The sequence below is a fragment of the Megalobrama amblycephala genome, unplaced genomic scaffold (assembly GCF_018812025.1).
Source record: "Megalobrama amblycephala isolate DHTTF-2021 unplaced genomic scaffold, ASM1881202v1 scaffold466, whole genome shotgun sequence".
NCBI classification, from domain to species: domain Eukaryota; kingdom Metazoa; phylum Chordata; class Actinopteri; order Cypriniformes; family Xenocyprididae; genus Megalobrama; species Megalobrama amblycephala.
This window is the reverse complement of record NW_025953394.1, coordinates 1-63,950: the sequence shown is the minus strand read 5'-3', so window position 1 is coordinate 63,950 and position 63,950 is coordinate 1. Positions and strand designations below refer to the sequence as shown.

Sequence of the window (63,950 nt, the reverse complement as noted above, 5' to 3'; positions counted from 1 at the left end):
TGATGAATGATATGAAGAATGACACAGTCCTTTTGTGGTTGCAGAGTGACAATGGAGAATGATACTTGCTGAATGGAGTAGATGACTTCAAACAACACTTCACACCAGATAGAAGACGAGGAGAGGAGCTTGGGTACACGGAGTACAGGTAAGTAGCAAGAGGAGTCCTTGAGGTAAGCATACAGGTAAGTCCTTTGATGCAAACGAGACCGGACAATGTGACTGTGTTTGTAAGTGTCTTAAGTAGTGCTGGTGATGAGCGTGCTGATGAGGTGCAGGTGACAGTGATTAGTATTCAGGGGATGGTGTGCGCTGTGATTGGAGGGTGCTGGAGCCCGGCGTGTCTGTGACAGGGGTATTGGTAATTGAGGTTTTTTTTGTATTAGGTTTAGTTGATCGCTGTTCCTCCAGTGTTTTTGTTTTATTTCCTCAGCTAGTCAGTCCCTGCATGTGTGCGCCGTATGCTTTCAGAGCAGTTATGTTTATGATTGTTGTGAACTGGACTGGCTAGTGGGGTGTTTTGATTTTTTTCCTTTCTTTTTTCCATCTACTTTTTTTTTGTTTGTATATCACTTCCCAGTCTCATGTTGAATAGCCACACTGGTGCGGTGACTCACTGCCCACAATCTCCTCAAAACATTAGATTCATCCGCGCTGAGGAGCCGTGTCAATGCACAACCCACATAAAGATGACAATTCTGCAAATAACTGCAATTGCACGTTTCAGAGATGGCAACAAGGAGGCAAAACTTACGGACTGCAGCTTTAAGTATTATTGTGGGGTAGTTGTACTTTACTCAAGTACAATGTTATGTATCCTGATTGACTTTATGATTAGTTAACTCTCTGAGGTCTGAAAATGCACCGGCGCATTTTGCAGGTTTTTTTTCACATTGCAGCAAAACAGACTTAAAATACTCTGTCATTTTTTGTCATAGAGACATAAGTAATATATCAATTGAAACTATAGAATATCTTCTTTTATTTGTATACACTCAGAGTAAAAACACAATGTTGTGCTTTTTGTAAAATAAAGAAAACTAACATGATGCATGATTTCTCCTCTCCCTCTGAACGAAGTCCAATCTGATAGTTCTCAGAAAATGAACTGTAACTTAGTGAATACTAATCACAGAAAAATGACACTTATGTCTAAAAAAACGTTAAGATGTCAGGTTTTAAATCATGTAAGTCAAATCGAAAACAAACCTTCTGTGTTTATGTAATCTGTATGAAAAGTGAGCCATGTCAGAAGTCCGTGATTCAGCTCATTATCCGCTAATGCGGCCACGCCCACGGAGCCAGCGCTATTCAGAGGCAAATTCAGAGGCAATACATGCATTCATCGTCTCAATCGTGTATTTATTGTCTTGAAAAGTGTTTATCTGGATGTAAAAGTCATGGTTAGCGAGCTCTAGAAGATATGCAGTTAGTTCCTGTTTTCTTTTCTTCTATAGATGAATTTTAGATGAGTTTTTGTTTCTTTAGCGCCCTCCGGCTGCAGTATGAATTGGAAACTCCATTCATGGAATAGCCTCTTCTTCTTTTAGATGAATTTGTGGACTAAATATGCACAGAGAGTGCCCTCCGACTTCAAGTATGAATTGAAAACACCAGCGCTCATAGTAATGACAATGAATATTAAATAAATATAACTCCTCTGTATAGAAAATTGACATAAGCATATGAGAATCCAATATTTCTCCAAATGTGCATGCTTTTAAACTAAAACCCTATATTCAGACTCTTTGCATCACAGAAATACATTATATTTTAAAGTATAATATAAAACCATTACTTTATATTGTAATAATATTTTTCTGTATGTTTCATATATCATGATGAGCTTGAGACATCACAGAAGGTTTTTTTCACAGCCTACCTGACTGAAATGCCTCATTACTATGCAATTCTTTTGTCTTCTCAGGTGAGAATGGCCCATTATTCAGTGGTGATTCATGCCTCCACGCATACTGTGTTTCTTGGCAAAAAGTGTCTTACAAAAACTAAATCAATATATTGTTTTATATGAAGGAGTAGGCAGCATAATTTTTACATAATTTTGAAGCAAAAACTCTAGTCTACAACCTCAATACCCTAAAGTATTGTAAACACAGATTTACTATACTTTTTTGGGCCTTATTTCAGTGACTTAAGTTTTTTGTTTTTTCAATAACCATGCATAAATGTTATTCCTTCAAAAACACAAACATGTACATACATGTTCCTCACATATTATTGTAGCCTAGTTTGTGCTGAATACAGTGTAATGACACTTTTTCCATTAATATGTTTATGAACAACTGAAAAAAGCACAAATGTCAGGGCATGTCAAAACTTCTCCAGGCCCCAAATCAGCCTCAGACTCCAGAGGGTTAAATCTGTTTTGCACATGCATCGCCACAGAGTTGACCATTTCAGACAGTACAGGACAGCCTCTGTCTCATTCACTTCACATCTGTGGGCGTTACGCACAGCTCAGCCCAGGCACGGCACCAGGATTCCAGTTTTGGATGGGCCAGACCAATTGTGGGTGGGCCTTAAATTAAAAATGTTAAATAAAAAAAAACAAAAAAAAAACGTTATCCAATCACTGCTTAACCTAATAAAAAATATTGACTAATATAGCCTACTGTTATATTATCTGTGCGTATACATAATATAGATTTTAATAGCTTGATGCTCTTTAAATATTTTGTTGCATTTTTAAAAGTTTCGGTGCATAGGACAGACCTATCCGCGATCGCTCTCCATGGTTCTGACCAAAGAAGTGCGCTTTGGAATCTCCATTATGCATGAAACGCATCATACCTGAGCTGCGTTTCCCGATAACATTGTCTCTTAGCGCTACGAAGACTCTTGAGGTATAACTTAACTAAAGGTATACTACCACTAAAGGTATATCATTGCTAGGCGTCTTCAGGGCTATCATCCACTCACGAGGCATAGGCGCTGAAAGGCAGAGGCGCTGGCGTCCTCCAAGCAACGGCGCTGGCGCCCTCCAAGCAACGGCGCTGTTTTTGGTAAAACATGATTTTGACGACTTCATTAAGTTTTGTTTTATAGAAAACTCTTTTTAAAAGATATTCGTTTTGTATAAATTGTATCTTAATTTTGATCAATGTTTTATCAATCAATTGTCTGTATTTAATAAATAAGAAGCAAATATATAGCAGACATTGTAATAACCTTAGTGTAATTGACAGAATTACTAAAAAATATTTTGCTAGAAGGAAAGTGTATTGTTGTTCAAATACCTTTATAACGATCACGTTAGTTGAGCTGTATGCACGATATAATTTTATGACACAAAATTTTGAAATGTAGGCTTAAATCAAACACATTTTAATTCAGATTCTGTGTGTATATATATATATATATATATATATATATATATATATAAACGGAAAACAAAAACAATGAAAAAAACAGCTGCTGACCCCTAGAGGGGCCCCCCCGTTCCAACGTCTATGCTTAATAACATTTCTGAAGAAAAATCTCTACATTTACTCCTTACAATTTTATTTGTACTTGAAAAATACTCATTGCATTTTTGAAGATTTTTTCATCCATCTTGCGCACATGAAATATGATAAATGTGAGCTCAAAGTCGCATATTTGAAGGCAGTGCTGGAGTCAGAGGGGTGTCGGTGCTGTGAACCCCAACAGTGTTTCAGAACAGCAGCAGCAGAACTGAAGTGAGAGGTGAAGCTCATTCAGTCTTACATGTCATCCTCTTTTATAATATATGAGCTGTTTCACATTGATTTTGATTGGATCAGTATATTCAATATTTAATGACAATACTTTTAAATAAGGTCACTTTTTAATTCATACATGCACAAGATATCCCTGCTGGTGGAATGACCTGCCTAACTCTACCCGATCTGCTGAGTCTTTAGCCTTCTTCAAGAAATGGCTGAACATGTGTCGTTTTCATCAACACTTGACCCATTAATACCAACATTTACTATTCTATATGTCTATTAGGGATGTCAAGTGATTAAATTGTTTAATCTAATTAATTACTTGATGTGGCAATTAATTAATCTAATTAATTGCAAATAAAATTTAGCTGAGAAATTACCCCCAAAAGATCATTTAAAGTCATTATTGTGTAAAGCATCAAATAGACATTACAAAAAATATGTTATTTGGTTCAGCATAGAATGAAAAAAGTTTGTTCAGACAAAACTTCTGTTCAGGTTCTGTATGTAATCCTGGACCCATTCTTCTGTCGGAGAAGAGCAGATTGTGTTGTTCTCCACAGTTATGAATCTGTAAAGAATCAAAAGAGTATAAATTGTTTTATTGCAGTTTAAAACACACATTTATAATAAGAGTCCAAACAGAAAAATAGATAATGCTATCAGATAATGGTTGAAATATTATGGCCATGTAAATAGGAATTTTAGTCCTGAACTCACAGTACTGCTGCGACAGAGCAAAGCGTTTTTTCTTGAACTCTGTAGTCCACAATTTCATGAAACGCTGGTTTGTTTTTCATTACTGTTGAGCAGCAGTCTTTGGCTGTAGATGTTTTAAAGCGTAGATGTTGCTCTAAAGAGCTGAAAAGTAAACAGCATAGGAGAATGACACAAAAGAGAAGAGATAGTTGAATAAAGGCGCACAAAAAGTATTCTTGTCTCTTCATAAGGTTCATTAAGGTCGAACCACTGCAGTCACATGACAGTTTTAATGATGTCTTTAGTACCTTTCTGGACCTTGAAAGTGTTGATTATATTGCTGTCTATGGATGAATCATATTCCTGTCGGATTTCATAAAAAATATCTTAATTTGTGTTCTGAAGGTGAATGAAGGTCTTACAGGTGTGGACCGGCATGAGGGAGAGTCATTAATGAACTAACCATTTCAGTATCTTATTCAGTATTTAAAACTTCATATTGTGATACTGTGAATTTATACAGCTTTGATAGAACATCATTTGCCTGAAAATAATAATGCAATAATACATTAATTGGTATTCTGTTGTCTGTCCATGTTTACAGTGTGTAAATGGAGGTTCGTCCTCTATCGAAGCTCATCAGTAATCTTATTTTGTTGTCTGAAAACACATGTACACTCTTTCATAAAGCTATAATATCATCTCCACTGAAATGAAGGTTAAGTTACACCAAGCCAACAGTTTCAGTATATCTGAAGTGTTCAAATAAATAAAAGTTATATGATAAATTAAAAATGAACTCTTTCCATCCACATCACTTATTACTTTAGCTGTAGTTGAGATTGATTTGATTTGACTTGTGCTGGTCTCAGTCTCTGTCTCTGTTGTTGTGATAGTTGTAAGTATAGTTGAGATCATCTTTGCTGTTGTTGTAGGAAACACAAACCTTTCAGTGGAAGGACTGTTTGTCAGTGCCAACATCACAGGTTTTTGCCCAGCTGTCACTTGGTTCTGAACAAATAATTTCGTTTTTCATGGTGCGGAACCTGTATATGTAAAATAAATAAATAAATAACTCATTGTTTATTTATCCACCCATTTATAACAGAATAACACTTCATATTGATATTAACTCTGAACTTGCCTCACAGCTCTGATCGGACACAGAGATGAATCTTGTACGTGATAATCCACGATGTCTTCATCTGTTCTGGTGTTTGTCACAGTGAGACAGCAGTCTGGATGATCAGTGGTTGATTCGCTGATCTCAGTCTCTGGTCCAGTGTTTTGTGTGTTGTAGTTGTAGCTGTGATCAATTTCGTTGTACTTTTTTTTATAAGAGAGGTTTATAGTATATTTTTTGGAAGTTTTTTTTGTCATTCTCTTATTTAATATCGCCATTGCTTTCTTAACCATGAAGTTATCTGGATCTGAACAAATAAAATAGCCTGTCCTGGTGGAGAATCTGAATGTGGAACAAAATAATACTTGATGTTCATTTCATTATCCCAAAAAAATGTCACATTTATATAGATGATAGATTATTTTAATTTTGAACTTGCCTTCCCAGGTAAAAAAGTAGTATACTTTAGTGTATTTGAAATATGAATGAAGTACATGAATTATAAAACAAGTATACTTCTACTTGTTGTACTTTATTTAAAGAGTATTTGGTTTGTACTTTTTAAAAGTATACTTCGAAAAAGATGTAATTAAGTTCAACTTAATAGTCCAAACAGTAAGTATACTAATTTATCAGTAATCAAATTATTTTTTAAATGTACTTTTTGAAAGTGTACTTTGTTGTAAATGTATTTTAAATTGTATTGAAGTTTTAAGTGTATTAAATTTTGACATACTTAGAGTGGCAATTCAGTGTACTTATGGGAAGTATATTTTTTTGGAAATTAATTGTTAGTATACTTTTTTTTAAAGTGTACTATGTTCTCACTTCATTAGAAGTGTGACTTCTGTACACTTTATACAGTACACTCTAAAATAAGTGTATTTTTAGTGGCATATCAGAGTGCTCTCATAAAATATGTTAAAATACAAAAATGTATAGTGGTAATTTAGTGTACTTTTAGTAAGTACGCTTATTTTTAATACAAAGTATAATTTATTAAAGTGTACACTGATTTCACTTCATCTGTAGTGTAATCAGTCAGTCTGTTGTTCGTTATCTGGCTCGGCTCGGTGTTCATCTTCAGTTCTCTCTTCACAGCAGTTCAGTCAGTGTACTGTTTGAGTACATGAATTACTCGGGGATATTGGTTTGTTTGAACTCAGAGGGAGTGTCAGCCACATTAAAAAAGTTAACAGCTTAAGTCATTTGTGGATTAATGCGTATTGGAGACGCGAACCGTTTAAAACGATTCAGTTCGATTTGGTGAACTGGTTCAAAAAGATCCGGTTACATCGAATGATTCGTTCGCGAACCGGATATCACAAACTGCTTTGTTTTGAACTCTCTCTCACAACAGACACGGAAAAGAAGACAATGCTGAATAAAGTCGTAGTTTTTGCTATTTTTGGACCAAAATGTATTTTTGATGCTTCAAAAAATTCTAACTGACCCTCTGATGTCACATGGACTACTTTGATGATGTTTTTCTTACCTTTCTGGACACACAGAGAGCTCTCGGACTAAATCTAAAATAAACTTTGTTCCAAAGATAAACGGAGGTCTTACGGGTTTGGAACAACATGAGGGTAAGTTATTAATGACATCATTTTGCTATTTGGGTGAACTAACCCTTTAATTTGAAGAACATGCATGTTCACGTTATGTCTTGGAATACAGACCTGACTTCCCAGATTACAAATTTGAAAATCCACTTAACTCTGCCATTTTTGCCGTCATTGACTACTGTTAATACTTCTTGTTTGAATTTCACTGATTAAGCAATATGGTAAAAGTGACAGTGGGTTGGATTAGGGCTGGGATAAACGATAATTTTTTTACGATTAAGTTAGCGATTATTTTTTGGTGCATCGATTAATCTAACGACTCTTTTTTGTTTTTGTTTTTTTCAGTCCGATTCTATTTCGGTTTGATTCGATTATCGATAATGTCCCCATTAATTGACTATTACCAATTTGTAAAAAGTCCAAAATAAAAGACTATACAAGTGCAAAGTAATGCATTCTTAGTCAGAGGTAGCGTTCGATAAAACCTTGAAGCCTTAAACACATAGGCCTAGCTTACTAAAAAAAAAGTGCATCTTGTAATTCTTCTTTCAGATGAAAATAACAAATTGATGTCATTCAATAAAAAAAAGGTCACCCAAAATACTTGTTTAGAACAATTGAAAGAATACAGTAACCAATGTAAACTTGAGGGCTTTAAGCTATTTAAGTGCTTTTCCAACAAAAAATAAATAAAAATTAACAGCGACAGTGGGAGCCAGCAGCCTGTCATGGTGTCCTTCCTGAACCAACAGAATTTAACATTTGTTGAAAACACATAGCTTTAAGCTTACTAAAAAAAAGTGCATCTTTTAATTCTTCATTCACAGAAAAATAACAACAACGTATAGTAGTACACTCTGCCACTCACCTTTTTCTTAAAAAAAATATTAATGTAGGTAACTAGAATTTAATAAATGGAACATTATTGTAAAGTGTACCGATTTGTTATACACCGATTCAGACGTCTCATGAGTTCAGTGTTGGACAGATCAGTTGTTTTAACTATTCATTTAAGTGAATCAGTTCAAATGAGTCATTAGTTCGCGAATCGGACATGTCATTATTGGACATGTAGCCTACGGCAAGCGCTGTGTGATTATCCCGGCAGTTTATTTTTTAGCACAACTCGCACTCCGCGGTAATTCAGCAAAAAAAATATCTCAGAATGCTCCACGTGAAACTTTGTTCATCCCAGCCCTGGTACGGATATAACTACAAGGCCTCTGGAAAATTGGCGCAGGTACCAATACTGTGACCACAAGTGACATGTTGCATTTATAGGCAACCCTCACAGGGAAAGGAAAAAAGGCAAGCTGAAGGAGCAGCTTGAGCCAGAAAAAACCAACGCAATTTTAGGTACAGTAATGTCATAGTTATGAATCCAAATCCATTGTCATGATTGATTGACAAATCCATTATAATCAATGATTGTATATCAATGTTATACATTGTCTATCCTGTTTTAATTCATCCCCATGTCTCTTTCCTGTTTTCACAGATGCAGTGAGGGAGCGATTCCCCAACACCGAGGTGGCAGAGATCCGGGCCCTTCTACGGAGGAAGTGCAACAATGAGAGCTACAAGGCCTCTAGTAACTCAAGTCAGAGCTACAGGTGCTGGTCATATAATTAGAATATCGTGAAAAAGTTCATTTTTTTTATTGTAAATTATTTTTAAAAATGAAACTTTCATATATTCTAGATTCCCTACATGTAAAGTAAAACATTTCAAAAGTTTTTTTTTTTTTTTTTAATTTTGATGATTAGAGCGTACAGCTCATGAAAGTCCAAAATCCAGTATCTCAAAATATTAGAATATTTCCTAAGATCAATCAAAAAATGGATTTTCAAAACAGAAAAGTTCAAGTTCTTTAAAGTATGTTCATTTGTACACTCAATACTTGGTCGGCAGCACATATTTCAGCAAATGACTTGCTCCTAGCACACATTACAGCATCAGTGAAGTGTGGCATGGAAGTGATCAGCCTGTGGCACTGCTGAGGCACTATTGAGCCTTCAGATCATCTGTATATTGTTGGATCGACTGTTTCTCATCTTTCTCTTAAAAATGTCCATAGATTCAGGTCAGGCATGTTGGCTGGCCAATAAAACACAGTAATATCATGGTCAGCAAACCACTTGGAAGTGGTTGTTGCACTGTTAGCAGGTGCTAAAGTCCTGCTGGAAAAGGAAATCAGCATCTCCATAAAGCTTATCAGCAGATGGAAGCATAAAGTGCTCCAAAATCTCCTGGAAGATGGCTGCATTGACTTTGCACTTGATAAAACACAATGGACCAACACCAGCAGACGTCACGGCCCCCAAATCATTACTGACTTCAGAAACTTCACACTAGACTTCAAGCAGCTTGGATTCTGTGCCTCTCCAGTCTTCCTTCAGACTCTGGGACCATGATTTCAACATGAAATGCAAAATTTAATTTTATCTGAAAAGAGGACTTTCGACCACTGTTCACTGTCCAGTTCTTTTTCTCCTTAGCCCAGGTAAGATGCTTCTGACGTTGTTTCTGTTTCAGAAGTGGCTTGGTAGTCCTTTTCCTGAAGATGTCTGAGTGTGGTGACTCCGGCTTCATTCGACTCATTGTGAAGCTCTCCCAAGTGTCTGAATCGGCTTTACTTGACAGTATTCTCAAGCTTGCGGTCATCCCTGTTGCTTGTGCACCTTTGCTTACCCAATTTCTTCCTTCTAGTCAACTTTACATTTAATATGCTTTGATACATCACTCTGTAAACAGCCACCACATTCAGTAATGACCATCTGTGACTTACTCTCTCTGTGGAGGGTGTCAATGATTGTCTCCTGGACCATTGCCAAGTCAGCAGTCTTCCCCATTAGTGTGGTTACAAAGAACAAGAGATACCCAGAATTTATACTGTAGGGATGGTCATTTAATGAAACTCAAATGTAAATATTCTAATATTTTGAGATACTGGATTTTGGACTTTCATGAGCTGTACGCTCTAATCAACAAATTAAAAAAAAAAACTTTTGAAATGTTTTACTTTACATGTAGGGAATCTAGTATAAATGAAAGTTTCATTTTTTAAAATAATTTACAATGAAAAAATGAACTTTTTCACGATATTCTAATTATATGACCAGCACCTGTAGATATGCATGTGTAGTAAGTTGTTTGCCATTGTTCTGTTCCCGGCATTTCAGAGAAAGTCGACTGTTCAAAGTTCTTCCTTTTGCCAATATCTGCTTTTGTGTGTTACTTTTGTGTTAATAATAAAGATCCTTTTCTGAAATGCAATTTGTAATCTGTTGATTTAATGTACTTGAACTGAATTTTAATGTAATACACTTGTAGTGTAATACCAACATTCATGCTTAAGTATAACAAAATGGGGATAAAATTACAAATGAAATGTACTTTCAATTTGTTTCTACCTTACACTATAATAACATTGCACTGAAAGTATGTGTCTATGATGTTTAGGTTGTAATTGAACTTCACTTCAAAAACATTATTATTGTCATAGTGGGACACTTTAAAAGCACTAAATATAGTTAGGAAGTGCATTTGTAGATCACTTGAAATGTTACAGAGGCATACTAAATTAACTGTTTATAGTAATTATAAGTATGATAGCAGTATGCACAAAATGTACTTAAACACAACTATAATTTGCACTGCAATGCCTTTTTAAGTGTATTTCCATTAGAATGGAAATACAATGCAATTGTACTCTAAGTGTGCTTAATTGCTCATGAATCTTGATTTTCATTAGTGTATTTTAGTGCACTTGAAGTTTAAAAAAAGTTGTTCCATTTTAGTATACAATTTACACTAGAAGTGTAGTTAAATATATGTTAAGTTGAAGTTAATACATAATTGAATACACTTAACTATACTTGGATTTGACGAAAATAGTACAAAATGTAGAAAATATACTTAGTACACTTTATTAAAGTATATTTTTAATAGAATTCTTTTTCACCTGGGTTACAGCTCTAATAGGACATATTGGTGGCTCTTGTATGGTATAATCCACAATGATTTTAAATGGTATTCTGGTGTTTAACACAGTGAGACAGCAGAGTAGTGGACGACTCTGACCTATTGGAGAAGCACATCATTATATTCAGTAAATAATCATGACTTTCTCAGTATAAGATGAACACACATGTTCTCTCTCATAAAGACACAATATCAGTTCAACTTCTGCATTCAGTCGAGTGAAAGTTACTGAGGTCAAACCACAGTATTTGATTATGAATTGAAATGGTCAAATCTCACCATCTGCAGCGTTCATCCATACAGAGAAAAGAACAGCAGTAAACAGAGTAAATTTCATCTTGTTCTCTTCTAATGAAGCTCTGCTGATGTGAAGGGTTTGTGTTGAGGGAGGTCTGTCAGAAGAGCATCAGCACATTCAGTTAAAGAACTGCTGCACGCACAAAGAAAGCATTATATTACATTTACGTCAACTGAAATGAAAAATAATAAATAAATACCATAATTAAAAAAAGTGAAACTTACTTGCAGAAGTAGAAATATAGAGAAGCAACTTTTGCTGTTGTGGATGATGCTCTACTTGTCTGGGTGTGACTTGTGTGTACTTGTTATTGTGATAATATGAGGGTTTTTTTTTTCTTTTTTTTTTCAAGAGCAGCATGAGAATAGTACTTCCTTCCTATCGGTCAGTACAGACTTTATGATGGAAAAATACAGTCATTGTTTCATCAAAATATAAACAAACAAAAACAGCACATCTGCAAACATTAAAATAATAAAGATAAATGTATTTTTATTTTTACTTTGAAAGGACAAAACAATTTTTGTTTACATCTTTCTTTTTTGTATTTACTCTTTATACTTTTATGACTTCTGATTATAATATTATGATTATAAAAATACGGCAATCTCCTGTGACCTGAACACATTTGCTCATCCATCCATCCATCCATCCATCCATCCATCCAGCAGAACGCCCCGGGTTACTTCACTGTAACCCTGTTCCCTGAAAAGGCGGGAACGAGAAGCTGCGCTTTATTCAGCGCTGTGGGAACGTCTTTAGTCGTGACCAGCTGTGAATATATGTGTAAAACAACGTCAATGAAATTGACCTATATTTATAGCCTTGCGTGACGTCATAGGAATGCGCCATGAGCGAGGCTATAATTAGATGTGCCACCTGTACATCAGCAGATATTTTGTCTGAAGAGAAGTCCAGGGACATCTCAGTGCGGCAATGAAGCGCAGCTTCTCGTTCCCGCCTTTTCAGGGAACAGGGTTACAGTGAAGTAACCCGGGGCGTTCCCTTTCAAAGGCTACACTCTAAGCTGCGCTTTATTCAGCGCTGTGGGAACGAGAATACCCACGCCGCCGCACTGTGTGTCCGGGCCCCCTGGCTGTGAAGTGTGTCACAAAGCACAGAGAGTCTCAGACACTAGCTTGTGATGTCGACTCAAGGACATGAGAGCCCGGAGTAACATGAACATCCAAACTATAAAACCTTATGAATGTGTGCGGTGAGGACCATCCTGCCGCATCACAGACATGTTGCAAGGAAGCGCCCCCTGCCAAAGCTCTAGAAGAGGCAACTCCCCTGGTGGAATGAGCCCTGATGCCTGTTGGCGAAGTATGACCACGCGCCTCATAAGCAAGGGCAATAGCATCTCTCACCCAAAGTGACATGGTCTGTTTCATGGCGGCTGCACCCCTGTTATGGCCGCCATGACAAAAACAGTTGCTCTGACTTACGCCACTGGCTGGTGCGGTGGACATAAGTCTGAAGAGCACGGACTGGACACAGTCTGTGAAGTCTCTCCTGATCCGGCGTTGTGAACGGCGGAGGGCAGAAGGCTTCAAGGGTGACCGGATGCAAGTTCGAGAAAGGAACCTTAGGTAGATAGTCAAGGTGAGGATGTAAAATAGCTTTCACTATTCCTGGGGCAAAGTCTAAGCAGGATGGCACAATGGACAGAGCCTGCAAATCCCCAATTCTTTTCATAGAAGTTATAGCCATAAGGAAAAACCATTTGAGTTAACAGCTTGTCAGAAACTGACTCTAACGGTTCAAAGGGGGTCTCAACCAGGCCCTCTAGGACTATTGCTAGTTCCGATGAAGGGATCCTGGTTCTAGAAGGAGGCTTAAGCCGCCTAGCTCCTCGAACGAAGCGAGAGAGCAGGACATGCTTGCCCAAAGGCACCCCGTCGATCAGAGCGTGGCAAGCCGAGAGAGCGGCCACATAAACCCTGAGAGTGGTGGGGCATGTGCCTGTTGATAATTTCTCATGCAGAAAACCCAGAACTGTAGCAGTTTGCAGTTTACTGGATCTGCATTGTGTGCAGTACACCATCTTCCAAAGACACCCCATTTGTTGGCATAACTTTATCTAGGGAAGGGAGCCCTAGCATTAAATGGTCTCAAAAACATCAGGTGAAAGCCCTGTGTCCCTCAGTTGGTTCCCCTCAGGGGCCAAACATGAAGGTTTCACATCTCCATCAGGGGATGAAATGATGTCCCCTGCACCTGAGACAAAAGGTCTCTCCTCTTCGGTATTGCCAACGGCGAGCCGTTGAGAAGAGATATTATCTCTGAGAACCATATTCCATTCAGCCAACGCGGCGCTATCGGAAAGAGGCAAGTCCCTTGTTGGCTAGAAACTCCTGGGAGCACGGAAACAGGAGGAAATGCATACAGGCGCATTCTGGGCCACATATGTGCATCACATCCAGACCCAGGGGAAGCTGGGGACTTTCAATGAAATAGAGTGGACATTGCGCTGCCTGTTGGGGTGAAGAGGTCCATCTGTTTCATAAAATTTTACCAGATTTGTTGACTACCTCAGGTGGAGTTTTCTACTCCCCTGTCAGTATAATCTGTCTGGACAGATATCTGGGAATATAAATTGCCTTGAGGCAACTTGTCCTGAGCCTAGAGCAGAAAGCGCTGCACTAGCATGTCTAGACATCGCAAACGCAGTCCACCCTGGCGACTCATATTAGAGGCTACCGCAGTAATGTCCACCCGCACTAGGACATGGTAACCCCTTAACTGGTGGAGGAAGTACTTCAGGGCCAGAAATACAGCCATCAATTTGAGGCAATTGATGTGCCAATCAAGATGATGACCTCACCATATCCCTTTGGACTGGACGGCCACCTAAGGCCGCTCCCCAGCCCATACGGGAAGCGTCTGTTGTTGGCATCTTGCAACATCAACGCATATAGAGTGGGACCCAAGGTGAAGAACCGGGGTCTGAGCCACATAGAAAGGGAACAAAGCCGCAGCGCGTAACCCTTACCATAAACATGGATTTTAGAAAGTACACGAAGCATTAGCGCATGACTTACCATAAACATGGATTTTAGAAAGGGCACGAAGCACTCAGCGCGTGCCCTTGCCCTTATTTACCGTAGAGCATTGCCTAGACAATACCTCTCGGCTCTGAGCCACAACTGAAACGTCTCATGTGCAAGAGGCCCATAGGAATCACCGAGGACGCTGATGCCATGAGACTTAACATTTCTTGATACTGCAGAACAGTGCAATCTTGGCCTAGCCTGACATTGTTCAGGGTGGTTAGAATGGTCTCGACTCGAGCGGGAGACAATCGTGCCCGCATAATGGTCGAATCCCATACGACCCCTAAATATGTCATTCTCTGGGTAGGACAGAACACTTTCTTTTCGTTTAGTCTCAACCCTAGAGAAACTAGATGGGCAAGTACGACATCTGTTGTAATGCCATCGTTTGTGACTGTGCTAGTATAGCCAGTCGTCCGTGTAATTCAAAATGTGAATGGAGCCAGTGCTGCATCCATGCATTTTGTGTATGTGCGGTGGGGTAATAAGGCTAGGCCGAATGGAAGAACCCGATATTGGTAAGCTTTGCCCCCGAAAGCGAACCTCAGGAACCTCCTGTGTTGTGGCAATATTTCTATGTGAAAATATGCGTCCTTGTGATCGATCGTGACAAACCAATCGTGATGTTGGATTTGCGACACGATCATTTTTACGGTTAACATCTTGAACTCGAGAGTTTGACTGAACGGTTTAAGCCTCGAAGATCTAAGATTGGACGCAGCCGCCTGTCCTTCTTGGGAACTGCTGTAGTAACTTGACTCTCTCGCTAGAGGGGGAACATGCTCTATGGCCCCTTTCTCCAGCAGAGATTGCAGTTCTTATGACAGTAAAGTCGCTTGCCCCAGATTCACGGTAGTGGAGACCACACCGTTGAAACATGGAGGACGATGAATAAATTGGATTCTGTATCCCTTTTCTACTGTCTTTAGAACCCACGCAGAAATCCCTGGCAGTAGTTTCCACGCTGCCAAGTTCTCTAAATGGGCACTAATTTCAATACTTCCCTTTGAGGGGATGTTAAATAATCCGTGTCCTGATGTGTTACAGAAATCAACGGAACATCTAACATTTCACTGAAAACCGCTGCCCCCCGTAGCACCAGAGGTGGCGGGGAAGGAGAGTTTATGTGAAGATATTGAGAAGGGGCGGGTAATAGATACTATGAGGCTGCTGAATGTGACAAGCTGGTCCCCAGATTTACGAGGGGAAGCACAACTCGCCACAGCACAACTCGCCACAACCTGCTTTTGAGCCTTCTTAGCAGGTCAGCCTGGTCCACCTGCAACACTGCCATAGTGTGCAGCAGTACCAGTCTGACACACTGATCAAAACGCCTTCCCACCAGTATGGATTATTATGCATAGCTTGGTGGGGAGTGCTGTGTCTTTAAGTGACTATGAGCTCCAGAGAAGAGATAGCTCGCAAGCGTCTATTCAAACTGGAGCATCATTGTATAAATCACACACCCTTGCACCCACGATAGTCAAATAAGTTAACATTGAAGGCACAAAGGCACAAGAAAAATAAGGTTTTCCCCATGAACGAGTTAACGCCATGGAGGACCTATTTATTTTGCTTATATATGCATATTACATATCATATAATTAAATATATAAATATAAACAAATATATATATAAGGCCATTTCACTTAATAAATTCCTCAGAATTAAATGCAGCCAATTACCAGACAAGTAAACACGGACTGAATGAAAGGCTGTGCTTAAAACTTTCATAGACGAGTCTGATATGCCTGTAACACAGCCATTGTGTACAGCGCAGTACCAGCCCGACTCGCTGTGAAACGCCTCTGATGATGTGCCCCCAGGGGAGAGATGGCATGCAAGCGTCTCTCCGATCTGAGGCAGCATCATAAAAACGCGTGCCTTTGCACCCGCGATAGTCGATCGGATCGACGTCACGGGTACAAACACATTATATTAGAAATGTTTGGGGTATGTTTGTGTTTCACTGCATGAATGACCGCCCAGAGCAGTTCCGTTCACTTTATCATCACGGGAGGAACGCTCAGAGACGGACACACTCATTCCATTCAATGGAAAACACTTAATTGTCCTCTGCTCGAGCCGAAGAAGCGCCGGAGCACGCTTCGGTCTCGGTAAAGGACATCGTGATCCGGAGTGAGAGTGAGAGCAATAAAGTATGAACCTGTCTCTCGCTCCTCAGCCAGATCGCCACGCGAGCCCCACGATCACACTGTGGTTGCTGCCCCTTTGAAATAAGCAAAGCGAACGCGAAGCACTTTAACTGTGAACATTCACAATGCTCGCACTCGCCCTGTTACAACGCAAGGGCAGCGTGCTCTTCCCCAAACAAACAAAACAATATTGGTGTGTGTCCGATTCGGAGATGGACCGCGAACACGGAGACACACACCGTTTGCTTTGTTCAGCGATGACTTTCTCTCAAATATATAATATATATCATATATGTGTGTTCACTTTTCACTTGTCAGACAGAGTTGAAAAAGGAACAAAGGGAGAGAATGTTCTGCGCACTGCCTGTCAAATCTAACTCCTAACAAAGTAATGAAGGAAGGAAAGAGTTTGAGCAGAGCTGCTTCACACACACACTTCACAGTATGGTCTCTGAAGACAAAAGACCTGCTGATGTACAGGTGGCACATCTAATTATAGCCTCGCTCATGGCGCATTCCTATGACGTCACGCAAGGCTATAAATATAGGTCAATTTCATTGACGTTGTTTTACACATATATTCACAGCTGGTCACGACTAAAGACGTTCCCACAGCGCTGAATAAAGCGCAGCTTAGAGTGTAGCCTTTGAAAGGGAACAGCGACAACAGTAAGAAAATCAGTCAATGCACATCAATACACAAGAACTATCTTAAATCCCTCTTCCTCTATACCCTGATGTGAAACTAAACTGGGTCTGACAGGGAAGAGAAGAAATTGTTGAATACATTTATTTATTTATTTTATTTTTATTTTTTTTGGCGCACAAAATATTATTCTCGTAGCTTTGTAACATTAAGGTTGAACCACTGCAGTCATGTTGACTATTTTAACCATATTTAAAACCTCTCGGATTTAATCAGAAATACCTCCATTTTCCATCATCCTCCCTGGCCCACACCTGCACACACTTCCTCATCACCGCTCCTGATCTTCATATCACACGCACCTGTTTCCCATCAGCACACAATCACCAGACTATTTCAGCATGCCGTTTACCTCACTCAGGTGTCTGGTCTTGTTAATGCAAAAGGACTATTCCTATTGTTTCCTGCATTTCCAAGTACCAACCTGTTTCCACTCCAATGGATTCCCTTTATCTTCGTGATCCTATTTTTGTGTATGTCTACTTACCTCCACCTTGTGTGTTCACCATCAATGATCATCCATCCATCCACAAATCCATCATCTGTAAGATAAAGTCAAGTCAAGTCAAATTTATTTATATAGCGCTTTTACAATTGGTAATTGTTTCAAAGCAGCTTTACATATTAGAAGCACAGAAAAAAGGGAAGTGGTTAAAAATAAGCTGTACAAACAAGCGTGGTAATATGTAACATATACAAGATGGTGCTACATTAAGCCAATGTCGGCTGACTCCCAGGGGTGGAAAAAACCCCCTAGGAGAAAAACCCAGCGTGCTAACACTGGGAAAAAAGTCCTAGGAGGGAAAAAACCCCTTGGAAGATATATATAATATATGTAAATGGATATGGAGATCAAAATCTGAATTATACATTTTTATTATAGAGATTAAAAAATAGATTATATATAAATATATGTAAGCGGATACGGGATTAAAAATCTGAATTATAGATGCAGCCAGAACTGGATCTGTAGGCCCATTGTCTCCTGGGCTACGTTGTAGTCAGGTCCAGACACAGGTTCTCCATCTGATCTGGATACGGCCTGGATCCAGCACCCGGCAAACCTCAGGATAAGCAGAGAGACTGATATTAGCGTAGATGCCATTCTTATTCTGATGTACAGGTATATCTAGTGTTATAGGAAATGTTCTCGTTCCGGCCGACCTAATTATTGCAGCGTAACAATCCTTTAACGGATTTGAAAAATGTTAATGTATTGATAATGTGTTATGTGTATGCAAGAGCAAAGAGATGTGTTTTTAGTCTAGATTTAAACTGACAGAGTGTGTCTGCTTCCCGAACAATGTTAGGAAGATTGTTCCAGAGTTTAGGTGCTAAATAGGAAAAGGATCTGCCACCTTCAGTTGATTTTGATATTCTGGGTATTATCAACTGGCCTGAATTCTGAGATCGCAATAAACGTGAAGGACTATAATGCATTAAGAGCTCGCTTAGATACTGGGAGCTAAACCATTTAGTGCTTTATAAGTAAGTAGCAAGATTTTAAAATCTATACGATGTTTAATAGGGAGCCAATGTAATGTTGACAGAACTGGGCTAATATGGTCATACTTTCTGGTTCTAGTAAGAACTCTAGCTGCTGCATTTTGGACCAACTGTAGTCTGTTTAAAAGCCGAGCAGAACAACCACCCAGTAGAGCGTTACAGTAATCTAGTCTTGAGGTCATGAATGCATGAACCAACTGTTCCGCATTTGTCATTGAGAGCATATGTCGTAATTTAGATATATTTTTTAGATGGAAGAAGGCGGTTTTACAGGTACTAGAAACATGACTTTCAAATGAAAGATTGGTATCGAAGAGCACACCCAAGTTCCTAACTGAGGACGAAGGTTTAATGGAGCACCCGTCAAGTGTTAGAGAGTATTCAAGGTTTTTTCGTGAGGAAGTTTTTGGTCCAAAGATTAGGATATCAGTTTTTTCTGAATTTAATAATAAGAAATTTCTTGTCATCCAGTTTTTAATGTCAGCTATGCATTCTGTTAGTTTTGTGAATTTGTAGGTTTCGTCAGGGCGCGAGGAAATATAGAGCTGAGTATCATCAGCGTAGCAGTGAAAACTAACACCATGCTTCCTAATTATCTCTCCTAAGGGCAGCATGTACAGAGTGAAAAGCAACGGTCCTAGTACTGAGCCTTGTGGTACTCCATATTGAACCTGTGATCGATACGACATCTCTTCATTAACTACTACAACTGATAAAGGTCAGATAAGTACGATTTGAACCATGCCAAAGCAATTCCACTAATGCCAATATAGTTTTCAAGTCTTTTTAAAAGAATGTTGTGATCGATAGTGTCAAAAGCAGCACTGAGATCTAATAACACTAATAGAGAAATACAGCCACGATCGGATGATAGGAGTAGATCGTTTGTAACTCTAACGAGAGCAGTCTCAGTACTATGGTATGGTCTAAATCCTGACTGGAAATCCTCACAGATTCCATTTCTTTCTAAAAAGGAGCACAGTTGTGTTGAAACTGCCTTTTCTAGTATCTTTGACAGAAAAGGTAGATTCGAGATTGGCCTGTAATTTACTAAATCTCTCGGATCTAGTTGAGGTTTTTTAATAAGAGGTTTAATAATAGCCTGCTTAAAGGTTTTTGGCACGTATCCTAGTGTTAAGGATGAATTAATTATATCAAGAAGTGGACCTACGACCTCTGGAAGCATTTTTTCAGTAGTTTAGTCGGCATTGGGTCTAACATACATGTCGTTGATTTTGATGATTTGATAAGTTTAGATAATTCTTCCTCTCCTATAGCGGCGAATGATTCTAGTTTTACCTCAGGGACACTACAGTGCACTGTCTGAAGCGAAACTGTAGACGGTTGCATGTTTTTAATTTTCTCTCTAATATTATCAATCTTGCAAGTAAAGAAGTTCATAAAGTCATTACTGCTGTGCTCTATGGAAACGTCAGCAGTTGAATCTCTGTTTCTAGTTAATTTAGCCACTGTGTCAAATAAATACCTAGGATTATGTTTGTTTTCTATTAAGAGATTTGAAAAATAAGTAGATCTAGCATTTCTTATAGCCGTTCTGTACTCAATCATTTTTTCTTTCCACGAAAGGCGAAAAACTTCTAGTTTTGTTTTCTTCCAACTACGTTCAGCTTTTCTAACAGCTCGTTTTAGAGCCCGAGTGTGCTCATCATACCACGGCGTTGGATTAGTTTCCTTAATCTTCTTTAGACGTAAAGGAGCGACTGCATCTAATGTGCTGGAAAAGAGAGAGCCAATAGTTTCTGTTGCAGCATCGAGTTCTTCTAAGTTGTCAGGTATACTAAGGCGATGAAACTGCTCGGGGAGATTATTTATAAAGCAATCTTTAGTGGTAGACGTGATGGTTCTACAATATTTATGGCTGGGTGGTGGTTTTGTAGCCTTGGCTAATTGTATTATACACGAGACTAAATAATGATCTGATATATCATCGCTCTGCTGTAGAATTTCAACAGCATCAATATCAATTCCATGCGACAGTATTAGATCTAGGGTATGATTACGACAATGAGTGGGTCCTGACACGTGTTGTCTAACTCCAATAGAGTTTAAAATGTCTGCAAATGCCAATCCAAATGCGTCTTTATTATTATCTACATGGATATTAAAATCACCAACAACAAGGACTTTATCCGCAGCCAGTACTAACTCTGATAGAAAATCAGCAAATTCTTTGATAAAGTCAGTATGGTGCCCTGGTGGCCTGTATACAGTAGCCAGCACAAATGTCAACTTACATAATGTTACATAAAGCACCATCACTTCAAAGGAATTATATTTGAAATTCTTTTGAATGATTCTGAATATATTACTATAAATTACAGCAACACCTCCCCCTTTGCCTTTCTGTCGAGGATTGTGTCGATAATCATAACCTTGAGGACTAGATTCATTTAAAGTAATGTAATCGTCTGGTTTTAGCCAGGTTTCTGTCAAACACAGCAAGTCTAGTTTATTGTCTGTGATAATTTCATTTACAATACGTGCTTTTGAAGAAATAGATCTAATATTCAGTAACCCAAGCTTTATCATTTGTTTATCTGATTTATCTGTGATTTTCATTTTTTGAACATCAATTAAATTTTTACCCTTAAAAGGTTTCGGAAGTTTTTTGTATTTACTAGTTCGAGGTACAGACACAGTCTCTATGTGATAATATCTAGGTGAAAGAGTTTCTATGTGCTGTGAATTATTTGAGTTCTGTGACGTGAGGCGGCTAGCAGACGGTCAGTTTAGCCAGTTTGTCTGCGTCCTGATCTGGGCCCTGGTTTGTCATGTTTCAGCTCTAAGATTATTTGCCAAATTTCTAGATAGAAGAGCAGCACCATCCCGGGAGGGATGAATACCATCTCTTTTCAACAGATCAGGTCTGCCCCAAAAGCTTTTCCAATTGTCTATGAAACCTATATTATTCTGCGGACACCACTTAGACAGCCAGCCATTGAGTGATGATAACCTGCTAACTATCTCATCACTCTGACGAACAGGAAGAGAGCCAGAACAAATTACTTCTGCTGACATTGAATTTGCGAGTTCACACACCTCTTTAATGTTAATTTTAGTGATCTCCGACTGGCGAAGTCGAACATCATTTGTGCCGACGTGGATAATGATTTTAGAATATTTACGTTTAGCATTAGCCAGCACTTTTAAATTTGCTTTGATGTCAGGTGCTCTGGCCCCCGGCAAACATGTGACTATGGTGGCTGGTGTCTCTATTTTCACGTTCCGTGTAATAGAATCGCCAATAACTAGGGCACTTTCAACAGGATTCTCAGTGGGTGCGTCACTGAGTGGGGAGAACCTGTTTGATGTTCTAATCGGAACGGAAGAGTGGTGTTTGTTCTTGCCATTATGCCGCCTCACAGTCACCCAGTTAGCCTGCTGCGTGGCTTCTACAACCGGAACCGAATGTGCAGTGTTTACTAGGCTAGTCGCATCCAAAGCAGTATCTAAGGCCCTTTCATTCTCACTATCCTCAATTAAAGTTTGGATGCGTGTCTCTAATTCTGAGATTCTCTCTGTCAGCCTGACAATATCCCTGCATTTATCACATGTGTAAGTCTCACTGCTGACAGAAAGAGCTAAGCTGTACATGTTGCATTTAATACACATGATAATCGTCGGACATGACTGACCGTGTGTTTGATGAACGCCGTCCGAAAAACTGCAACGCACACGGGACTCGCTGGCTGGATGTCTCGGTCGCTTGCCGGTGCCTGGGGCAAGGGTGATGTGCGGGACGCTGTACCTCGCGGTGGATCGATGAATGCCGGGCAGCAACGTCTCCACAGCTTCCCGATCTGGCGAGGACAGATCAGAACAACATACATTGGATAAATCCGCCATTAAATCGACAAGGAAGGTTGGTTTAGAGGAAAAAAGAAAGTAGACGGTAGCTAGCAGGCTAGCGGGCTATGGCTAATACTAGGTGATTACACTGGTGGATTGCTAGTAATAAATCGTTCCGTTTAGTAATACTATGCAATAGGTTAAGTAATCTAGTGAAAAATAAGAAAGTTATATTATGTGAATAGGAATAAAGAGAAGGATTTAGGATAAACTCCACGAAGCTCCGAGCGTAGGTCAGACAGCAGGCAGGCAGCAGCGTTGAGCAGCGTTGAACCGGAGTAAAAGGACTTTCATTATCCAGTTACCTCTCTACCACATGCTCATCTCCAGTTCATTCACCTGCATTACTGTTATCACCTGCTGTTTGTCAATAAACATCCATCTACGTATACCTCTGTGTCTCCCGAGTATCTGTCTGTAACAGAACAAAGGCCTTTGTGGAGTGACATGAGGGTGAGTAATTAATGATGGGTGAACTAACCCTTTAAGTGACATATCATCTGATGCACAGAACACTGACACTGAGTCGCAGAACATGTGGCCGTATGTTGTGACACGTCCAGTAGTGACTGACAGATGAGCTGCGCAGCTTTACTGATGTAATTGTGATCCTAAATAAATAGCCTAATTTAGTTATATTTTAAAATAGTAAAATGCCAGTTGTCAATTAAAAATGTATTAAAGTCAGTAATTTTTTTTTTTTTTTTCAAATATGTTTGTGGCACATCTGTATCTGAGTGGCATGTACCACTGACTGTTAAATGTAATGCCAGTGTTGTTGGTGCCCATTCTGTGCATCAGATGCCATGTCACTTAACGTTAAAAACGGTACTGTCGTCCACTCTTCTAACTTTTGGCTAGGTTACAAGGGCTTTCATACAGGGGTTTGTGGTACTGCAGGTTGAAGGTACCGGAGAGAGTCCATGGAAAAAACTTTTTCAAAACATATATACATAATCTGCATATTACATTTATTTATTTGTGATTAATCAACCAGTATATATTCTTGCTGCCAGGAATTAAAAAAGGGTTTATGCCAAAAAGGACATTAATTGGCATTTAAATGGCAGTGTTTCCCAAATTAAACACAAGACCTGTTAGTTTTGAATGATGTGAGTAATGTAGAGAGCTGTTTTGCAAAAAGTTTGTTTTACAATAGAAAACATAATGTGCTTGAGCTGTAATAAAGATTGGGTACTCGAGTGAATGGTTTGACTGAGTGGGCCTCAATTACCACTTTTAATGTCTAAACCTCTAATAACTGCTAGTTGACATGTAGTTGGGAAGTTACTTACTGTATAGTTACTAGAATGTCAAAGTAAAGTTTAACCTGTATTTGTATCAGGCAGGTCTAGTTTCTCTTGTGATAAATATGTTTTGTCCTGTTACAGACTTGCATCTGTCGTTTACTTACACAACTGTTTTTAAGGGACACAGTCCTTTACGTTGATTGAATATTTCAGTTTTCTTTTTTCATTCTCACACAAGGCAACATGAACACAAAACCACTCGGTTCTGTGGCAGAGCTACAGGGTGAAGCTCCAAAACCACATTTGCACGCTTGAACTTTTCTCTCACTTTATTTCACACCACAGCACACGTCATACAACCTCATTCACCGAGACTTGGGGCACACTGAAGGGGCCTCATTTATAAAAGATTGCAAAGAAACCATCCTAAATTTGATCTTACGGTCTTTTCTCAGATGTGCGTACATGTGATTCATAGAACGAACATACACACAGAAAACAAGCGTCATCCTCTCTTTTAGATGAGATCTATAAATCACAAATGATCTTGAACTTGTGTGCAGCTGAATGGTTTCAGTCATTGTCCAAATCGTTTAATTTAGAATGATGAGCTGCAAGAATAGCTTAGATTTCTAAAAACCTGCAGTAATCTGACAATGAAAAGTGCGTATGTCTGTTCAGACCCTGACGTGGCTCTAAGCACTTTTCCACGTCAAAAATGTTTTTATAAATATGAGCGTTTGGCATGGATTTAAGTTACGCACACAAATCTGTGTGTAAGCTTAAAAAATGACCCTACAATCACCCTGAAATCACCAACTGTGAAAATCAGCATGGTCTTGCTCATGTCAACTGGCCGAACTGATCTGACCGTCCTGGACGATAGTATTCATAAACAAGGAGGAAACCGCCTACCTGCTTCACACTTCTGGTGACATGTTGTTATTTATTTACTCACAGACTGGAATTAAAGCTGTGATTGTAATAATAATCTCCAGTGATAATAATTATCTCCACTGGTCAGAAACAGATGCCCAACCTGGGACCACAAATCGACATTCATATATTTATTAATTTATGGGTTGTTGCTTCATCCCCATTTCATTGGCGTTTAATGATTTTTTTCTCTGCCGAAGTCAATCGTTTTGTATGTTTTAATGGACTAATTTTCTTTTGGTTAGGCTTTAATAAGCAGTCACATTTGCTCAGCGGTTTTCTAAAGAACCTTTCAGTGAATATTCTTAAAATAACCATTTTTTGTCTTAGAATGTGTTCACATTTGTGGTTATAAATGTCTTAATTTCTTCAGCACCAAGATTGAGTATATTCGTAAATGCATTATCACTATTACTCCTTAGTCTGTTTCTCCTTTACATTTTTTTTTTTTTCTGGTACTTCTTTCTCCTATTTCTCCACACTCAACTTTCATTCTCTTAGCAGTGAGGTCTTATAAATAAAAGCTGCCACTTCCATAGGTGATCTTATTACCAACTTGTCACGTTTTCCTGACAATCATGTCCTGTTGTTTTGAGTATTATAAATGACTCCTTGTGTATTGGTGTTGTGCATTTCTGCGGTAACCCCTGTACCAAAAAAAAAAAAAAAAAAACTAACATGGACTTTGACAACCTTAATAACTTCTGTGCCATTTCTATTCTTTCCTTCCTTGCTAAACTTTTAGAGCAAATTCTTGCTTCTCAATGGCACTCTAATCTTACAACAAAAAATCTTTTTGAGCCCATTCAATCTGGCTTCTGTAAACTCCACAGCACTGAAACAGCTTTAGTTAAGCTCATCAATAACTTGTAAATCACTGATTCTGGCTGTCTTTCCATTTTGATTCTTCTTGACCTCAGAGCCATGCTTTGACACTGTAGATCACTCTCTTTTAATCATCCATTTAGAGACTTTGGTGTTTCTGATACTGCACTAAATTGGTTTAAGTCCTTAATCTTACAAATTCACATTGAGAGTACGAGCATTGGTTAGGATGTTAGAGCAACTGGGTGATGAAGGCCATGCTGAACTTCATTATGGGTCACAAGTTAGCAAAGAGTTCCCATATGACTTTCATATCTCTACCCCTTAAAGAGAGGAGTACCATCCCTTCTAGATTTTGCAGATTGACTGGAATATGAATTATAGATACAAGTGGAAGTATTCGAGTGTTCGGATGAGCCAAGGAAAGGAGATACCAAGCAAAGGGAACATCTTGTGGTCTAGTAAGTTCTACTTCAACTGACATCCTTTACCTCGATCAGAGAGCAGGATTGTTGAAACCTGCTTGTTATATGCAGCAATGTATTAGTGTTTGATGGTTTTATACTTGTTACTGATGTCAATATAGTTGTTCTGTTATAGTAACCACACACTTTGATCCACATGTTGACCATCAAATAAAAAGCAAATAATGGAACTTTGTGCCTTCTCATCGATGCACCACAGTGATTGTAAAATTTAACCCGTACTAAAGAAACTATATTACAATTAGATATCAGAGTCGGAAAGGAGGATATCAAACACAATCACCATTTCAAATGTGTTAACAGCATCTTTATGAACGAGTTTGCTCGCTGCATTTCCTGATTTTCTAGGTCATGGAGTAGTGCTCTTTTTCTCCAACCACACTCTGAGTGTCTTTTGCAGTTTCACAGCAGAACATACAGTATATATCAGATCTCTGTGGCTCAAAGGTTCATAAGAAAGTGTCTGTTTATCTCAAAATGTTTCACCTTTGAATGCAGTGCATCCTTTTATTTGACTTTTTAGATAAGTTAGTTTTTACAAAATGTTTAAAATGTTTGAGGAAAAACAAACCAAACACCAAACATTGTTATAAATAATAATCTAATAATAATTTTAGAAAATATTTTGTAAATATTTTAAGTTAATGGGTTTTCCAAACAGAAGAATCTGAGTGAAAAGGGGAAAAAAAAGAAAAAAAGAAGAAGATGGAAATAAAAGCAAATCAGTTAATAGTGACTGCTTGCGGCATCCTTTTGCATGCAAGTGTTTTTTTTTGTTTGTTTGGTTTTTTGTGGCCAACCCTCAAATCGTGACTATGCATATGAGACACAAGAAATGTGGGCTGATTGGGTGGTGAAAGGGGAAGCTTTTGTTTAAACTACATTTCCTAGCTTTTAACACTTGTTTGGTCAAACTGTCATTGTGACCCAAACCTTTAAATTTCATTTCAAACATCAATCTTGATCAGGCTTTATAAGCCACCCCAGAAGTGAGATGTTTATACTGTGAGAGGAAGCATCAGATATCCACTAGATCTGACAAATAAATAATATATATAGAGAAAATGTTAGAATAGGATTAGGAAACAACCTGAGACACAATATCTGTGGGTAACACAGAAATATATTTGCATCCTGGATTTTCCAACAGCAGGTCTCATGTTAATGCCAAGTGTAAATGCAGCCAATGTTCTTTGTTGTTACACCAAACTGCCACAAGATGGTGCTAAGAAATAATAAGCAAATGTGTGCCACGACAGTGACAATAATTTCACCTATTACAGAAGCTCGCAATGTTTATCACAAGATTGAATCCAGTTATTCATTAGTCAGCTACATATCGATTATTTTCTATACATCATCTTCTGTACCAATTTTATGGGCCTTATACTTGTTATTTGAGCCAATGTAGATCAATGAGCAAAGTTATTTCAGGGCAAGACCCTGATTGTAAAGCAAATGGTTGGAGCGAGAGTGTGCCATGATTGGTCAAAGCAAATGACTTTTATCTGATTGGCTAAAGTAGACGGTGGGTGGAGTCCATTATTTGAGGATCTGTTGGTTCATCTTGATGCTAGAAATGTTTCAAAATTATGTAAGCTTGTTTCTGCCACTGAATAAAAAATAAAAAGGTATAATTGCGACTGAGAAAAGTCAGTTTTGCAAATTTATATCTCGCAGTTCTAAGAAAGAAGTCAGAATTGTGAAATTAAAATTCGCAATTACTTTTTTTTATATTTTTTTATTTAGTGGCAGAAACAAACTCCCATACAAAATCCTCATTTTTGGATCTACAAATGCACAGAAGTGATTCACAAATGAATGCCAGGAGTTGTGTGTGTGACATAAAACAATTATTTGTTAATTATTTATTAATTTGATTAATTTTTGTGGATCTCTTTATGGTTATTTGTGAATCTCAATCTTTTTTTATTTGGGATAATGCAACAAATCTAAACCCATACATGTATGGCCCCTTTAAGACTTGTTGCCCTTTGAAATGACGCAGTAAAATGAAAGTGTGAAGAAGAGATGCGAGCCGATCAAAGTTACAATGTAAGTGTGCGTGCACCCTATAAAGTGAGTTACTGTTGTTAATATACACTTAGGAAAGAGTTAAATTTCTAATCTTGCATGCAACTGAAGTTACAAAGTTCAAATGAGTGAGCTTGTTTAACTAGCGCTCCTTATGGCTTAGTGCGATTATGACATCGCAAAGGCTGCGATTTTTAATGATATAAATATGTACAACACAGCGTGTTACATGCATTGATTGATTGTTTTATTTCGGGTGTCTGTAGTAAATAGCAAGTATAATAGCTACAAATAATAATATTGAAAACAATATTGATTCCTCTTGCCTCTAGGTCAGCATTAGAAAGCTTTTGGACAGTCGAGCTTCACAAAATGGTTGATGTAAATTGTCTCAGTGCCAGCTACTACAAATCAGTGGCAACATAGAAATAAGTTCACCCCCACGGGCTCTTTAGTAGTGAACCTAACGAGAAAGAAAAATGTTGCCTTTAACCTGTGGCATTGTAGCTGTTGTCACTTGCCAGCAACTTACCAGATTTATTTTTTTTTTTTTTTTTTTTTTTTACAGTGGAGTAACTAAGGTAAACTAAAGTTAAATAGTTAACTTACCACACATCTTTGGCATAGTTTGTCCACTTTGGATGGAGATAAATGACCAATCCACCAGCCTTTTATGTCCATCCAAAGCGGACAATCTACTACAACAAAGATGTGTGGTAAATTAAAGGATTAGTTCACTTTCAAATAAAATGTTCCTGATAATTTACTCACTTCCATGTCATCCAAGATGTTCATGTCTTTCTTTCTTCAGTCGAAAAGAATTTAAGGTTTTAAAAAATGGAACCAGTTCCATTTTTTCCGTAAGTAGAATAGGGAAGGCGTAGGCCGTAGGACATACAGCGTAAGCTTTTTGAAGAATACGGAAAGCGGAACCACTTGGAAGGCGATCATTTGTTTATATAAAGCATTTATATATATTGTACATACATGTATATTTTTTCGAAAATGACTGACCGTTTCTCTAGATAAGACCCTTATTCCTCGTCTGGTATCTAGTGGACTGCCGACTCGCTTTTTACCACAAAATGGTGGAAACGCAGGGCCGCTGCTGTGCGCCGATGTTGCAGTGGAGCGTTTTATGGAGTCTCGCTTCTTGTTAGTGTTTATTCTTTGGTGGCAGTACTATGCTTAGCTCACAACCAAACATTTCCGCGCTCACTATCGACAAACCAATCAAATCATTTAAAATTATTTTTTTTTTTAAAATAAGGCCAAACACATTTTTATTTTTATTCAAGAGTTATGTATATACACAACAATAACTTTTGATAACAGTAACCTATTGATAAAAAATATATATATGTTGTGCAATCAAGCAAGGTCTGGTTGGTGGGACATGGAGTTGGTGAAGGGAGACAGGCTCGTCCAGGGCGGGCACTAGTGTCTCACAGAGGGTGGGCCAGGCCCCGCCCATAACGCCGGGACTGTCCACGCTTAGCCCACCCATTAAGTCAAAATTTACAATAAAATCTGACATTTTGAAACAATTTCCTTGCCACAGTAATACTGAACTGATTTACAGAATGATTGCCAAGCAACACACAGTAATACTGATGTTACGGCCCAGAGTGTTCTTTTTATATTTATCCACTAGGTGGTGTTGTTCTGTGGTTTTGCCTCTCTACCAGAGCGAGCGTCAGGTACAGGTGTTAAGTGTTACCTGTGATTGGCGTTTGGGTTTAAAAGAGGGAGATTCAGAGAGCAGCGGTGTTGTCTGGACTGTGCTGCCGTTCATCTTCCCTCTCCAGCCCTTAACTGTTTTCTGTTTGTTTGTTTGTTTGTTTGTTTGTTTGTTTGTTTCTTTATTTCTTTCTTTCTTTCTTTCTACTTAATTTTGTATTATTTGATTTATTCTTGATTAATTGTTTATTTGTTAAACTTTGTCTTCTGTGTGGCCTCCCTTTTTGGTAATGTTACTTCACACAGAGCCAGGTGGATGTAACATGATGTAATGAATTCACAGGTGTATGTAGAGTATAGGCTTGTTTAAGATGAGCAAATTCTGCGCAGAACCGATCACCGGTGATCACCGTGAGATGCATGCTGGTTAGAAATGTGTCCGAGGGTGGGCCGCCTTGCTCTGATGTCGTGCCGACGTGTGTCAAAAAAAGGTCTCGCGAGGGCGAGGCGGCCTCATCGGATTCTGCAGTCGAGCACAGTTGCTCTCCACCGACTGCGCTGACCAAAAGCACGATGGGAAACGACTTGTTGACGACGCAGCTTAAAGCTTATTGGTTTAAACAACCGTGATGCATTGATCTCTTTTAAAATGTTTGATTTTAAAACTCTAATACCATGATTTTATGTGTAAAAATAATGTGCAAATATTCCCAAACTCTCTGACACTGCGATCTCTCTGTGGGTTATGTGATTGTTGTCATTTATAAAGAAAATATATAAAAACATGTCTATAATTAAAGTTAAAATGAGTGATACACACATCTTTCGAATGGAAATAAATAACAAGTACTTTGGGTGTCTTGTTCATTATGTTTATTTTCATATAAAAGCAACAGAACTTAAATTACATCCAGTTTATCAGCAACAGCACACGAGTGTGAATCCCACAATATCCGCCTTTGATCTCTGATCCACTACGAGAACGGAGAACTGTCCATCTTGCCAGCACTTTTTTCACTCCTCTCCTCACTGCAGCTGCCTGCTCTCGGCTGAAATTCAGGCGAGGCTAGGCGCATCTCAAACAAGCCTTACTTCAAATGTGACTCAACCAATCAGTCAATCAAGGACCGGAACTATCCATTTTATAATGAAGATTATAGTTAAATGGCTTATTCAGATGCCTATAAGGAACTATAGTATTTCACACTAATTGCAAGTAATATTCCACATTGATAATATTGTCATTTGTTATACTGGATTGTTAAAGTATTGGATTTGAAATCTGTATTATTTACTTTATTGTAATTGTTATCTTTTGTACAGACCACACACATAGTCCATCAAAGGAAAGAACTGTGATTGACTGATTTCCTGACTTTTGACTGGTCCGCCAAGGCAAGTGCTCCTAAGAGATACAGTTTAAAACTTTAAAAATCAGCAAATATATCAACAAATCAGCAAAACCTGCAGTACAATATTTCCTCACTTGGGGGTATTTTTACTTTGCAGCTCAACCAGAAGATGATGAAGAGTCTCGCTGCCATTGCTGTCATTATGTCAGTGATGATCATGGAGACGAGTGAGTATTTAAGATGCTGTACTTGTAAATGAATCTGTGTGGTGTCTGACTTACAGAAATCTAATCAAACTCCTCTATTCATTAGATGGACAAAACGTACAAAAAAACCCTTTTGAATGCTGCACATCTGTCTCCACCATGAAAATCAAAGTACCTATAACAGGATTCAGATATCAAAAACAACATCTTCCTTGTGTCACAGCAGTCATGTAAGTATATGTTAGATAAAAAATGTAAAAAATCTATGTTGTTGTCTTATATGCATTTCTTTAATGCTGTTTCTAAACCTGTCTTGGCACAGTTTCAACACAACTGAGGGCCCGATGTGCAGTCATGGGGGCCTAAAATGGGTGAGGGAAAAGGTCAAGGAGCTCATGAAACTTCACGGTAAGACTGAAAAATCAATGCAACTTCAGCCTATTGAAAATGACAACATAAAGGCTGATTCAAAGAGTAGAGATTGTTCAATATAATAATGCTGATTTGTTCTCTTTTTCTCAGACAGAAGATGAACAGCACTGTCTCTACACCTCTCTCAACCTCCAAAAACAAAAGGATGTCATAGACAAACATGCACTGCAAATATGGAAATGACTGTAAACGTCTCAGTTCAGCTTTTTCCTCAAAATGTTCTGTTGTTCATACTATAATGAAAACTGTGTATTAACTTAGAAAATTAGTTTATAAAGAAGTGTGTCTTCAAAATTTACTTCATAAAAATACAGTAAAGAATAACAAATAAAACAGGATTTAAAATGTTTCCCTTTGGAAAACTCAATTTTGGTTTTTACTTTGTTTTTTATTGTTGGGGAAGGGGGGGTTAACAGAAAGGGAAGTATTTTTGTAAATGTGATCGCAGCTTTTTTTTTTCTTTTCCTTTACTTTTTCTTCACACCTGCACCTTTTCAACTTTGTGCAAAGTTTGCATTTCCTTTTCCTCACAAATGTTTCACAAAGCCAATTTAAGCGAGACTGTGTTCATGTATCATGTGACGTTGAGGGCTCAGCCTCATCATCGTTCTGTTTCTTCAGGCAGCTCTTGAAGGGCGGTGCAGCAGGATTTGCGGTCGTAGGACCCATGTTTTGATCTACGTTATAGCCCTTATCTTGTAATCGGGTCTGGGCTTAATAAGCGAAACTTCTCGCCTGTCTTTTCTCCTCCTCTCTACCATCTTGAGCCTCTCTCTCCAGCTCATCTCCACATAACACAGGTGTGTATATCTAGTGTCTGGCCAATGCTCCCTTTTGACCTGTGGCTCAGCATGATCCTTAGAGACCTCTGGAGGTGTGGAAGCGTGGAGAAGCTTCTCAAACTTGTCTTTACTTGCCTTCAGACAGTTCTTTACCATCTGGACCGGGTCTGACCAGAACGTGGGTCCAGCAGGTTCTGGAGGTGTTGGTAGAGTATTTCTCACATATTCTCTCCAGGTGTTGTAAAACACTGGTTTTGTAGTGTGTGGCTCGGTGAAGGGTTTCACTGTTGATTTTTGCTGTTTGTTTTAGGCAACTATTCAGGGTCCAGCAGACATATTTATACTTTTAGGATCAGTTTTGCTCTGGTCCGCCCAGGTTACTTTCTTTGGCCCAGGTGTCTTGGCCAACTTTTGAGGTTTTTGTACAGTTTTGTACAGTAATTCCTTCTGATGTATTTGGTAACACTCGAGTAATTACTAGTGTTTTACCATGATCTTCACTTTAAAACACTTGATCCAAATAAGTAGAAACTCTTTATTACTCAGGGTTCCCCACTCATCCTGGAAAACCTTGAAAACCTGGAAAATTGATGACAAATTTTCCAGTCCTGGAAAACACATGGAAAATTAGAGAAAATGTAAAATGTCCTGGAAAATCTTGTAGTTGTCCTGGAATTTTTTATTTTTTTTTTTTTTTTTAAGTTCTTGGGTTTTAATTTAGTCAAGACCAAAGAGTTTATCACTGACCTAAATCAATCACCATTAGTTGCAGAAAGTGCGATGTTCATAAATGCTGCGTTTTGACACATGAGAGTAGTATTTTTTCAATGATGATGTTTAGTCTTGTGTTGCCACTTGCAGCAGTTATTATATTGTTATAGTATGTTATTAACTGCTTAAATGCTAATTTTTTTGCTTAATTGTTATGCAAGTTGATTTCCTGATCATATTTTTCCCAAGCACATTTTACCAATTCCAAACCAATCCATCTTAATAACTACTATTAATTTTGTATTTAGTCATGAAGTTAGTTTATGAAGGCTTGTTTTCTTTTTCAGATAAAATGAGCCAAAAAGAGATTTATCTCAGACTGAAAAGTCAAAAATCATTAAATTCCCAAAAGAAGGATGCAATACTAATGCAATACTAGAAATTGCTGTTAAGGCATGACCATTGGACAGCAAAATGCTCATTGGGTCAGCGGGGTCAGACAAAAACAGGTTAATAAGAAAAGACACGTTACCTGCAAAAGAATTAAGAATTAAGGTGAAGAATTAAGTGTGAAACCATCAGAAACCCTTTAGTCTTCAGCGCCACCATTTTCCAGAACTTCAACGTACCTGCATTCTCCAGGAGTGCGAGGTGTCCGGATCTCAGAGACTTAGGTTAGGTAAAGAATCCTAAAAATTGCCCCCCATTTAAGAATCACATACTGAATTGTAGTAAAATACAAGAAGACAGATTTGTTTTATAGGCTTTATAGACAGACAGTTTGAGAGTGACTCTTGAAGGACCAGCACCACATCCTCTTGTACCACTGTTTGAAGAATTTATCTTCCGGAATCTAGCTGTAAGGTGTTGGAGTTTATTTTTAGTCCATCTCTTATCCTGAAAAGTCCATCTTGCAAAGAAATTGATCTTCCAAAACTTACTGCCAAAAAAATAGAAGTATGTATCAGTAGTTAAGACAATAAACTATGGAATCTTGTTTCCACCTCTGAATAATAAATAAAAAATGTTAACCTAATTGCAACTTTTTATCTCACAAGTCAAATTTTTTTTTTTACAATTGCGAGTTTGCATAATTGTGTTATACGCTCACAATTGCCAGGAAAAAAAGTCAGAATTGCGAGTTTATATCACGCTATTCTGACTTTTTTTTCTTACAATTATTATTTTTTTCTGGCATTTGACACTTTATATTTTGCAATTCTTACTTTGTTTCTTAGAAATGTGAGATATAAACTTGGAATTGTGAGAAAAAAAATCAGAATAGCGAGATAAAAAGTAAAAGTAAGTCGCAATTACCTTTTTTTTTTTTTTAACGGAAACAATCTTCCATAGTCATAATGTATGATTAAGAGCTCATATTAAAAACTGATTTTATAGTTAAGTCATGGCAATAAAACTTTTAAAGACTTAGAGAGCAATATATTACTTTAGGGTGTAATCCCATCTTTTATTCCCATTGTTGTAAAATTGAAAATGTCCTGGAAAATTCCTGGAAAATGATCGCTGAAAAAGAGTGGGAACCCTGTTACTATACGAGTTATTACTATCTGATACTTTACAAAAACCCCATCCTATTTGGAACCATCCTTAAGGACCCCAGAATAAAATTTGCTTATCATTAATTTCTTTGTGACGACCAAATGCAATAAAGTATAACTGCCCCCCCCCCCCCCCCCCCCCCCCCAATATTTCCTCACTTGGGGTATTTTTACTTTGCAGCTCAACCAGAAGATGATGAAGAGTCTCGCTGCCATTGCTGTCATTATGTCAGTGATGATCATGGAGACGAGTGAGTATTTAAGATGCTGTACTTGTAAATGAATCTGTGTGGTGTCTGACTTACAGAAATCTAATCAAACTCCTCTATTCATTAGATGGACAAAACGTACAAAAAAACCCTTTTGAATGCTGCACATCTGTCTCCACCATGAAAATCAAAGTACCTATAACAGGATTCAGATATCAAAAACAACATCTTCCTTGTGTCACAGCAGTCATGTAAGTATATGTTAGATAAAAAATGTAAAAAATCTATGTTGTTGTCTTATATGCATTTCTTTAATGCTGTTTCTAAACCTGTCTTGGCACAGTTTCAACACAACTGAGGGCCCGATGTGCAGTCATGGGGGCCTAAAATGGGTGAGGGAAAAGGTCAAGGAGCTCATGAAACTTCAACGGTAAGACTGAAAAATCAATGCAACTTGAACCTGATTTTATAGTTAAGTCATGGCAATAAAACTTTTAAAGACTTAGAGAGCAATATATTACTTTAGGGTGTAATCCCATCTTTTATTCCCATTGTTGTAAAATTGAAAATGTCCTGGAAAATTCCTGGAAAATGATCGCTGAAAAAGAGTGGGAACCCTGTTACTATACGAGTTATTACTATCTGATACTTTACAAAAACCCCATCCTATTTGGAACCATCCTTAAGGACCCCAGAATAAAATTTGCTTATCATTAATTTCTTTGTGACGACCAAATGCAATAAAGTATAACTGCCCCCCCCCCCCCCCCCCCCCCCCCCAAAGATGAGAGACAGTTATGATGTTGTGGGAGCTATGAATAAAATAAAAATAAATTATAGAATTCACATTTTCTCATTTTATTTGTCTTATCCTATTATTTTAGTGAGTATAATGAGTAAATTATGGCTAAATAATTTTTAAGTACTATACTAAAAAACAAGAAACCCATTCTCTCCCAAGTCCCAACTCGAATCATATTGCGGTGGTACGCGAGACTTCTCGCTCTGTTCCCTATAGTTTATGCTTGTGCTAAATAGCAGGCTAACTAAACTAAATGGATATTTATTCATCATTTTTTTAAATAAACCCACAACTAAAGGAGAATGGGCTTTAACTCTGATGCTTCAGAGGCACAACTCGGAAAAGAGATGGCTTTGTCTGCATTAGGTAAGTTAGGCCTTTTTTTTTACACTGTATAGTAGTCGTTTATTATAAATTTTAAATGTAGAAGATATGATACATATCATTTATGAAATATAGAGTATATGTTAGATATATAGCCACCATAGACATTTAGAGGGACTCCTCAAAGTCTCCCCAAAAATTAAAAATGGCCAAAATGTCCCTCAGTATTTAATATTCTTGATGTTGCTCTGCTGCACTTTGTTACGCGCAGCTCTGTTTGTAATCTGGAGGACAAAAACTTTTAGAAGTTTTTAGGTTGCTCTGTTTCAATCCGCTTGTTAAGTCGTGACGTAAGGAACGCCGTTTCCGGGTCCAAGCCTCGACTCATTTCACTTGAGAATGCCATCGACGGCCGTTTATGAGCGCTATTTAGTCATATTAAACATCAGTCACTTTAAAAAGTTGAACATTTTAAATACTTACAGTCTACAGAACAGTCTCCATGCTCACAGCGTCACATACATTAATATTTTAACTATTTATAAAAGATGAATCATTGTCTGGCCATCTGGAATTTTGATATGGAGATAAAGGTTATGATTATAATTTAGTATTATTACACCACATCATGTGTGTATATTACCACCATTTGTTGTTTTCTTGTGGTATGAGATAGAGCGTTAGGACCCGGAAGCGCTGCCGCGTGACGTCAGACTTAACAACCGAATAGAGACAGTGCGCATTTAGGCCATGCCCACGCCAGGAAACAATCCAGCCATCTCCATTGACTTTATATAGCGTGAGGCTGCCTCCTTGTCATTTCTGGCTTAAAACAAAAAACAGAACAATGTCTAAAAGCTGCTATGTGACATGGTGTACAGCAAACAAGCTAAAAACCCCAGAACTAAGTTTTTATAAGCTGTCGACCCCCAAAAAACGAATGTTTTAGGACACAAAAGTGGATACAGGCAGTGAGACAGAGCGCAATGGGTCATATTACTATAAGAAATGCATTGAAGGGGAACGTAATCAGTGACAGGATATGCTAAACAAACAAAGAAAAAAACATTAAATATTTTTAACCGCCGATTACGTTCCCCTCCAATGCATTTCTTATAGTAATATGACCCATTGCGCTCTGTCTCACTGCCTGTATCCACTTTTGTGTCCTAAAACATTAGTTTTCTGGGGTCGACAGCTTATAAAAACTTAGTTCTGGGGTTTTTAGCTTGTTTGCTGTACACCATGTCACATAGCAGCTTTTAGACATTGTTCTGTTTTTTGTTACAAGCCAGAAATGACGAGGAGGAAGCCTCATGCTATATAAAGTCAATGGGCACTATTGGATTGTTCCCCCCTGGTGGGCGTGGTTTTCAGATTATGACACGTGTCACTCTGTCAGCGCTAGTGAGATGGCCAATCAAATCAAAGAAGGCGGGTCTAACAGAAGACGAGTGAATTCCAGCAGAACACTTTAGTTTTGTCTCTGAAAGAGCATGTGACAGCTAAACTAATATTTAATTGTTTTACGAGAAATGCTGAACGACCGACAGTAATATCCAGGGATGCAAGCAACTCAACTTTTTAAAAAATGTCACTGTTTTGAATGTAAAATATGATATAATTTACATTTGATTAGTAACTCATAACTAAATGTGACGAGACAAGAAGCGTTTTGCGTTTGCGACAGATCAGATATCGGTAAGAGTGAACATGTGCATATTTTAAAACAAAACCGTATTTGCAAATAGTTTAAATTGATTAGGCCTACACAACTGCAGTAGAACTTATTTTACAATTTACTTTCATTTATTCCCTTAATCCTTTTAATACTTAATTATTTAATTCCTTTAAAACAACAACCCCCAGGTAGAAAAGTAATTGGTGTAATATATATTCCTTTATTTTATATAATATTCTTTGATTTTAGAGGTGCCCATATCTTTTCAAAAAGTATACTTTTGCTCTTTCATGTTATCATTTACATCAAATGTACTCTGGAAACTAGATCTAGATCTAAGATGATAAAGGAGCATAGAGATATGGATATGCACCAGATCTGCAGATTTGACCCTCTGTTCAAGTAAAGTCTCATTTATTGATATAGTGCTCTTTATTGCTTCAAAGCAGCAACACTGGAAAAACAGCATAAGCGTGCCAGAGTTCTTCAATCTCAGGAATCTGAATTTCAATTATAACTTCAATTTCAACACTAAAGCACCTTCACACTGTGTTTATGTTTTTACTCATGTCTAACCTTGAACTGAAGAAATTAACCAGAAGAGATTTTCACGTCAAAAAAAATGGAGGACCAAAGCACATCTATTATATCTTCATCATGGACCAATGGCAGTTTAAAGGTGTTTAACAGCCAGAAACAGTAACACAGAAGTAACAAAACTATTTGAAGGACAGCCAGACCATCTGACTCTGTCAACATCTCAGTTTCTCCTTGACAGTGACATGTTTGTGATGGCAGGTAGGTTGGTCACAACAATCAACAGCATGTTGGTTATCAAAAAAAATATATAGAACTTTGCAGGGGTAATAATGTTAGAGTGAGATTATCCTGCATGTTGTAATGTCACAATATATTAAATAATTTTATACATAGTGTCTATACTTTTGAAATGAATATTAACATTTATGGATTGATCCCAATGATTGTAAGTGCCTCACTGTAACCCAGATTTATTTAGTTTAATTTCATTCAGGATGATTGGACACTCATTTCTACATGTTGACCCTGTGTTTCTGGATCAGTCCTGCCATTATCATGTTCTTTCAGAGGATCCTCAGAGACTGACACAGTTTAGATTGAAGACGCTGTGACACTGATGTTCACAACACCATCAATTCAGTATGAACCAGAATGGCAGAGCACTTTTTTTAATCACAGATTATATTTTCATAGTAGAATATTTCAATGTAAATTGACTGTAGCTTTAAAAGTAACATGAATAATAACAGTTCTGTGTTTTTACTTTCTCCCAGCTTGATGGAGACTCTGAAGTGTCTGCAGAGGAGAAAGAGGAGGGCAGTCGTGGGTTTATCACTGTCCTGAGACCTGCCAGGAGTCAGAGAGAGGAATCAGAGACGCTTAAATGAGCAGCAGCTTCTCCTTCACACTGGAAGGACTTCAATTAATATGATGCATTCGTGATACTATGCACTGAATTTTGAAACACAATTCTGACAATCCACTGTGATAATTTAGAAAATATTAGCTCAAATATAATTTCAGTCTGTGTCATTATTATGGTTTATCAAGTTCAAATAAACAGACTGGTTAAATTACTAAATCAAATCTTAACAGTTCAGGAATTCAATTACTAGTGTAAATTACAGTATTCCTGTGTTATGGATTAAAGCATTCAAATTGCAGATAGTTGGAGGTTCTTCACGTCAGGTAAAGCAGGTAAGAAGAGGTTACAAGAGACCATGAGCACTTCTGACAGAGAGGAAAGATGTCATTCCTCTGTATTTACACAGGCAGTTACAGTGTTATCAACACTGCACCTCATGTGCTCATCTGTCTGAGTGAGAATACATCATTAAATTAACTACAATATCTTGCTCTGCAGTGCATCATCTCTGAAGCAAAAATCAGAAAGTAACAAATTCATTGCAACTTAAATTTTAAAGCTGCATTTTTTTATGCACATAGATGCAAACTCTTCACCTTTCTGTGACAACTCACCTTTTTGAGATCAAAATAGGTAATGTATGGTATTTGAATAGATCAGCCAATATTGTCTTAAATAGCCTGCATAGCACTTCATCTTTTATAACATGAGATTTTGACCGAATCTGTTCAATCTTGATTTTGGTAAAATGTTGCAGCAATATGTAATTTTTTATTGATTACAGTCTTGGACATATAAGGTAATAAATAATTAAAAAACAAAACAAAACAAAAAACACTTAAATCCCTGAGTGCAGCCTTGAAGACAAATGTAGAGTTGCTGCATACATGAGGACCAGTGTTGCCAATGCCAAGTTACTTTTTTTTTTACCTAAACTTGTATTTACAATCATTTTGAGAGCATGTGAAGGCAGCATTACATTACATCTTGTAAAATGGGGCATAATAGCTTCTTCTTTAGTCCATTAACTAACATGAAGCAACAATGAACAATATATTTTATTACTTTGTTAATGTTAAAGAAAATGTTTATTTTCATGTTAGTTCAGTATATTAACTAATGTCAACAAATACAAACTTTGATCTGAATATTAGTAAATTTTGAGATTTACTAAGATTAATAAATGCTAAAAGTATTGCTCATTGTTAGTTCATATTAAAGGGATAGTTCACCCAAAAATGAAAAAACTGTCATGTTTGTGACAGAATGATGACATAAGTTTCACTTTTGGGTCAACAATCTCTTTAAATAATCGAATCAATTAATGTTAACAAATGAAAGCTTACTGTGAAGTGTTACCAATGTCTTTTATATGAGAAGTACATGCAACACTTTTTTAATGTAATGTTTATTTTGAATTATAAGATAAAAAATATATTTGACATAAATATCCATACTCTTTTGTTACAGAATGAACATAAAGTGAATGTTATCTCATAAAAGCCTACAGTCAAATGGGAAACACTATAATGTATTAGATCAGATGAAATCTCCATGTCATAAACATTACATCCTGGACACCGGATCTTGTCAAAAGAAATTTGTTTGTCTGGTGTGTGCAACACAGCAAACCTGAATAGAAAGTCTCAAACTATTAACAGTCTTCTATCAGCCTGAGAGTTTGACTGAGAACGCTAGAGAAGAGCAGAAGCAGGAAATGAAGTGATGATTATAAAAGAGAGTTCATTGAATAATCTTAGTTGCGTATGGTTCAATGCTCTGACTTCGTCTGACCGGTAATTCCAACAAGTGTTATTATACCAAAGGAAAACAATGGAAAACTACTGCTTCACAACATCATCCTGTGACGATAAAAACCTTAACCAAGACGACAAACATCCCTTTAGACCACACAATCATAAGATATATAAAGCAATAAAAAGAAAATGAGAGGTAATTTAAAATATAAAAACATAAAATTACATACATTAATAATAATAATAGCAAAATGATAAAATGGAAAATGATGTAAATCAATAATAATATGAATAAATGATAAATCAATGACAACTACACAAATGACTAATGATTATAAATGATTATGAAATTAAATATAAAAACAAAGAAAATAATCTTTAAAATAAGAAAATAAATTACCAATGTATGGTTGCTTTCTTAAAGTAAAACAGGTTGTTATTGGAAACCCTTATCCTTCAAATGTACATTAGTGAACTACACTGATCAAAATTAATATCAATAAATAATCAGATCATGTATTTTTAGTAATTAGGGTATTATATCAATTATATTTCACATGCAGCTGATGATTCATACAGTATTCAGACATTTCAAATATTCATCATTAATTAAAATCTGATCTCAAGTTCATTTGTCATGTTTCATTATTTGAGCAGAAACACTAGAGAAATATCACATGAATTATGACAATAACATGTTCTTCATGAATAATGTTTGTGAAAGACACTTTCAACTGAAGGTCATTTTGACAGTAATAATAGAGATTGATGAGACACTAAACTGATTTCCATCAGAGTACACACACGCACACACACACACACACACGCACGCACGCACACACACGCACGCACGCACGCACACACACACGCACACACGCACGCACGCACGCACGCACACACACACACACACACACACTGACCTGACTGTCTATATGAGGATTTATCACACATTTATTCTGACATGATATTTCAGTGACAGTATTAATGTAATGAAGAGACTGTATAACATCTCACTGTAACTGATTCATCATGAGCTCAAAGCATTATGGGTAGAGTCTCTCATCAGTCTATTCTGATTCATCAACACATTTTCACTGATGATCCAGAACCAACATAAAACCCAGGATAGAGCGGTCGAGTGAATGTGGTCTGGACTGTGTGGATGAGGCTCATTGTGTCTTCAGAGACGCTGTAGAAGGACAGAGTTCCTGCACTGTGATCCACATACACTCCTATTCTATAGTGATCCTCCACATTCACTCCTATTCTCCTGATGACGGACTTTACAGGGAGAACAGTCTCTAAATTATTAACATCCCCATACACTCCTGTTCTACTGATGATGGGCTCTACAGGGACATGAGTCTGTATGTTATTGTGTATGAATGAGTAACTGTCAGGAGAGCAGATCAAACTCCAGGACTGATCATTATATCCAAACGCACACTCACAACCCCCTCCCTTCCTGCTGATGCTCTTATATGACACTGATATACACACACTCCCACTCCACTCAATCTCCCAGTAACAGCGTCGATCACACACACTCTCTCTACACAACACCTGACACATATCAAATCTGTCTGGATGATCAGGATACGACTGCAGTGTGCCAGTGCGTGTAATCACTCTGTTGCTCTCAGACAGACGGAGGCCTTCATTCACTGTGTTCAGATCCAGAGTGAGCCGATGGGAATCTGATGGAGATAAAACACATCACAATCAGGAATTATCAATCTGTCTGATCTTTTAATTTACACCGTAAACATCATTTCTGCTGCTTGTTAAATGAACTTAATTAAAATATGTTAAAAAAAACACTATTACTGAACATTTTGTCCTAATTTAAATGTGTAAAATCCACTTAAATAAAACTGAAGTTAACTTCATCCATTAGTGTTGAATGAACTGAAACTAGGCAGAGGATTTTTAGTTCTTTTCAATATTCTGTATCTATTGCAGAAACTTTCTATCTTAAAGGTGGTAAAGAGGATGTTTTGTTTTATACATTTTTGCAATATTACTTGAAACTGTCTTTACTAACTGATAAAAGACTATTTATTAGGTGCACTGAAAGGAATATTATTAATATACATCATCTGTGCACGAGGTAGGGCCTTAAAAACATCAGCCAATCGTTTACGCGATCATCGCATCGCAGGCCCTCTGACTTGTCAATCACTGCCATGACGATCCATGTGAGAGACGCGCGGCTGCGCTCTCCAGTAACTTTCCACACTCCACAGCCGCCGCATGCAACGTTTTTGTCAGGAGACAGGAGTAACAACTGCAGATTATGAGTTACCTGTGGTGAGTCCGACATAATGAATCCATTAAGTGTGTGCGCGGCTTAACGATTGTAAGGCCGATTATGAATGTAAATTGATACTTATGACTGATCGCGCTCAAACGCGTCCAGTCAGAGCCAGTTGCGTTTAGTCTGCGATTACAGTCGGTGTTCAAATTCCATGTGAAAGTATATATAGATCTGCTTCAGGAGCAGGAAACAATCGCTGTATGTTGAGCATAGTCAGAATGTTTTAGCTAGTCGTTAAATTAAATGTGTGCCCGGCTTAATAACACAGCGAATGCCGGTGGTAAACAAACACTCGTGCATGAGTTTTGGGAGGCGTTCACTTGAAATGAGCTGTGAAGGAGGGGGATTGTTCTTCCGCATGCGCTCATTTCAAAAACTCAGTCGACAAAAACATCCTCTGTACCACCTTTAAGTCTTAAGATGTGACAAATTTAGTATTTTTTCACAAATTTGTATTACAGAGGCAAATCTTAACTTGATTTATGATTCTTATTCTATCCTACAGAATCTCATCTGTAGTTCAGAAATCTTAAAGCTCCATCAGTTCAGTAATCAACTCTCAGGTCTGTTATTAAGCAAACAATGACGCACTCTAATTATCATTGGTTCGAATCTGCCCTCATATTGTTTTTTTCCTCATAAAGTTCAAATAAGTTCATTAATGTTTGTATATCAAGAGCAGGGAAATGTTTGTGTGCATTTTGTAATTGATTTCCCTGGAAAGAAGAGTCAAGCGATAGATTGACGTGCATGTCTGAAGACTAATTTACACGAGCCAACATTCCTCAGCATGATTTCAAAAACAACACGTTTCAGCGCTAGTTCGACCCAAAAGCACATTCTTTTCACGAGTGTTGTCGCGAGTCATGCTCTCACTGATATCTGGTGGAAGGAGAGTTTGAGTTTGAGCGCGCGCATGTATCTGATCGAGAGCTGAGCCATTTGTTCTCGCGCATTATTTGGATGCGCTCTCGACATTTGGTATTAAAATATCGACTTTAATAAAAATATCCATAGAAATGGCCTTAAATAAACTATAAAAAAAAAAAAAATGGTGAAGATCGTGTCTGAAAGCTCTAATCGATTTTTTATTGGTTTAAATCAATGGGGAATATCTCGTATTATTCGGTGTCTATGCACTGATATCACTTTGAGTTTCTCAGTAAATTAATATTTTACTTCCATTAAAATTCCTCAGAACTATTAAAGAGAAAAAAGTTTTGTCCTTAATTCATGGGATCCAGACTTTAATGACTTAAATGATTTACAAATGAATCATTTAATGTTTTTAGTGAACCAGTTGATTTAAAAGATTCAATAAGAATGTGATGTTTTCTAATCTAATATTGGCTGCACCTGAAACAGAAACAGAAGTAAAACATAGCTTATTCAAGGACGTGCATTTATTGCATGATGTTAAGCTGAATTTACGAACTGTTTGCTGAAATAACCTCAACATTAACAGTGTTGAATGTGATGGTCTCTGTTTCCATCATGCTTTTGTTTCTTGGTCTCCATGTTGCTTATTGTTTGTATGTTAGTTTCTTTATTAAAACCCCTCCATTTAGATCTGCGTCTCAGCCTGCTTTTTCCAGACGTTACACCTACTTCATTTTACTAGACCAGCTTTTTCAGAGCAAAATGAAATGGTCCAAACTTCACACTCATGTTCTTTGTCACCATTAACAACAGTTTAGACTCAAATCCCACAGGGATCCTGGGATCATCACCACCAGTAGAAAATATATACATCAATAATTATAATGATCAAAATAATAATGATTCTGAGGGGCAAGTTGGTCCAAATAAAGTGGCTATTGTCCAATCTTTAATGGTGTTTTGACCTCACAGAGATTTGAGAAGCAATCATGAAAATGTTATTCTGCTGTTGTATTGCTGTGGTAATTTTAACCACCAACTCTTCACACCCTCATCCTTTGGGAGTGTTTACAAAGAGAATTTGCTTTTGCAGAGCAGAAAACAGCATCTTCTCGACATGTATACAACATGAACAGCTACAGTGTTTGAGGGCGGGACAAAGTGTGTATGTGTGTGTGTTTGTTTGAGTGTATGTTTTTGTGACATAAGACACAAATGTGTATAATGACATGGGTATGACACAGGTATTACAAGGAGAGGCTGACTTATGAGGACATTACCCCATGTCCCCATTTTTCAAAAGGGGTGTGTGTGTGTGTGTGTGTGTGTGTGTGTACTTACATTTGCGTATTCCTGCTCTAATCCTGATCTCTCCTCCATGATCCACACTAGAAAACACACACAGTGTCACATTCACACACAGACACAAGCTTTTTAGATTTCTGGGGTGATTTCTGAATTTTCTGCTAAAATTAATCAAAAATGGTAGTGAATATATAATATGGAATTAGGTGGAAATGTCCTAACAGTAGGAAAACACAAGCATATACTTTGCATGTGGGACAACCCTTGTGCAGGTGGAGCTTGCTGAAAAATTTGAGAAAGGTGTTTCTCTCTCGGGTTATTCAGCGGCTCACGAGAGCGATCTGCTTGAGGAGGATGCCATTCCTCTGCAGTGAAAGTGTTATAACTGAGCCCGTGCGAACACCCTGCCCCACATATGTTGAGTTGCTAGATGTTATGGAGCAGATTATGTTATTTTCAGATTAAATCTGCCATGGGTGCACACTCAGGAATAAGTGGTTTGAGGGAGGCTAGATGAATGCTTTCTTTCGGGCATACTCCTCCAACTCCCGTGAGCCTCCCATTCCTTCCCGATCTGCACTCTGAGATCGAGAAAGCATGGAAAAACCCTTATTTGGCCCGTAATAATCGATATGGGCAGGCAAATTATGCCATTGTTGAGGTAATACGGGACTACGGATATGTGGCGATGCCCCCGAACGCTTGCAAACTATCTCGTCGGTGGTGGAGCTTCATCACTGAAGGCTCCGGCCCTGCCTACTAGATCACTGGAAACAACCTCACGGTTGAATGGCAGGGCATACGCGGCTGCAGGTCAGGCCGGTGCTGCACTGCACACCATGGCAGTTCTCCAAGCTTATCAGGCCGACCTGTTGAAAGATTTGGACCAGGGCCAGGAGCTTTCCCCTGATGTGGTGGCTGAGTTGCGCCACATCACAGACCTGGCTCTCTGCGCCACCAAACAGGTCGATCGATGGCGGCAATGGTGGCAACGGAGAGACAGCTGTGGGTGAACCTGACCGACATCAGGGAGAAAGAGAAGGGTTTTTTCCTTGATGCACCGATCTCGCCCCTTGAGCTATTCGGGACCTCTGTCGAGGCAGTGGTTGGAAAGTTTAGGGAGGTGAGGGCGCGCTCAGCAGCTTTTAAATCCTGTATTCCGTGCTGCTCCGAATCTGTGCCCAGGCAGCCAGGGGGACCTGACCCATCATGGTCTGAGGATCATAGGCAGGGCCAGAGGTCCAGTGTTGCCACTCGAGCCCCTCCTCCTCAGAGGAGCAGGTCTCAGAAGAGACGTGAAGAAAAAGCAGAATCTGAGAGAGGTAATACAAACCCGGCGTGCGAGTGCCACTGTGTCCTCTCTCGAGGATTTCCATCTCCCCTCTCCTCCTATTTCTCCTGTCCCCCTGTACCCTTACCTCCTTCCTGCACACGCTCTGAAGCCTGGACCCGATGATGAGTTTGTTCACAATTTATAAATCTTTTTTAGATCACTGGGGTATGGCAGGCCCAATTTACATTTGGCCTCTACTCTGGTTGATTTTGGGTGAGTGTAGCTGGTTACTACCCCACTATGGGAGTTTCTTTTAGGTTACTGTGACCAAGGCTCACTGCCCTAGGCAGGCAGGGATTTTTATTTTTATGCTAAGGGCCCCGGAGCTCGATGGAAGGGGACCCTTCCTTAGGTGTAGTGATGCGGTTTTATTCTTGAACCTCCGATCCCTTGAGCTCTTGTCACTCATGACTATTGGGTAGTGGCTGTTGCATTAGTCCAGCAGGGCATTGTTGTAGCGTCGGTGTTCTCTTAGGCCGCCTTGATGTACCTGAGTGTGTTGGCCCTCTTTACTATTAGGGGCCGCCACTCATTGAGCTTCAGCTATTTTCCTCTTGTGCTGGCTTTGTTTCCTTGTTTACTAAGATCTTTGGCATTGACTTAGCAACAAAGCAGTGAGCTTTTGTTATTAGCTAAAACCTGTTGGTTCTTATGTGTTGCAGGCTTCCTCTCACTTTGAGAATGCGCTTTGCTGAAGCCTCTGCTCCCTGAGCTTGGTTTCCTTTTGCTGATGGTCCTATGATTTTTTTAGGACAGCCTCCTTTTGTGGTACTATGGAGGCTGCCTCCTATGTGAAGCCAGCTCCTTTGAGTCTTGGATCCTTTAGACCTTTTTCTTTATTTCAAGCTCTATGCCACAAGTATCCTTTACACCTACACTGCTTGGGTTGTATGCGTTTTTCCCTCATGGGGTCAGGATAATCGCTCCCCTAGAGCTATAGCATCGGCAACTCAGGCCCGTGGCCAGTTTCCTGCAAGTAGTAGGCCCTACTGTTTAGGCATCCTCGCCATTCTGGTAGCGTTATGTTGTGCTCCCCTCATTGTAGGTTTGCTAGCAATATGCTGAGCACATAGCTCGTGATTGCTATGCAAACGAGTATCCCAAGCCTGCAATCCTTTGCTTACATTTAAGTATTGACTCTGAGGAGCCTGCTTGGGCATAGTTTAAGAATGTAGGTTTCTTTTTGTTACCTCAGTTTTCTGAGCTGTTTCCCTTGGTTCTTAGGGGAATCCTCACTACTTCGGGTACTTTATGCTTGGTTCTTACTTGTTCCGGTTGAGCTAGCTCTCCCCTTATACCTGGGTCATTATAATTGGCTCCCAAAGACTGATTGGAGGGTTTATGGCCTTGGCAGGCCACCCTGTATAGTCGGTTAATTAGGCTGTTGTTACTCTCTGGCCTTCTATGTTGGAGAACATCTTGTCTTTGTCTCCCATTTACTCCAGTATCTGTTAATCCTCCTGAGACTGGCCTAGTTAGAGTACCCAGCCTTCAGAGTGCCTTCCTTCACTCTGTAGATCCTAGGTTGAGTAGTCTGATCCCCTTCTTTAGGATTTCTGGCTATTTTCTGAGATCTAATCCCAGGGATGCCCGTCTCTGGCCTTGTGGGTTGATACTGCCATTTTTGCAGTTCTTCTTGGAAGTTTCTTGAGATCCTGTTTAATCAGACAGGTTGTAGGCCTGACTAGCCTTTACATGGGCCGGTTCGGCCTCCCTGGGGGCATTCTAGGTGGACCCTTGTCCTCCTGGTAATGACCGGCTGGAGTCCTGATGGCACACTGGCCGTTCTACCTTAAAGGGTCTCCTTCTTTGGAAGAGTTAGTCCCAAGTCTTGAACAGGCTTTGGTAGGCCTTTACTCTTGAGGCCTCTATAAGGCTCTAGCTCTGGCAATGGCCGAAGGGAGTTATGTCACTGACAGCCTGTGACCAAGGGGTCAAGTGCTTGAGTTTCTCACCATGGTTGGCATGCACTCCCTTCAGCATAGTGGCGTGGGTATTTCATTCCCAATTAGCGTTCTAGGACACAGTGCGAGTTCCCTTTCAAAAGGGAATGTCTCAGGTTGTGCATGTAACCATGGTTCCCGGAGAACAGGGAACGAGACACTGTGTCTCCCTGCCATGCTTCCAGGTTGCCAGCTACAGTCACTTCAGAGGAAATGGCGGATTTCCTGTTTCCTAGGCCTTTTTATACTGTCTGGGCGCGCCAGAGAGCCCTATCAGCTTTGAGTGAACTGAAACAAGCCAATGGAATTGCCGTGCAATATTTACATAATGCACACCACCCCTGCCAGGTGGTATAAATAGGGAAGCAGATGCAATTGCACTGCCTTTCGCTTCGGAGCCAACCTGTGTGTTACTGCTATTAGATGTTACTGGATGTGGTTGTTCCCTGGTCCCCACTGACAGTCACAATCATTGTGTCACATGCCTGGGCATTCAGCATGCTTTTGTGGATAGTTCATGTTCTCATTGTGGGAACATGACTCTCTCAGTGTTCCTTGGTTCTCAAGGGGTGGGGGGTCTCTGGATCCGGACAGGGGAGCGGCACAGCGGCATATAGGAAGGGTGACTTGAGGATTATTGTCAGGGCTTCCCCGCCGAGCTACGCTCCACTGCCCCTGCCCCCTCTGCAACACTGCAGCCTGTGGTGTTACCGGAGGATCGTGCTGGTGCCTCTTTCGAGCAACCAGCCGTTTCCTTTGGTGCACTGGCAAACGATCAGATGTCGATTGCGGCATCGGAAGGTGAGCAAGAGTCCTTGGGAGATGAAGACTCGGCTGCGTTGCCTCCCTATGGGAGTGTTGCGTTGCTGCATGCCATGGCCCTGCTATCAGGCCAAAGATAGCATAGACATGACCCAGGGTGGTCTTGACCAACAGCTTCGGGGGGAGCTATGTGCCACCACTGACCTCACCCTCCGGCGACTAAGCTGACGGCGCACTCAGTTGGTCAGGCAATGGCTACACTTACAGTCCAATTCCTGGACTCCCCCATGTCCCAGGTCAGCCTATTCGGCGACGCGGTCGAGTGCTTTGCCCAGCAGTTCTCAGCCACACAGAAGCAGGCTGAGACTATCAAACTCTCAGCCCCCTCTCACTTCGCCAGCAGGTCCCAGTGTGTTGGTCGAGGTCGCCTCCAATGTGCCATCTCCCATACACACTGCAACCTCGTAGAGTCTGACCCCACTTCGGGCACTCTGCCTTGCTGCCCCATGCCCGGTACGTCTGTGGTGTCTTTGGTCCCTCTGGCTCAGTGTCTGGAAACCTGGCTAGCGCTTCCCAGCCCGTCCTGCTAGCTCATTCGTACCATCAGACTCGGCTATGCGACTCAGTTCGCCCGGCGTCCCCCTGCGTTCAGGAGTGTCCAATACACTCACGAATCCCAGGACAATGCACCTGTTCTCCTGACGAAGATGCAATCGAGCTGGTCCCTCCAGCCGATATGGAGTCAGGGTTCTACAGCCCTTACTTCATTGTACCCAATTGGTCCCTTCAAACGCTGCTGTTCAAGATGCTTATGCAGAAACACATTTTCAAATGCATTCGTCCCCAGGATTGGTTTGCAGCGATCGACCTGAAGGACACGTACTTTCATGTCTTGATTCTGCCTCGACACAGACCCTTTCTATGGTTTAAGTTCGAGGGTTGGGCATATCAGTACAAAGTCCTACCCTTCATGGTGGTTGTGTCGCCCTGCGTCTTTACGAATTTTGCGGAGGCGGCCATTGTTCCGTTCAAGGAGCAGGGCATTCGCATCATCTACCTCGACGACTGGCTCATTCTGGCCAGCTCGCGGGAACAGATGTGCGAACACAGGGACATGGTGTTAGCTCACCTCTTGCTATGGAGTCAGAAGGATCTGATGTCGCTTCATGCCATTCATGTCCCAGGCACGCTCAACCTTGCAGTCGACGAGCTCTCACGGCAGCCTCCGCTTCCGGGTAAATGGAAACTCCATCCCCAGGTGGTCCAGCTGATTTGTCAGCGCTTCGGGGCTGCACAGATAAATCTGTTTACCTCCCCAGACACAGCCCATTGCCAAGTATTTTATTCCCCTGACCGAGGGCACTCTCTCCACTGATGCTCTGGCAAATAGCTGGCTCCGGGGCCTAAGCAAATTCCCCCAGTGAGCCTTCTCGCACAGCTCCTGTGCAAAGTCAGGGAGGACGAGGAGCAGGTCTTGCTAGTGGCTCCGTATTGGCCCACTCGGACCTGGTTTCGGATCTGTCACTCCTCACGACAGCACCTCTTTGGCCCATTCCTCTGAGGAAGGACCTTCTGACTCAGGAACGGGGCACCCCCCGATCAGACAGTTCAGTCAGATCTGTGCTTTTCTTCCTGCAAGAGGGCTTGGAGTGAAGGCTGTCTCCCTCTACCCTCAGGGTGCATATTGCCGCTATTGCCGCACATGCAGTTGATGGTAAGTTGTTGGGGAAGCACGATCTGATCGTCAGGTTTCTGAGGGGGCGAGGAGACTAAATCTGCCTCGCCCTTCCTCTATACCCTCTTGGGATCTCTCCCTGGTACTTACATCTCTCTGGGGTAATCCCTTCGAGTCTTTGCAGTCAGTGGAGTTAAAGCACTGTCACTTAAAATGGTCCTCCTGGTTGCATTGGCCTTGGTGAAGAAGGTGGGGGACCTGCACGCATTTTCAGTCGATGAATCGTGCCTGGAATTTGGGCCCGGTGACTCTCATGTTATCCTGAGACCCCTGCCTGGATATGTGCCCAAGGTTCCTACTACTCCCTTCAGAGATCAGGTAGTGAACCTGCAAGAGCTGCCTACGGAGGAGGCAGACCCAGCCCTGGCTTTGCTCTGTCCAGTCCGCACTCTGCGCCTGTACGTGGATAGAACGCAAAGCTTTATGGCCTCAGATCAGCTCTTTGTCTGTTATGGAAGCCAGCAGAAGGGAAAGGCTGTCTCCAAGCAGAGGATGGCCCACTGGATAGTGGATGCCATTGCTTTGGCTTACCAGTTCCAAGGCCTGCCTTGCATGCTCGGGTTAAGAGCTCACTCCACTAGAGGAGTGGCCTCTTCCTGGGTGCTGGCACACAGCGCCTCACTGACAGATATCTGTAGAGCTGCGGGCTGGGCGACACCCAACATGTTCGCTAGATTCTATAGCCTTCCCGTGTACTCAATTCCAGTAGCCGGTAAATGTGAAGAACCCGTTCTAGTACTGGCTTGCAATGCCATTCCCGCCCCTTGGGCCGGATACGTGCATCCTTTTACTCCAGTAGAGTTCCCCGTTTGGCGAACCCTGTCGAGTTCCAACATCTCTCCTTGCAGCTTGGACATTGCGGATTGCCAAATCTCTGTATCTGACGTTGAGGTTTGGCTGGGTGCCATATGTCGCAACCCCTCCATGTGAGTGGTCCTATATGTGTATTGTCCACGGTCAAACTCCCCACAGCGAGCCCGTGTCTTTCCCTTAGCAGAGCCAGCTCTGCTGTCACCTGTCAGATGAGTCTCCTCTATCTCTAGGCTGGAGCCATCTCAGGGACTCCATATGCGTACTGCTCATGGCCAGTCCATGTGCATTTCCATGTAAATTCATCTCCTTGCAGGGTAGGTTGTGGCCCCCACAGCGTCCCCTATGGGTTCGCTTCCCAAGCATTGTCTAAGTCTTACTGTAGTGGGTCTTGCGGAATATCAGTAGACTCTCTCAGTGTTAGCTCGCCCCCTTCTCCGCCCCCCCAGGTGCACCGGGTGGCTGGAGCTTACCCTGGGCGCTGGAAGGGATCAGTAACTGTGGCGTTTTATTTCCATTTCGTCGGTCACTACTGATGTACGTCAAACGTGACCGACTTAAAGGGAACATCTCAGTTACATGTGTAACCCTCGTTCCCTGAAGGAGGGAATGGAGATGTACGTCCTGTCACCACAGTTCCTGTGCCTTCGCTGTAGTGCAGACTCAAGGTTGTCTCCTCAGTGAAAAACAGAGTGCGATTGCATCTGATTCCCTATTTATACCACTTGGTGGGGGCGGTGCACATTATGCAAATGTATCACACGCCAATTCCATTAGCTTGTTTTAGTTCACTCGAAGCTGATAGGGCTCTCTGGCGATATCCCCAATTTGTCTGTCACTACTGACATACGCAACCGAGACGATTATATATGTATATGCATATATGTATGTGTATATTATATATATATATATATATATATATATATATATATATATATATATATATATATATATATATATATATAGATTAACAGTACACACACATATTATGTAAACAAACTTTTAATTAATAAATCGTTTGACAGCACTAATAGCGATATATTTTACAAACTCGATATACTGCCAAGCCCTAGTAGTATTCTTTCCAAGAATGGCATCAACACTGGTTGAATCAATGCCTTTGGTCTCCATGAAGTGAAGCTTCAGCATAAGTGTTACCCCAGTGATGCATTGTTTGTCGGTTGAGCCTTGTAAAGTGGCACACATAACTGCATACACTATTTCACATTTGAACTTCTTACGAAAACTTTTCCACCTCATTCATAACATGCATACACACACAAATTTTTTCTTAACCTCATTTTAATGTTGATGAATTCAGGGTATTCTAAATGAGAGACCGCCTCACCCAAACTATGTCCATATAAGGGCTTTCTGAACACTTTTCTTCCATCACTTTCAGCAAACATGATGCTGTACAAGGATCTTCAAGCCATCAACCACCAAGAGTATGTGATTTTTTGCATGTCACATTTTTTCATAAACTTAGAGTTCATTTTAGAGCAAATGTTGATGAATCATGATTTGTTTGTGGAAACGTTTGCACGCAGATTTCACACACACATTTTTGCATATGCATGCTTAGTGAATGAGACCCCTTGTTTCATTCATAAATGTATCAGCGTTTTATTATAAATATTGTGATGTTGAGCCACACAAAATCCCTGCAAAGGAAATTTCTTCACAGCCCTAGGAGAAAGTGTGTGCTTTCCACAGAAAATAAAATAATTTTGTGGTAAAATCTTGGAAATAATTTGTAATTTTTATCCTGTTGTTTGTTAGATTCTTTGTGCTGTTTTGTTGTAGGTTGTAAAGACATTTGATATAACTTCTCAATATTTTTGCAAAGTGATATTGAACTGTAAAAGCGGTCAAGACCTACTTTGAACAATTTTAGCTGTGTGTTTACTGGAAAATAACTGCACACCTTAGAATGTTCGTCAACCAGTCAGATTCAAGCATTTAATATCTCCTAAGTATAACTAAAGCTAAGCTTGTTACAAAACTCCTCCAGCTTTACATACTTGAGTTTGTCCAGGCTGTAGTTTGGATGGTTGAGTTTGTCAGAGAGCAGCTTGACACCTGAATCTCCTGGGTAATTGTAGCTCAGATCCAGCTCTCTCAGGTGTGAGGGGTTTGAATTTAGAGCTGAAGACAGATAACCACAGCCTTCCTCTGTCACCATACAGCCAGACAGCCTACAAACACACACAGCAACAGCAAACATGACATTAGTTTGACAAATCAGATCAATCACTATCACACACTGACCATTGCATTTTGCATTTGCAGGTATTTTCTGTAGATTCAGTCACAAAATTAACAAAAGTGTTTGTGGAAATGTACTAAAGTACAAGTATTCATTTATTTTTATTAATGTAGTGAAATCAACAGACTATTTATACCTGTGCATTATATAATCTTATTTTCAATCATTTATATCTATTTCAGCCATTCAGTAGCCATTATTTATGTTAAACTATTTAAAAAAACAAAAAAACAAATAACCTCCCATAATTTCCAGTGGCTACTTGTTTTTTCATATAAATCATTATTTTGAATTGAAAATATAATTTATGAGAACCTGTTAACCAGCACCCCCGCTTTTGTAAAATCCCAAGAAATGACATACCCAAACTAAAACAGATACAGTTCATGAACCCCTTTGCCCTAAAAGCATAAGTAAGGTCTCAATAGAAAGCAGACACTTTGCAGTTTATTGTAAAGTCATAATTAATTGTCACAATGAAGAAAATAGTTAAAAATAGCTTCAAAGTTTTGAAAAGTTATTAGAAATGTATTTTAATGAAGTATCTTTATGGAAATAAAAGTGAAGTTGGCCTTGTGGCAATCTAGAAATGCACTGCAGCTAAAGCCACGTGTCTGACCATATTATATTTCAAATCTGAAGATGACAAGTTTAAATATCTGAGTTTTATTAAATGTTTTTCAAGACCATGTCATGTGATTTTATTTAGAAAAGGCTCTAAAATGTTAACTGTTGTTTATTGTCTGCTATTCAAGTGTATTGTCTATATTTTGTGGCCCCCCACCTGACATCAAAGTTTAGTGTTAGTGCGGCCCGCGAGTTATTCTAAAAACTTTTGTTTTATTTTGTTATCACTTATGGCAGTGGTCTCAAACTGCCGGCCCGCGGGACATTATGACTGATATGCAAAGAAAAAGTCGCCGTTCTATAGGGGCATTCACATATCGCGTCACATAAGCGCCCGCGCCGCATTCTCCTTCTTTCCAATGCGCTTTTGCTCCAGTGGCGTCTGTCGTTGCTATGCAACCATGAGCCACGCTCTCAACCGCGTCGCTTCTATTATGAGCGCGCTTGCCTAAATCGCAGTAAAAGCTCTTGACTTTAAGTCACGAGCGTCGATTTAAAACCACCGAAACGCGTCCGATGCAACCATTAAACGTTACCGATGTTCAAACGGCATCTTGGACAAATGTGTCTCAGCTGTGTGAGCAGAAGCGCTGCAGGTGTCTGTCGAGAAACAGAAGCATGTGCAAATGCATTCAGGGATTGTATTTGTTCAGTACAGTGTTGTTCAGTGCAAGATTTTAATGTTATTTAAGCTAACATAAATTAAAGGAAAATACTTCCACTAGATATTAAAGTCTTATAATGTATGTATGAGAGCTTTTTATTTTTTGGAAAAATAAAGTTTATATATATATATATATATATATATATATATATATATATATATATATATATATATATATATATATATATATATATATATATAGCTCCAGTTTTTTGTTTATTTCTGACCCCTCCACACCACAAGTTTTGCTGGTTTTATTCCTAAATTACATATTTTTTATTCCATGCACCTTGTTGGATGTGAGAAGTTGCACCAGACTATTGCAATTAATAGCATTATATTAGTAGGCTATATTAGTAGTATTATATTAGTAATAGTATTATATAATTATATTACACTCTGTAACAATGAGAGAGACACTGCTGTTTACATTTAGTATGGTAAATAAAATATTTATAGTATAGGTATAAAACATTTTAGTTGGCATAATGAAAGTAAATGAGAAATAATGCAAAGGAAAGTAAATTTTCTGAAATGTTGTGCTTTCTTGCGCTTGAATCTTAATATGGCCCTCCTATGAGGTGTCAATCACAGAAATGGCCCCCCCGCCAATTTGAGTTTGAGACCCCTGGTCTATATTGTTTTGTGATGGTAACTGCCCCATTCAGTCTCAGTCTCCCCTGAACACATTCACACCTCTCCAGCCTGCTTATGGCTCTAATTATTCTTTTCTTTTGTCTCTATTATAATTACTGATGATGGTGTTCTATTCAAGATTTAATCCCTCATTTCTTTTACCAAACTTCTCACTTCACCTTATTTAAAACTGTATCTAATGCCCTTCTTGAAAAAAAGAAGAAAAAAACAAACAAACAAGTGAGCTGTACAATTCAAAATTCTTTATTTTCATTAGCTCAGAACTATGAGGCCATTCAAGACATATTTCAAACTTACTCGCGCACATACTATCAAAGTATTCACACACACTATCAAACTCTCTCTCATACAATACTATACCTCTCTCGCATACTACCAAACTCATTCGCACACACACTACTAAACTCATTTCGCACACACACTACCAAACTCATTTGCACACACACTATCAAACTCTCAAACACGCACTATCAAGCTCTCTCGCACACTATCAAACTCTTTCGTTAGAAATAGCCTACCAATTCACTCACGGTCTGTACCTTCAGATTGTTTTCTCGTTTTTTTGTCTTCAAAACAGAAAAACTAAGAAACAATTCATCATTTATCACATTCTGTCATGTGGGGTTTTTTTTTCCATATTTTTATTGTCGTTTTCATCACACTGTTCTAATTTGCCAAATGGAAACACAAAACCAACATGAATAATAAATGCCCCTTTACACCGATTGGTCAACATCAAACCGTGCCATCATCAGTTCTATTCCTCTGTTTCGCGCGCTGTTGTACGGCGTTCGATGCAACTACATTCATCTCTTTCTCATCAAACCGGGGCGAGGCAAGAAATGTTCAAATGGGTGGGCCTTCATAAAAACATTGTGGACCAATTTGGCTATGACTCGATGACAAATGCTACACCAAGACACTCTTCTCTGCTCCTCAAACACATACAACATTATTTTTTATTTATAGTGTTTCTTGAGTAAAGAAAAAGGCGCTATATTTATTCAAACAAACAGTTCTTTATTAACCCTAATATTGAAAACAAGCAGAGATCTTTCTCCAAACAGTGGAGTTAGGAGGTTTGACTGACAGCTTGAAGAGCCAATAGAGTTACTAGTCACAAGCTCTTTTTAACAGTGTTGTAGTACTCGAGACTCGGACTCGGTCTCAAGACCATATTGTAACGGTCTTGGTCTTGTCATGGACTCGTGTGCATATCGACTCGGAATTGACTCGTACTCGTACATATTAGGGCTCGGACTCATTTCCAAGACCACTCAAGTCCCATTTAAAATATTTCATGACAATTACTGTATGTTAATGTTTGGGGGCAAAGAGCAATGATAATACTGTGGTCAATAAAACAAAATGCATTTGAATTATAATTAACATGACAATGTGTACAATATTAACAAATCGCTCAAAAGTCGGAAAAATCGTCAGTGTGAGGCGTTGCCATAACGCACTGCTATGGTTGCATGCGTGTGCGACTGACTGATTTTTCCACAGTCTGTTTGAAACCTCTCTCGAGCCATATATGGTTCTTTCACTGAGTGCCTATGGCTCGACGAAAGAAAAAAATAAACCAAACAATTTTTAAACTTTTTTCCCCCATCAATAATCAAAGCTAGCGTGTCAATTTAATTAAAATCTATTTATTATATATTTTAAAATATTACATAATTCGCCAATGCCGGTTTGTCATGTATAACTCCCCAACCAATCGTTATCTGGCTGGCACAAGAAGTTCAAATTTAATTAGACAATGTGAAGTGGAAATTACATGGACAGACAAGCGATTTCTGCTGTTTGTCTCATTTTATAAATTAAATTGCATCGCTGACAAAATGGATGTTAACTGACTACAAAGCGAAAAGTCGCATTAATGGTAAGTAGTGTTCAATTAATTTAGTGTTGATACACCATTTCTATTTGATGAAACTATCATAGTTAATGAAGCCAAAGTGCCACCTACAGGCCTATTATGTGTAGGCTGGCGAAATGGTGACGTGAATATTACCATTTTTGATAATTATTAGCTTATGTGGCATTATGAAATAAGTCTCTTATGCTCATCAAGCCTGCATTTATCTAATCAAAAACAGCAATATATATTTTAAAAATATTATTACAATTTAAAATAATGGTTTTCTATTTGAATGTACTTTAAAGTATAATTTACTTCTGATGCAAAGCTGAATTTTCAGCATCATTACTCCAGTCTTCAGTGTCACATGATCCTTCAGCAATCATTCTAATATGCTGATTAATTTTCAAAGTTGGAAAGTGGAAACAGTTGTGCTGCTTAATATTTTTTATAACATGCTGTGATCCTTCAGTCGACTGATTTAAAATCTATGATTTAAAAATGTTAAAAATAACAGCATTTATTCAAAACAGAAATCTTTTCTTACAAATTACCTTTACACCACCTACTATGTGGCCTTTTTACCCTTAACTGATAATATTTTTAAAACCAATATCACTCTAAGTAAATAAAATACTGTGTACATGCCATGGTATATTTGATGAGTATGGTGCATATTTTATTGTTTCCACCAAACATTTACATATTCTTTTAGGTCTTTAGATTTCTTTAGGTCTTGTCTCAGACCCAACCTTATGTGAACTTGAACTTGTCTTGGACTCCAACCTCTCCAGTCTCAGTCTCGACTCGGACTCGACCCTCTCTGGACTCGGTCTTGACTGACTCAAATGAGCTGGTCTCTACTACAACACTACTTTTTAATACTTTTCACTGGTTAAATATTTCAAAACCCACAGAGAGACGTAAAGCATGACCACTAAGATTTATGAAAATAATATAAATTAATAAATAAATAGAAAAAAATTTGGAGATACGATGTTTCTGCAGGACAGCAGTGATATGAATTAATGTTTAGAATCTTTTAACTATAATGATACACTTCAAAATGCGAATTAGAACAAAATGTGATGAAAATGAAAATAAAAATATGAAAAAAACACTACGTTAGAATATGTGATAAATGAATCGTTTCTTAGTTTTTCTGTTTTGAAGACAAAAACAAGAAAACTATCGATGGTATAGACCGTGAGTGAATTGGTATTTCTCACGAAAGAGTTTGATAGTGTGCGTGAGAGAGTTTGATATTGTGTGACAGAGTTTGATAGTGCGTGTGAATGAGCTTGGTAGTGTGTGAGAGACAGTATAGTAGTGTGCAAGAGAGAGTTTGATAGTGTGTGTGAAAGCTTTGATAGTGTGTGAGAGACATTATAGTAGAGCATGAGAGAGAGTTTGATAGTGTGTGTGAATGAGTTTGGTAGTGTGTGAGAGACAGTATAGTAGTGTGCGTGAGAGAGAATTTGATAGTGCGTGTGAATGAGTTCGGCTGATTAACAAACAAACAGTGGCATACCTTAATGCTTCACAATTGCTTACAAGATATATAAACAGTTCTCATTAAAAAATTGGAAAAATGTTTGGCAGATGTTTTTTCACGTCCATGTTATGAGTGACCCAAACACACTTGTAGGAGTTTGCAGTATTTACTGTGAATTGAGCTGCTCTGAAACACTGAAAATAGGAGCATGAGCTTCTTGTTTGTAAATGAATACAGTGCCTTGCTTCACTCTGAAACATGCAACATTTCAGAATGTATATTTAAAGAAATACATAGCAACCATCATAATTTGATAATCATAAGTCATTTCCCATTCTCTCAACCATGCATTGTTAGAATTCTTTAAAAATTTCAAGAAATCACATTCCTAGAAATTTTGTTTTGTCTCTTGTTCTGGCAATTAATTAAGAGCAGATGTCATATTTAGTGACAAAATGTAATGGTTATTTATTGTGATTTAATGGAAAACCATTTACCTCAGTATCTGCAGCTGACAGTTTGGACTCTTCAGTCCATCAGAAAGAAGCTTCACTCCTGAATCCTGCAGGTCATTGTTACTCAGGTCCAGCTCTTTCAGGAACATATTTGAGGATTGTAGAGCTGAAGACAAACTCTCACAGGAATGAGTGGTGAGATTACAGAATTGTAGCCTGTGTAGAGTACAAAACAGTGATATAATGGGTTTATCAGGTAGGGTTCTGAAGCACAGATTTTTGACTTTATCTTTGACTAGTGATGTAGCTAAGGCAATCAATCATAGTACAAAACTCATCAATGGCTCCCAGCATGCACTGCATCAATAAGTTACGAAGCTGAATTGTCTTAAATTTTTCTGCTTTTATTTTTGCTGTCGTTTTTCTTGTGAATTTTTAAAAGCTTGTTTTGTGATGTTGAGTTGATCTGCTTATCTGAATATTTTGTTGATTGTCACCATTATTGAGGTTTGTATGACGAGTGTTCATATCTATGTGCAATGTTTAAAAGAAATATTTGTACAAACGAGTCACCTTGTCTAAGTTTTAATGCGTCACACTAAAAATTTTATTACAAGCACTGCATTTAACAGATTTTCATTTAATACCACTAACACTCTTCTATTTGCTTAATCAATCTACAAAACAGCACATGCTAAATTCATAAATGTGATCATGTTTTGAAAGTGGAGTGATTGTTGTAAGTGTTTCTTACTGAGCTGATATGGATTCTTTAACCACAGGCAGCAGCTTCTGAAGAACTTCATCTGCTGTATTTTGTCCTCCAATAAACTGTTTTAGATTGAAAACATCCATCTTCTGCTCTGATGTCAGCAACACGTAAACCAGAGCTGACCACTGTGAAGAGGAGAGTTTGATTTTTCCTATTTCTCCAGATTTCAGATAATATTGGATCTCCAGCATCAGTGAATCATCACCCAGTTCATTCAGACAGTGGAACAGATTGATGGATCTCTCTGGAGAGAGATTCTCCGTGATCTTCTGTTTGATGTACTGAACTGTTTCATCTTTGTTGTAGGAGCAGCTTCCTGTCTGTGTCAGTAGTTCTCGTAAGAGAGTCTGATTGGACTCCAATGAGAGACCCAGAAGGAAACACAGGAAAAGGTCCAGATGTCCATTCTTACTCTTTAAGGTCTTATTTACAGCTCTCTGATGCAACTCAGATAATGAATGATATTTCTTCTGGTTTGAAATTTTAGAAAAAAGACTTTGTTTGGCTTTCTCAAAGACATTTCTGTTCTTGTTTGTAAAGTAAATATGTGCATATAGAGCTGCTAGATGTTCCTGGATGCTCAGATGAACAAAGCAGAAGACTTTCCCCTGATACAAGCCCAACTCCTCTCTGAAGATCTGAGTGCACAATCCTGAGTACACTGATGCTTCTGTCACATCAATGCCACACTCTCTCAGGTCTTCCTCATAGAAGATCAGGTTGCCTTTCACAAGCTGCTGGAAAGCCAGTTTCCCCAGTTTGAGAATCATGTCTTCATCTTTCACTTTCTTCTTATAGTCCTTCTCATGTTTGATGTTGGTCTGAATGATCAGGAAGTGTGTGTACATTTGAGTGAGAGTCTTGGGAATCTCTCCACTCTCTGCTTCACTCAACATCTTCTCTAGAACAGTGGCTGAGATCCAGCAGAACACTGGGATGTGGCACATAATATAGAGGCTCCTTGATGACTTCAGATGTGAGATGATCCTGTCGGCCAGACTCTGATCACTGATTCTCTTCCTGAAGTATTCCTCCTTCTGTGGCTCACTGAAGCCTCGTACTTCTGTCACTCGATGGACACACTCAGAGGGACGAGATCAGCTGCTGCTGGTCTGGAGGTGATCCAGATGAGAGCAGAGGGAAGCAGATTCCCCACAATGAGGTTCATCAGCAGCTCGTCCACTGAGGCTGATTCAGATATATTACACAGTTTCACTTTGCTCTTAAAGTTCAGAGACAGACGACACTCATCCAGACCATCAAAGATGAACAACACTTTATATTCATCACTGGATATTTCCATTTCTTTGGTTTCAAGGAAAAAGACATGAAGAAGATCTGAAAGACTGAGTGTTTTGTCCATCATCAAGTTGAGCTCTCTGAAAGGAAGTGGAAATATGAGCTGGATGTCCTGATTCTCTTTCCTTCAGCCCAGTCCAGGATGAACTTCTGCACAGAGACTGTTTTTCCAATGCCAGCGACTCCCTTTGTCAGCACAGTTCTGATGGGTTTGTCTTGTCCAGGTAAAGGTCTAAAGATGTCACTGCATTTGATTGGTGTGTCCTCTGTTGCTGCTCTCCTGGATTGTGTCTCAATCTGTCTCACCTCATGCTCATTATCGATCTCTCCACTTTCGCTCTCTGTGATGTAGAGCTCTGTGTAGATCTCATTCAGGAGTGTTGGGTTTCCCTGCTTTGCTGTTCCTTCATTCAGACACTGAAACTTCTTCTTCAGGTTTGATCTAAATATGTTGGGGCTGTCGGCTTTATGACTGTAAAATAAAAACTCCACATTATTACATGGTTTAATAAGCACAATCCCTAGTCCTGTATCATATATTAAAATTCAAATATCTGTTATAGAAATGTTTACCGGAGACCAGGCTGTGTATCTCCACTCTTAAAATATATTGGCTGACCCCTAGACATGTCACTCTTCATAGACACACAGCTGGACTCTGGTTCTGATCTCCTCTGATGAACTGAGCTAAAACAGACAGAGATTAATGTGAATATTTCAAATTTCTGCATTCAACAACTCATTTATTTATTTACCATTAATGAAATCACATTAAAGGGTTTATTCACCCAAAAATTAAATTTCTGTCATTAATTACTCTCCGTCATGTCGTTCCACACCTGTAAGACCTTCGTTCATCTTTAGAACACAAATTAAGTCATTTTTGATGAAATCTGATGGCTCAGTGAGGCCTGCATTGACAGAAAGATAATCAACACTTTCAATGCCCAGAAAGCCACTAAAAACATATTTAAAACAGATCATGTGACTACAGTGGTTCAATGTTATAAAGTAACGAGAATACTTTCTGTGCACCAGAAAAAAACCCAAATTGAACAATATCTAGTGTTGTACATTTTTAAAACACTGCTACAAATCTTGTTTCGAATCAGTGAATCAGAGCACCAAAGTCACGTGATTTCACCAGTTTGACACACGATCTGAACCACTGATTAAAAAAAGAAAAAAGATTTGTAATGCTTCATGAAACAGTGTTTTGAAATCTCCCATCACTAGATATTGTTGAAAAGTCATTATTTTGTTTTTTTGGAGCACAGAGAGTATCCTTGTCTCTTTATAATATTAAGATTGAACAACTGTAGCCACATGAACTGATTTAAATATGTATTTAGTACCTTTAAGGATGTCCAGATGTCTGAAAGTGATTATCTTGCTGTCAATAAAGGCCTCACTGAGCAATCAGATCTCATCAAAAATATCTTAATTTGTGTTCTGAAGATGAATGAAGGTCTTACGGGCGTGGAACGACATGAGGGTGAGTAATTAATGACAGAATTTTCATTTTTGGGTGAGCTAACCCTTTAAAAGGCGTTACATTATAAAATAAAGATAAAAATTCCCACAAAAAAACACAAGAAGAATGTAATCTCATGTAGAAAGTACATGATAATATAAATTGCCATACTGTAATCAATTTT

General features: G+C 39.0%; 2 long non-coding RNA genes and 1 pseudogene across 2 annotated transcripts; 2 read left to right on the top strand and 1 right to left on the bottom strand.

Annotated features, from left to right (window-relative positions):
• The first annotated feature begins 7,060 nt into the window (after positions 1–7,060).
• LOC125261700 lies at positions 7,061–8,826 on the top strand. Its single transcript, XR_007183411.1, has 3 exons — positions 7,061–7,118; positions 8,379–8,453; positions 8,596–8,826. It is a non-coding gene; the product is annotated as an uncharacterized LOC125261700 (long non-coding RNA).
• Positions 8,827–37,571: 28,745 nt separating this feature from the next.
• Positions 37,572–40,398, top strand: LOC125261701. Its single transcript, XR_007183412.1, has 3 exons — positions 37,572–38,739; positions 39,049–39,120; positions 39,255–40,398. It is a non-coding gene; the product is annotated as an uncharacterized LOC125261701 (long non-coding RNA).
• Positions 40,399–40,623: 225 nt separating this feature from the next.
• Positions 40,624–62,979, bottom strand: LOC125261697 (annotated as a pseudogene).
• Positions 62,980–63,950: the final 971 nt, after the last annotated feature.